The sequence below is a fragment of the Zingiber officinale genome, chromosome 8B, assembly GCF_018446385.1.
Source record: "Zingiber officinale cultivar Zhangliang chromosome 8B, Zo_v1.1, whole genome shotgun sequence".
Classification (NCBI taxonomy): domain Eukaryota; kingdom Viridiplantae; phylum Streptophyta; class Magnoliopsida; order Zingiberales; family Zingiberaceae; genus Zingiber; species Zingiber officinale.
Window position 1 is genome coordinate 8,881,453 of NC_056001.1, and position 71,486 is coordinate 8,952,938.

General features: G+C 40.7%; 3 protein-coding genes, 1 non-coding gene and 1 pseudogene across 5 annotated transcripts; 3 read left to right on the top strand and 2 right to left on the bottom strand.

Moving 5' to 3' along the window:
• Positions 1-288: 288 nt before the first annotated feature.
• LOC122013475 lies at positions 289-1,896 on the top strand (annotated as a pseudogene).
• A 2,476-nt stretch (positions 1,897-4,372) lies between these two features.
• LOC122014507 (ABC transporter B family member 19-like) lies at positions 4,373-15,061 on the top strand. Its single transcript, XM_042570741.1, has 10 exons — positions 4,373-4,795; positions 4,893-4,947; positions 5,107-5,282; positions 5,354-5,554; positions 7,548-7,807; positions 8,265-8,581; positions 8,677-8,900; positions 10,391-11,216; positions 11,295-11,536; positions 13,660-15,061. Exons 1-10 carry the CDS (start codon positions 4,535-4,537, stop codon positions 14,866-14,868), a joined length of 3,771 nt encoding a protein of 1,256 aa, XP_042426675.1. The 5' UTR covers positions 4,373-4,534; the 3' UTR covers positions 14,869-15,061.
• Positions 15,062-17,714: 2,653 nt separating this feature from the next.
• On the top strand, positions 17,715-25,634 carry LOC122014611 (protein TPR3-like). The gene is made up of 25 exons (XM_042570938.1): positions 17,715-17,828; positions 17,928-18,107; positions 18,180-18,293; positions 18,384-18,542; positions 19,393-19,570; positions 19,646-19,769; positions 19,847-19,962; positions 20,123-20,285; positions 20,396-20,505; positions 20,670-20,739; positions 20,811-20,884; positions 20,970-21,065; positions 21,142-21,237; positions 21,362-21,489; positions 21,590-21,824; positions 21,908-22,072; positions 22,153-22,242; positions 22,346-22,492; positions 23,347-23,457; positions 23,551-23,730; positions 23,804-23,932; positions 24,009-24,104; positions 24,257-24,445; positions 24,513-24,679; positions 24,974-25,634. The coding sequence occupies exons 1-25, from the start codon at positions 17,749-17,751 to the stop codon at positions 25,182-25,184; spliced, it is 3,408 nt and encodes a 1,135-aa protein (XP_042426872.1). The 5' UTR covers positions 17,715-17,748; the 3' UTR covers positions 25,185-25,634.
• A 354-nt stretch (positions 25,635-25,988) lies between these two features.
• On the bottom strand, positions 25,989-38,770 carry LOC122014921 (polyadenylate-binding protein 2-like). 2 transcript variants are annotated; one of them, XM_042571442.1, is made up of 9 exons: positions 38,178-38,770; positions 31,030-31,148; positions 30,282-30,938; positions 30,116-30,193; positions 29,923-30,012; positions 29,197-29,334; positions 27,252-27,431; positions 26,565-26,765; positions 25,989-26,426 (listed from the first exon to the last, which is right to left on the bottom strand). In XM_042571442.1, exons 1-9 carry the CDS (start codon positions 38,434-38,436, stop codon positions 26,184-26,186), a joined length of 1,965 nt encoding a protein of 654 aa, XP_042427376.1. In that variant the 5' UTR covers positions 38,437-38,770; the 3' UTR covers positions 25,989-26,183. The 2 variants fall into 2 exon arrangements, with proteins under 2 accessions (XP_042427376.1, XP_042427375.1); XM_042571441.1 differs by having other exon boundaries at positions 26,565-26,768.
• A 19,423-nt stretch (positions 38,771-58,193) lies between these two features.
• Positions 58,194-58,303, bottom strand: LOC122018230. Its single transcript, XR_006121659.1, has one exon. It is a non-coding gene; the product is annotated as a small nucleolar RNA R71 (small nucleolar RNA).
• Positions 58,304-71,486: the final 13,183 nt, after the last annotated feature.

The window sequence follows — 71,486 nt, forward strand, 5'->3', positions numbered from 1 at the left end:
TAATTTCTAACGTGTAAATTGAGGAGGTTAAGCTTGCTATTACGGATTTTAGAAAAAATTATTAAAAAAAATAAATATAAAAATAAAGATAAATAAATGGATATATAATTCAAGGATTAATATTAAAATAAATATGGACGTGAGATGTTAATATCTTGCTTTTTTTAAAGACATAATACCTTAATCCGAAATCCAAAATTTACGCGGCATCCAATCAAATCTGAACCGTCCAATGCTCTCATCTCATCTGACGGTCCATATTTATGAAATCCCGGGACGCTATCCACACTCCGTGCCCGTGAACCCAAAGTTCGGAAAGTCTCAGTCGGAAAGATCGATGGTGAACCAGTATGGCCCTCTCTCTCCACTACGGTCCGCTCCGCCGCCGGCAACTCCCTCCACCCCTTCTCCCACTTGCGTGGCCACACCCACCCCCTCGGCGCCTCTAGTGCGGTTTCGATCAAGTATGCATTGCCTGCCCGCCGGCATCTACTCGCCGTAGCGCGAGCCGGACGAGTGCCCACCTCAACGGGCAAAAGCTGCGTGTGGCGGTGGTGGGGGGAGGCCCTGTGGGAGGCGAAACGGCGGAGACGCTGGCGAAGGGAGGCGTGGAGACGATTCTGATCGAACGGAAACTGGACAACTGTAAACCCTGCGGCGGCGCGATCCCCCTTTGTATGGTGGAGGAGTTCGGCCTCCCCCTCGACCTTATCTACCGGCACGTTACCAAGATGAAGATGATCTCCCCCTCCAACGTCGCCCTCGGCCCGCACGTGTACATCGGGATGGTGCGCTGCGAGGTGCTGGACGCGTACCTCCGGGGGCGGGCGGCGGAGGCGGGGGCCTCGGTGATCAAAGGGCTGTTCCTGCGGCTGGATCTACCGAAGGTTCCCGGTGGCATCTATAGAATCACGTACAACGAATACTCGGGCGGGGGCGCAGGGGAGCGGCGAATGGCGGAGGTGGACGCGGTTATCGGAGCGGACGGGGCGAACTCGCGGGTCGCGAAATCGATTGAAGCAGGGGAGTACAAGTACGCAATCGCGTTCCAGGAGCGGGTGAAAATACCGGAGGCGATGATGGAGTACTACAAGGAGCCGGCGGAGATGTACATCGGCGACGACGTCTCGCCGAACTTCTACCGGTGGGTGTTCCCGAAGTGCGACCACGTGGCCGTCGGCACCGGAACCGTCACTCACAAGGCCAACATCAAGAAGTTCCAGGCGGCAAGGCGGCTGAGGGCGAAGGACAAGATCGAGGGCGGCACCATCATCCGCGTCGAGGCCCATCCCATTCCCGAGCACCCTCGTCCCCGACGCTACGTATGCTTCCTTTGGCCATCGATCGCTGACTTTGTTATCCTAACTCGATCTGAAGTGCCGACTCGTGAAACAGAGTACTCGGGAGAGTAGCGCTTGTCGGCGACGCGGCCGGCTACGTGACCAAGTGCTCGGGCATGGGGATCTACTTCGCGGCGAAGAGCGGGCGTACGTGCAGTGCGCGGAAGACATCGTGGAGGGGTTGGAGAACGGCAGCCGGATGATCGAGTAGAGCGACCTGAGGAAGTACCTGGCGAAGTTCGTTAAGATGTACTGGCCGACCTGCAAGGTGCTCGACGTATTGCAGAAGGTGTTCTACCGGTCGAACGCGGCGCGGGAGGCGTTCGTGCAGACATGCAAAAGATGACCTTTGACAGCTACTTGTACAAAAGGGTGGTGCCGGGGAACCCCCTCGACGACTTCAAACTTGCGGCCAACACCATCGGCCGCCTTGTCAGAGCAAATGCCTTGAGGAGGGAGGTGGACAAGATCAAATGCCTTATGAAGCTCGACGAAGAGATTTCCATTGTAGTTGCGACGATAAATAATTACTGGAGATGAGAAATTAAGCTCGTTACGTACCGAGTTCTTAAACTAATTACGCAATCAATGCTACATTTTCACGGTGTGACTAATTGAGCACGCTACGTCAGGAGATGAAGCAGGTGCAACATCCATTTGCAGCGTCTTCTTGCAGTACAAAATGGCTGCTTCCACCTTCTCATCGTGGTCCTGGCGCCCCATTTGGCCGTAGAACCACACACTTCTCCTCTGCGGCTGTTCCACGATTTTGCTCATGCTCTCCCTCACTCTGCACAACTTACATGCACTGATCCATGACCTGGTGGCCTCCCAAAACCTTGCCAACAGCGGCCTGGAGAAGCCCCAGGACGACGATGACTTATCATGACCACGCCTCCCCCTGGCGGTGAATTGGGTTGGGGCACTGCGAGAGAAGCCGAGGGGGAGCGTGGTGGAGCGGAGATCTATGACCCATGCGTCGTAAGAGAGGTTGTAAGCCAGTGACAAGTCATCTTCCATTGTGAAGGTTATCGAGGAATGCTGAGAAAAGTGCTGTTGGTGGTGACTTTTCTCGGGGGAATTTGAAGTTGAATGTTTCCGAAGGCACATACTTAATTTTGAAAGAAACAATTATTATTGAGTTAATGAGGCAATTATGGAGGAGTGAGAGTAAAGTTTTGGTGCTAATATTAAGGGCCTTCACCTGTTTCAGGGCACTAATTTTGCCCTCAGCAGTGATGAGTGAGCAGTTCGTATTACGTGATTGAACTTGCGAGTTTGAAGGAAAATAAAATGCATTCTTTCATTGACACACTGCGAAAGCAAAGAGTTCAAAAAGACCGAGATTGACAGGACCAATATCATTTTATATTTAATAATTTTCATTCATGAGGACAGTGTTTTTCAATCATTGCCACTACTGCACTACAAGTGTGAAGTGTGTGTTATACAATGATGCATTCCTCAACACTCGTTGAATTCAATGATTAACAAATTTCCTAGTCCATTCCAAATCCAATCATAGTTTGAAAAATATATCAAGCTATGTTAATCAATTGTTTGCTGGTCAAAAGGCTACCACATATCTATTTCGTGGGTCCCGTGTAAGTTGAAAGCAAGCATCGCCTTTAGATTTTAATTTCTCTGCAATTGAGTGTGCTTAAGAACATCTTTACAGAGCACAATTAATCAAAGAATTACTTAATTAATCTGATAAAAATAAATTTATCATAGGTGATTAAGTCCCTACCATGTGTAATGTGTGTATATCATCAGTTGATTTTTTTTTTGGATTAGTCATACTCTTCCCTTTTTTTTTTATTTTTTTATTTTAAAAATGTGAGTGAATGGATAATATCGTTCGGGTTGTACCTTCCAACTTAAACTTCAATTCAAATAAAAAAAATCATCCATTGTTTTTAATTTTTGGATGTTATGTTTGTTTACTTAGATATGAGTAAAGGCACTGTCATGATAATCTCCAATAATGATTATGTACTGAAAATAATGTTTTTTAAGAACAAAATATTAATGAATATGAGTGGTTGAAATCAAAAAATAATAGCTTGGAAAGGGCATTAAAAAGTCTCTAAAAATTAAAAAAGTTTGTGAACGAAGTGTCCTTTGGAGTTGGAAAGGATAGGATTATCATTGTGGAGAATAAAATTTTTTGATTACATGATAATCCGTAGTTAATGATGAACGTAACCGACAAATTAAAAATCCGTAGCTAATGTCTCGCGGTTATTTGATTGAACATGTTAATAAAAACGGCAAAAAGAAAAAGAAAAAGGTAATGATATTTAATTTATGTTATTATCTAAAACTATTTAAAAACAATAGCTTCAAATCAAAAACAATTAGGAATTTGTTAGTAACGTTATCACAATTAATCAAAATTCAAATATTGAAATATATTTTATTCCCAGTCCCACGTGATCTTTCCGGCGCTGATATTGACGTGGCTTCAATTCGCATGTCCACCCGTCCCTCGGCAAGTTTTCTACTACCTGCCCTGGGTCCCACGACTCCAGCTCATCTCTTCCGTCCGATGATATGATCCTTCGAGCATCAACGGATGTGATGAGGTGCGGGAGATGCGTCTCGAATCAGACCTTCAGCCCACCGGATTTTTCAAACTAATATCGACCGATTAGATTCATGCCCCAATTTCAACCTGTGACTATCATAATGCGGGACCCACGGATGCGGACACCTGGCGAAGTAAAATTTTTTGCCAGATTTGGGGATAAAAATGTAATTTCGCGTGCCCAATGTTGTAAATTTAACTTCCAATCCTTCGCCTGCGAGATTCCTACCTCGAAAAGCATCCTTGTGCCATTGTTGTGCTCCTGTCCGTTTACTAGCAACTCCAAATGGATGAACGGTGAGAAAAACGTCAATCATGAACGTAAGCGGCCGTGATTTTGACTGGTAATTTGCGTCCCTGGAGGTGACACTTATTCAACACACTCTCGTGCTCACCGCAGGTGACGAGATCTGTTTATCCGCTCACTATGTTCCATTGTCACTGTGGTCCAAAGCAAAGCAGAACCTGCAGAAGCAAAGCACACACCTCTTTCAAGCTTCAATGGCGGATATCACGTGCTCTGCAGCGTTGATCCGAGTGCTCTCCTTGTAGAGCAAATCCGGACGCCGATCTGAAAGCGAAGCAGCAGAGTGCGGGCACTACGATGGCGGACGCGACGGACGGGAAGGCGGCGGCGGCGGCGGAGGATGGGGGCGAGAAGAAGAGGCAGGAGCAGAGCGCAGCGTTCTACGAACTATTCTCTTTTTCCGATCGTTGGGACTACCTTCTGATGGCGGCAGGGAGCGTGGGGGCGGTCGTTCATGGCTCCGCCATGCCCGTCTTCTTCCTCCTCTTCGGAGACCTCGTCAATGGTTTTGGAAAGAACCAACATCACCTCTCCGTTATGACCCATGAGGTTTCCAAGGTCAGTTCATACTTCATAGCCTCATCTCCGTTCCCCATTTCAAAAGATCCACCTTCTTGTCTTCTGATCGTCTTCCCTTTCGTTCTGTCACACTCAGTTTGCCCTCTATTTCGTCTACCTTGGGCTGGTGGTTTGCTTGTCCTCTTATGCAGGTGAGTAGTTAAAAATGTTGTTTTCCTTCAACTGAGCATTTCCAGTGAGCTTACTCTCGTTTCGACGACCGTGCCGAGTTTGGGAGGAATGCCATCAACGGTGGTCTCCTTCATACCGGATCATGTTTGACTGTCTTACCTTCGATTATTTGCTCGCAGAAATTGCATGCTGGATGTACACTGGGGAGCGGCAGGCCAGCGCGCTCCGCCGTAAGTACCTGGAGGCGGTTCTCCGGCAGGACGTCGGATTCTTTGACACCGACGCGAGGACCGGTGACATAGTTTTTAGCGTCTCCACCGATACCCTTCTCGTCCAAGACGCCATCAGCGAGAAGGTAACCTTGTCGTAGCTCCTCCATCTCCTTCCTCCATGGCTACCTCATCATTTCTCCTTCACTGTATGCAGGTTGGAAACTTTATCCACTATCTTTCCACCTTCTTGGCTGGACTGGTGGTAGGTTTCGTATCGGCTTGGAGATTAGCCCTCCTCAGTGTCGCCGTCATCCCCGGGATCGCCTTTGCAGGAGGACTATACGCCTACACTCTCACTGGACTTACATCAAAAAGCCGTGAGTCGTATTCCAACGCTGGTGTTGTCGCCGAACAGGTGAAATTTTTTGAACGCCACCATGACTTTGATCCTCCTTTAGGCGTCTGCATGCGGTAATGTGAGGGTCCGTCACTGTTTTGAGAGGAATGGTCGAAGCCTAAGGTGGGGGGCAAAAGGGGTGGTGTTTAATTTGTTGGTGGAGTAGGGGAAGTCACTGGCTTTTGTGGCCCCTCTCTCGGTACGGCACTTTCTTGATGGCGTGTGCGATCGATAGAGACTCTACAATTTGCTCGTTTTTTCTCCCTCTGTTTATCGATAAGGGAATAACTGGAAATTATGACGCAGCTGGCTTATGTCGAACAGGGCTAACTTTTTGTTAACATTCTAATTTGTGAGGTTGTATTAATGCACAAAGATTTACCTAGATGTGACCACCTTCTTCTTATTCTTATTCCATTTGGTCTAAGTTGGTCCCCTTGGATTCCTCTCGATGTCTAAAATCCATGTGCTATCTTTTCCTAATTGAGCCTCCTTTGGATTTCACACAATTTTGGTGGGCCTTTCTTATGGGAGAAATGCTGTCTACGTCTTTCAAGTCTCAACTGAGTGGGTGCTGGCAGTTGTAAATGTTTGACTTTACAAGATTAATTACTCTGATTAGCTCTGTCTCAACATTAGTCATGTGTTCGTCGTAACTTCTTGTTCCAGTTCATGGGTTGGGAGTTTACTACGTCATATAAAAATCAAGAATGAAGCAGGAACGTAACGAGTGTGTTTTGGTTATGTGCAGTAATAACTATCTGTTCTAAAATGAAACTGTTTTACCTGGCTCTAAGTTTGTCACTAGGGTGCAAAAAGATCATCAATGGGAAACAAAACACTAATGTTCGTTAGAGGAGAGGGAAAATTATGGAAAAATCCCATCCTTCTTTTTTGTTTCAATCTACACTTGTCTATTTCCTCTCCCATGTTCTCTTCCCTTGTGTCGTCTTTGTCCCCTCACAAGCTCTCTACTTTCGTGGAGTCGTCATTGTTCTAAGTTCCCGAGGCATCATTGACATCATCCCATAGTGCTTGCCCTCGTTGGTGGTCCTGGTCTTGTAGTTTGTCCTGTCCGAAGCTGAAACACTCATTCATCATCATTGTCCTAAGCTCTAGACTTTAGAGGTATCATCTTTGTTGTTCCGCAGTCCTCACTCTCAACTGCACTCTTGCCTTGGCATTCATTAATTGATTGAGCCATCCTTGATGAACCCTAGACCTCCAATGCTTATGCTGTTTGATCTTCTTTGCTATCGCTCACCTTGTCTAATTTCTGCTTGCTTCTTGTGCCCCCTTATGTCTCCTCTGTTGCTTGCCGAAGCTTGTTCTCCAATCTCTTCTTTCACTCTCTCGAGCTTGGGTTCTACTAATCTTTTGTTGCTCATCCGATCTTGATGAAAGGGGAGCAATACATTTTCATCATGATCTGTGGAATTGGCTCATGTTCACCCAAAATTGGGTCTCTAAATCAATCCAGCTGGATCATAGATGGATACATTCCCTTTGAAATTTTGAGGAAGTAAATGAAGGATAGCACTTCGTAAACTTGTGCTTTCCTTTCTTCTCCCATCAAACCCTCAGTTACCCCTAGGGTAAATAGGGCCTAAGGATTTTTGGTTTTTCAAATTTATTGCTTTACTACCCACATGATTCTGTATGATGGATGTGACTAGTTACCAAAAGTAAATTGTATAAATCTGTATCAGAGTCCATGAAGTCCATTGATGTTTAAAATAGTAATATTAGTAAACCATGCATGTCTAAATCTAACATGCTTCAAGTTCTGTTGGATGAGCTTTGGTGTTTTGCTATATAATTAGGATGTTTGGTCTGCTCATTTTACAATAAAATATAGAACCATCTTCTCGACTCTCGTAAAGTCATGTTTATGAGCGCATGGGGTCTCGTCATTGCCTTATTTTTTGAGTTCAACGTTTTTCATGCAATAGCAATTCAAAATGTTATTGATTTGGTGCATATTCAATTGATCATGTTATTGATTTCATAGGCAATTGCACAAGTTCGAACCGTATACTCCTTTGTTGGGGAAAGCAAAGCACTAAACTCCTATTCTGAAGCAATTCAGAACACGTTGAAACTTGGGTACAAGGCAGGGATGGCAAAAGGTCTTGGCATTGGCTGCACATATGGAATTGCTTGCATGTCATGGGCTCTGGTATTTTGGTATGCTGGTGTTTTTATTAGGAATGGACAAACTGATGGTGGGAAGGCTTTCACAGCAATATTTTCTGCTATTGTCGGCGGCATGTGAGTTCCTAGATTATTCTTATTCTTACAATTTAAAATCTTGTGAACCATGGTATGGTTGGCACTAAAATAACACAACCATGGTATGGTTGGTACTAAAATAACACGCTCCAACAATGATGGAAATCTTTTAATCGTGTCTTGTGATAGATAGGCTGGCAGCAACTTTTGCAAGATTATTTAAATTTTTTTTTTATCTTAATGTACCAATTTAAAGTTGGTTTTTTTAATCTAATGTGCTATTTCATATATCTGTTGCTTGACACTGTACCACTAAAACTATACAATTGAACATCATGAGCTCTCTGTGTATTTTTATGCTATCTTGGTACTGCTTGATCCTCTGATTAGTGGATTTTTATGTTTTCTGGATGCATTATGATTTTAATTTTTGTAGAATTCTTTCTCTACTTGGGAGAAAAACCATTGGTAAATAATTCTGGTTCTGGGATTGCAGGAGCCTAGGTCAATCATTCTCAAACCTTGGGGCCTTTAGCAAAGGAATGACTGCTGGATACAAGTTATTGGAGATTATCCGACAAAAACCCTCTATAGTTCAAGACCATTCTGATGGGAAGTGTTTGGAAGAGGTCCATGGAAATATAGAATTCAAAGATGTGACCTTTAGCTATCCATCAAGGCCAGATGTCATTATATTTCGAGATTTCTCTCTTTTCTTTCCAGCAGGGAAGACAGTTGCAGTTGTGGGAGGAAGTGGATCAGGAAAGAGCACTGTTGTGGCTCTAATAGAAAGATTTTATGATCCTAACGAAGGTATCCTGTGGGGAATTGTCTTGAATGAATGCAGTATAGTAGTCACTTTTAAACTTCTTTGGTTTCTATATACGTTTCTTGCTATTCTTTTGTAGGGCTGGTGCTGCTTGATAATGTGGATTTAAAGACACTGCAGCTAAAATGGCTGAGAGGACAAATTGGTTTGGTTAATCAAGAACCTGCACTTTTTGCTACTACAATACTTGAGAACATACTGTATGGAAAACCTGATGCAACAATTGCTGAAGTAGAAGCTGCTGCCTCTGCGGCTAACGCTCATAGCTTCATATCTCAACTTCCAAATGCTTACAATACCCAGGTGAATTAAATTAGTCTAATAGTTGAAATTGGAACTTATGCCTTAATTTTGGTACTTGTGCCATTTGCTTTTGTTCATACTATTCTCAATATTGTAGGGGAACTGTTAATTTTTATTTGTTTTGACACCTTTTTTCAAGAGAAAAACATCCATTCTTAAATAGCTTCGCAAATTTAATAAATAATCAATTGGACACTCTAGTTGTTTGTTTATGTGCATGCATTTTTTCCTTCACTTAGGAATTATTCCAGTGTGTTGTGATAGAACTTTAACATTCTGAAAGTAATAGGTTAGTTCTTTTTCTTGTCATTTGGCTTAGAATGTAATTTTCTTTTGACATTGATCTTGCTCTTTAATTCTAAGTAACACGTCTTTGTAGCTATATTTTGTAGATTGGATAGGCTTCAGCCCAGCCAGTATGGGATTCTTCACTGATGATTGGTCTGTGACTTACCCCTTTGGATGCTACATTAAGGACTCTAAATGAATAAGATGCTCGTGAACAGGCTTGGTGCTCCGAGTAGCTAAGAGCTCATATGTGGTGTATTTATAGTAAAAATATATTAAACAAATTTGAAAATTAGTAAACTTGTTAATGTTCATGAGTAGAGCTCACGAACTGCATAACCATTTGGTGGTCGACTATAAGCTGACTTTGTGATTTATCTCCCTTCACATAACCTGGAGATGGGTTGTGAGGGGAGCCAAGGTAAGCGTAATTACCTTTTGCTACAATGAGTAGGGCTCACGAATAATTTGTGAACACTTAATTATTAAGCTTTTAAATTTCAGTTATAATTTCATTGCTTTATTTTTTTATTCTTAGACACAAAATATAGCAATCTATAATTTTTTTACAATTATAAATTGCCCATAAGATCTTAAAAATAAGAAAGTGTTGTAAATTTTATTTATTAGATCAACATTTTGATTGAATTATAAGGACAACAATGTTGCTATTTGAGCTTCATTAGATTTTTAATAGACAAGCTTAGCAATATATAAACCTAGTTAGTCTCATTGACTATCCTTGGGGTGACCGACCCGGTCCCATGGAATTTTTCCATCGGCCATCAGGGTCAATTGGTAAGCGCGCGCGGTGGGCAGTCCGAGAGCCTAGCATCCTTTGGTTGCGCGCCCCATTTGAAGGAAAAATTCTTGCAAATACGCCATAGCTGGGAATTGAACCACGGGTGCTTGGATGACAACCTCGATGTCCTTCCGCGGCACCATAGCCCCGGGGACAAGCTTAACAAGCTCGATAAGAAAATGAACAAATTTGAATACACATGCTTGGTTTAGATTGCCTTATTTACACTCTTGACTATAGTCCATGACGTCATAGTAACTGCATAGATAATTTGAAACTCATCTTTTATATATTGTTGGCTTGTTCCATCATTTACCAGCTAGTGTAATTTAGATATAGCTACAGGATGTTTTATTGCTATGAATATAGATTATCTACTGATCTCTGGCACTTATTCAAGGTAGGAGAACGGGGAGTCCAGTTGTCAGGTGGACAAAAACAACGTATTGCCATCGCCCGAGCTATGCTAAAGAATCCCAAAATCCTTCTCCTTGATGAAGCTACCAGTGCTCTAGATGCTGGCTCTGAGAGCATTGTTCAAGAAGCCCTAGATCGTATCATGGTCGGAAGGACCACTGTGATTGTTGCACACCGGTTGTCAACTATAAGAAATGTGGATATGATTGCTGTGATCCAGCAGGGTCAAGTTGTAGAAACTGGAAGCCATGAAGAACTACTGTCAAAAGGGACTTCTGGAGCTTATGCCTCTTTGATTCGGTTCCAGGAGATGGCAAGAAACAGAGATTTTGGCGGTCTGTCCACTCGAATGTCTCGATCTTCACGCTTGAGCCATTCACTTTCCACAAAATCATTAAGTTTACGATCTGGCAGCTTAAGAAACTTGAGCTACCAGTATAGCACTGGAGCAGATGGCCGCATTGAGATGGTGTCAAATGCTGATAATATTCGTAAATATCCTGCACCTAGAGGCTACTTCTTCAAGCTCTTGAAGCTAAATGCACCAGAATGGCCTTATACAATTATGGGTGCCATAGGATCAGTTTTATCTGGGTTCATAGGTCCAACATTTGCAATTGTTATGAGCAACATGATTGAAGTGTTCTACTACAGAGACCCCAATGCAATGGAGAGAAAGACCAGGGAATATGTCTTCATATACATTGGCACTGGGCTTTATGCAGTTGTTGCTTACTTGGTTCAACATTACTTCTTTAGCATTATGGGAGAAAATCTTACAACCAGGGTGAGGAGAATGATGCTTGCTGGTAAGTGAGATCTTCTGTCCTTGTCTTTCCTTCCAGTTGTTTATGTTTAAGATTCATACAAGTCCTATTAATATGCAGCTGTCTTGAGGAATGAAGTAGGCTGGTTCGATGAGGAAGAGAATAATTCAAGCCTAGTAGCTGCCCGTTTAGCCAATGATGCGGCTGATGTGAAGTCTGCAATAGCCGAGAGGATCTCTGTAATCCTGCAGAACACAACTTCACTTTTAACTTCATTTATAGTCGGCTTCATAGTTGAGTGGCGTGTTGCGCTGCTCATTCTTGCCACCTTCCCTCTTCTAGTCCTTGCCAACTTTGCTCAAGTAAGTTATTAACTTTTTAATGCTCTGATCTGCTTTTCTCAGAGTTTTGCTTCTTCTATTGATGATTGCGTGGGAAATACATGGTACTTAGTTACTTGCTGTTGCTATTTGGCTTTGCTCTTCCACCATACTTGATGAAATTACAGTTTTGCTCTTGAATTTTCTTACGGTTTAGATTTTGATAGTTTTGGCAATTTGGTGGGGTTTACATTTAATTGAAAAATAAGGCGGCCTAAATTAAGATGATTTATATATCAGTTAAACTGGTAAATTGATGAAGTTCAAAATCAAGGCTAAATTAAATAGGCCATTTTTTATGGGAAATAGAACCAGCGGACTTTTGACCAAAACAGAAACCACCATACGGTAGGCCCAAATCATGGTGTAGCTAATTTCTGCCAAGGATATTCTGTGAAAAAAGAAATGGGAATTATTGTAACCAAAAGATCCAAGATTGCCATAGGATACTGAATAGCGTAAAATGTGTTTTCCTCTGGCAGATACAGTGAGATCATCAGTTCTGGCAAAACTACTGTTGCCCTTGCCTCATGTTGGAATGGGCAAACCAATAATTAGGTCATTGGCAATGCACAGCATAGGAAGGCCCCCAGAATTCATCCAAGCTATTTTTTATTTGCAACACTTTCTCTCAAGGCTGTCAGACCACCCACTCTCTCTGCACCTCGTGTAGCTTTGCTGCCACAACTCTGCCATCTTTTAATAGTTTTGTCTGAACATGGTAGAAAAGTCGAAATTTTTTCAGGAAAAAGTAATGGAAGAAAATGAAGAATGTGGGTTGTGGCCAACCTGAGCCTACTCCCCTACTGCTGCTGCCATAAGAGTAGCTTGGACTTGAACGAGTGATTCCTTTGCTCGTGATGCCATTAATGCTATGTGCTGCCAAGTAATATCTTGCTAGGAAAATCTATATTTGTTTTCTCTACACAGACTATAGTTTGAATTTATTATGATTATCTTTATAAGTTTAACTAATAGGTTACATTTGGATAAATAAAGTATGACCAGTCAGTATACGGAATATGTTTCCATCACTTCTCCAAAGTTATTGGACATAAAATTGTGTGCTGAAACAAAACTATCTAGTCGATATTTTTATGTTTCAATCAAATGGACTAGCTGGTTCAATCAAGAATAAGACCAAGATCTGACAGTGAGGCCACAAGAAATGTGTTTTATCAGTGACCAATTTTTGGCAGTCTGTTTGTGATCAGTTTTACAGGTCTATGAGATATTCTGATACCCACTTCTTATCGTAATTGGATTCATGCTTCGGAATAGGAGTGGTAAATTACACGAAGCCAAGGAACTGTTTTTATTTTTTTGTTAAATAGAATAAAGATCTTGCCAAGAACGGGAAATACAGGATAAACTCCACCTCTTAATGTATCTCCAAAAGATTGTGATTTAAAATATAGTTGAGAGATTGTCAAATGAGTGCATTAGCATTTTTAGTTTGGATTAGGATCCGCCATCAGTATCAGTACCTCACTATTAAAATAGCTCGCACATTGCGTTGGATTGAGCTTCTGGCCTTCACGCATGCACAATTAGTTACCTATACATGAGCCTTGATAGTTGGCAACAATGTTTTTAATCCATTAGTTTGTTTAGCATTGCTATAGTATACACTAAACTGGCTGAAGAAACAAATGGTGCCTAAAAGGTTCATTAATAATGAGGGTTTAAAGCCATTACTTGAAGGTTATTGAAATGAAAAAGATGGTTCGCAGTGTAATTTGTCAGCTTTACATCCGTATATGTAACTTCAGAAGATTTGTCTTTAGTGTGCAGACCAACATCCTGGTTTCCCATAATTTCCAATTTTTTGTATTATATCTATAACTATCTATATATAAGCTGCTGAATAATGACTTGTTTACAACATTTGGAAGCTCAAATGGTCAGTTTGTCGCCTTGTATAAGTGAATTTGAAAAGGCAAGCCATTAATCATTTGTTAATGTGATGCATTAATATTTAAACCGGAAAATCTATTAACTATGTCGTGGAGTTTATTTCTGTATCTATGCTTAGATTTGTTCTCGGCACATATCTAAAATATATGCAATTTACATATTTGTTTTTTTATTGTAAATATTGTCAGCAACTCTCACTCAAGGGCTTCGCCGGAGACACTGCGAAGGCCCACGCAAAGACCAGCATGATTGCTGGAGAGGGCGTTAGCAACATCCGCACGGTGGCAGCATTCAACGCACAGGACAGGATACTATTCCTCTTCACCAGCGAACTCCGCGTTCCCCAGCGGCGCAGCTTCCGTCGGAGCCAGACCTCAGGCTTCCTCTACGGACTCTCCCAGCTCTGCCTTTACTCCTCTGAAGCCCTCATCCTCTGGTATGGCGTTCATCTTGTCCGTGACGGTGCTTCCACCTTCTCCAAAGTCATCAAAGTCTTCGTCGTCCTTGTCGTCACTGCCAACTCTGTTGCGGAGACTGTCAGCCTCGCCCCTGAGATCATCCGCGGCGGTGAATCCATCCGCTCAGTTTTTGCCATCCTCAACCGTGGCACTTGCATTGAGCCCGACGACCCTGACGCTGAGCCAGTGGACACCATCCGCGGCGAGATCGAGCTCAGCCACATCGACTTCGCATACCCCTCTCGACCAGATGTCGCCATCTTTAAAGACTTCAACTTGCGCATCCGTGCCGGCCAAAGCCAAGCTCTTGTCGGTGTGAGCGGTTGCGGCAAGAGCACGGTCATTGCATTGATCGAAAGATTCTATGATCCCACGGCAGGGAAGGTGCTGATCGACGGCAAGGACATCAAACGGCTCAACTTGAAGCAACTTCGGCTCAAGATCGGGTTGGTGCAACAGGAGCCAGTGCTCTTCGCTGCCAGCATAATGGAAAACATCGTCTATGGCAGGGATGGCGCCACGGAGGAGGAAGTAGTTGCGGCAGCTCGTGCTGCTAACGTGCATGGCTTTGTGAGTGCACTGCCAGAGGGGTACCGGACAGCCGTGGGAGAGCGGGGTGTGCAGCTTTCCGGCGGGCAGAAGCAGCGGATCGCCATTGCACGGGCAGTTCTCAAGGACCCTGCTGTGCTACTGCTAGATGAGGCGACCAGCGCACTGGACGCTGAGTCAGAGTGCGTGTTGCAGGAGGCACTGGAGCGGCTGATGAAGGGGCGCACCACGGTGCTGGTAGCGCACCGCCTCTCCACCATCCGTGGTGTGGATTCAATTGGGGTGGTGCAGGATGGTTGCATCGTGGAGCAGGGCGGCCATGCAGAGCTCCTTGGCCGGCCTGATGGAGCCTACTCGCGATTGCTGCAGTTGCAACATTATCACGTCTGAGGACACACCGGCGGCCACACCTGTGGTTCTGAATGGTGGTAACTGGAGGTTGCAATTGAATTGGGTAAATGCGGCGGTTACCATCTTTAATATATTCTGTTAGACTCGTACTTAATCGGTCTTTTCATGGTGAATTGCAGTGTAGATGTTTAAAGTGCAGTGAAATTCCTCTGCAAATCAAGAAATTTCTACACGCTTCTTGGATTTTCAAAGTTGCAAATTCGTTCCAATCGGTTTATATGAGAATAAGTTTAACTAAAAAAAGAAAGTACCTACAAAACACAATATAAACAACTAAAAACCTAATAACTACTGTCTGAAATTAAATTCTCCATCAATAAACATAACATCTAGTAGCTACACAAACATCACCTGAGTTAAGAACCTTCATCGTTGCTACTTAAATAAAGTTGAACTGAACTTGAAGCCATGACTATGAACGTTGGATGAACAATGCATCAAGACCATCTTACACATTGCACCTAGCCACAATTGTGGCATGTATGGAGGATAGGGAATCCAAATCTCTTGACCCTACCTTTACTCTATCGATGTCAAAATCACCCAAGTTTTCTGTGTTGGTCATCTTGTAGAGATGCAAATTCCCTGTCTAGCACATCATACAAAGCAAGTGGTACCTTCTCCTTTCATCCATGTTTTATCAAAGTTAGCTCATGTACTAAAGCTTGAATGGAGATAAGAATTCAGGCCCAAAGTCCAAAGTTAACCTTGTGTTTTTTTTTAACCATAATGAAGATTCCCACAAAGATCTAATTAAGGACTCCAAAGCGTCTAGTTTCAATGGATGTAGTTAAACATTTGCAAAAGAAACTTAAATTGTTCAAAAATACCTTAATTACAGATTTACAATTAAGGATCAGTGCTTCTTAGGATAACTGAATCATATGATAAAAGAAATGATCAGCTTGAGGCCAGCCTATAAATAGGTCTTAGGAGCTGAGCTGAAGAGAACAAGAAGAGTTGGATGTCCTCTGGATTCTCTCAAACACTTCAGTAGGACTTCTTGAGGCTATACAAAGGAAGTCCTCACTGAAGTGTTTGGGGGAACTCTGGGTGACACTCAATAATAAGCTACTTTGACTATAACTCCTCTTCTATCTGCAATAGAAAAATGGAAGAAGCTTCACTTCCAGTCATTTTGTTTAGTGGTTCTTCTTCATGGTATTTGTGCTTCTTTCTTCTCACAATGTGTATCGGAAGATTAGACTTTCAAATAATGGCAACAACCAGTGCACCTTGCATTTTTTACTTGTGTAAGTTCTTACTTCCTAGCACTATTTCCTTAGTGCTAACTTCATTGTTACTAGAGAAAGATAATAAAGAGTGTCCGAAAATGGCGATATTAATGAATATACTTAATAAACAAGGGGCTTGGGCTTCTCATATGATTCGATCACTTCTATGGCAAGGATGGGAAATGAACCCTCCAGTTAATATAATAAATTGATGACTAATTGTCGATCAATTTCTCAGGGGTTTTTCTAAACTTGTATTAAAGTTCATTTTGTACTTCATTTATTTTGTTATAGTTTTCATGAGATTTTTTTTAATGATTAATAAAAGGAAGTCTATTTTTATCATAATTTAACGAAAAATATTTTTTAATTATTCATTCTGAGAAGATAAAGGGCTTTTGATTTTATTTAAATGTTTAACTAATTTTTAGAGAGAACTAAAATCACAGCTTCATGCTGATGTGACTTTAGGTTTAATTACATAACATTTCTTTAAATAATAAATTACTACATACCAGTTATTTAATTAAGAATAACATTTTTTTGCTATAATTGTCAAATACAACATCGTACTGATATATTAGTTACATCATATTGTGTTATATAGATAATATACTAAATTTGTTATAAAATGAAAAAATATTAATATAAATTTATTGAGATTATCTAAATTTGCAAATATTTTAAAAAATATAATAACTAACCAAATAAAATTTCCCCTATTTTTTTTAACTTCTCTAGAAAAATTAAAACATTATTTATTTATTTTATGCTAGATAAAGGAAATCTGAATGATTCTGAAAATTATTTTAAAGGAAACTTCTTTAATAGAGTGAGAAATAGAGATGGAATAATTCAACAAATTATGTACATTCTTTAACAATTTTAATCATTTTTTTGTCGAACTCTTTTTAAAGTCAATAAAGGAAAAAATGATGAAATATGCAATCATTATACATATAAAAATTTAGATTAGAGCAAGAAAAAAAAGTTAGTTGAAGAAATTTGAAACTGGAAGATATAAATACCAAATAAATAATAGAAGAATAAGGAAAGAAATTAAACAACTCAACTCGTTGGTTATTTATTACTAGCAATTCGAAGATGAAGCCTCCTCGGCGGGTCCGTAAGGTGGACGAAGCCCACCAATCCGTCGGTGGATGAGCCCCTGAACCGGCCAATACAATATACTCCGTTAGAATCGTTGTGTAAAAGCCTTGGCTTTTTTTCCCTCCTCCGGACACATATCCCGCCTCCCTCTTCCTTCTTCTAATTCCTTTTCCTTATTCTTCATCCTCGATTCGAACATTTTCTTCGAGTGCTTCCGCGCTCTGCTGGAACCCTAGACGTCGGGTGCTTCTCTTTCTTGCCCGGCTTAGATCTTGTTTGCAGCTAATGAAGGGTTTTGGCGGTATATGTTGGTGCCTTGGTCATTCTCGCCTGTCGTTCCACTTTTGACCCGTCGAGATGCTCCACTCTGGCTGTCATCTTGAATTGGGTCGTCGGATTAAGTCCAAAGCTGGATCTTTTTTTTGTGTTTTATGGTTTTGTTAATTAGATCTGATTGTTTTGTTTGCTTTTTGTGGAATAATTAGGGTTTGGAGGAAGAGATTAGTGGAGCGCAATGTCATCACTAAGTAGAGAGCTGGTGTTTCTGATCCTGCAGTTCCTCGACGAGGAGAAGTTCAAGGAAACAGTTCACAAGTCGGTTTTGTCTTATAAAAATTCTTTTATTCGGTTGTTAAAGTAGTCTTTCTCTGTTGCTTGACTTTTTTTGCAATATTTGTTTGGTATTGGGTGCAGGCTTGAGCAGGAGTCTGGCTTCTATTTCAATATGAAATATTTTGAAGATGAGGTTCACAATGGGAATTGGGATAATGTAGAGAAATATCTCTCTGGATTTACTAAAGTTGATGACAATCGGTACTCCATGAAGATTTTTTTTGAAATACGGAAACAGAAGTATCTCGAAGCATTAGATAAGTACGCTCTGTTTTTTTTTGTAAAAAAATATTTTTGAGAAATTGATTTCAATCACTTATTTCTCCCTCCTAGACATGACCGATCAAAGGCAGTTGAAATCCTTGTGAAGGATTTGAAGGTCTTTGCCTTGTTTAATGAGGAGCTATTTAAGGAAATCACTCAGCTTCTAACTCTAGAAAATTTCAGGTATGAGGTTTTAGCCTTGTATATTCAATTAATGCAAACTTGTACTGAAGCTTTCTTGTTTCTCATATGCCAAAAAAACCTTATTTTAAGGGAAAATGAGCAACTTTCAAAGTATGGGGATACCAAATCAGCAAGGACAATAATGCTTGTTGAACTTAAGAAGCTAATTGAAGCAAATCCCCTATTCCGAGATAAACTGCAGTTCCCAAACCTAAAAAATTCTAGGTTGCGCACCTTAATTAACCAGAGGTATGAATCTTCAACATGGTCAATCTCAAAGTCATCTTCATAATTGAAGACCCAATTTGTTATATCTATTACTATTTAAAAAATACTATTACAATCAAGAAAGTACTCTGGTGGTCAAATCTCTGCTGGGTAATGTAATTTTAACCTGTTGGATTCCAAGTCTCTCCTAAAGTATGTAATTTTAGAATTTTGATTTGTTTCACTTGACACCTTCCTTTTTTCCACATATTTTGTGTCTGCACATAGTTTTTTCTCAGGACCTTTTTCTCTTTCCATTTCTCTATTCAACTGTTAAAAAAGGGTCTTCTTTGTGTTTCTTAATGGAGGATACTTGCCACATCAAAACCAGAAAAGTATGCATGTTATAGATACCTATTTGTAAATTGTTTTTTTGTTTCAGATTTTGGAATTGGAGAGGTCTTAAAAATCTAGTAGGGAATGTCTCAAGTGCCACTTAATTGTATGTTCCTGTCAATTTTGAGATAACTTGAATCTGCCAGAACAGCTGCCTGAGAATATTTGATGTATGTGCATTGTGTACTTGGCAATGAGCAAAAACTTTCAGTTTGATTTATTTTCAGATGCTTGTTTAAGAAATGTAAAATATGTTATGGAGTTCTATATTAACCAATGGCATGGTTAGGTACTTCATGAGACATCCATGTGTGGAGCACAATTGTTGGTCTAGATAGAATACACTAAGAAATCATGCACATGAGCTTGCCCTGGTGCATTTAGAAAATTGTTTTAGTTTCCAACCGCCTTCTGCTCTAATTTTTGCTTTCAACTTTTGGTGCATCTGGTATTTATTAGTGAATATTTGATCCACTAATAATTTTATAATTAGCAGTTTAAACTGGCAGCATCAACTGTGCAAAAACCCGAGGCCAAATCCAGACATAAAGACTCTTTTTGTTGATCATTCTTGTGGGCAACCAAATGGTGCTCTTGCTCCATCACCTGTAAACAATCAACTGCTTGGAGCAATGCCCAAAGCAGGAAGTTTTCCTCCATTGGGTGCTCATGGGGTAGTTTTTCTATGTTTATTCTATATCCTATTCTTTATGAGAGTTATGTTATATTATTGAAGTGTTTTGCTTCAGCCTTTTCAACCTGCCCCAACACCAGTTCCTACACCCCTTGCTGGTTGGATGTCCAATCCTTCAGCTGTAACCCATCCAGCTGTCTCTGGTGGACCGATTGGCCTCAATGCACCTACAAATCCTGGTAGCATGCTGCACTGTAATTGCTAGTGCCGAAAATTGTTGTTGATAATTTGAGTAATGTTTTGTTCTTGAATGTAGTTGCAATTTTAAAGCATCCAAGGACACCTCCAACAGCCAACCCTCCAATCGAATATGCATCTGCAGATTCTGACCATGTTTCGAAAAGAACAAGGCCCCTCGGGATGTCTGATGAGGTCTGCTCAATGTTTCTACCCTAAGTTTTTTTTTTTTTTTTGGTTCTGGACCTATTGTCGATTATGTTTGTTGTCTGGTGATCCTTTCTCAACAGATTCAATGGTTTATTTTGGTGGTTATTTGGTGATCCTTTCTCTAATTCTGAACTACATGATTCAGGTAAATCTGCCTGCCAATATACTGCCAGTTTCCTATCCTCAGAACCATAACCAGCCTACATTTTCCCTGGAGGACTTACCAAAAACAGTTATGCGAACGCTGAGCCAAGGATCAAACCCTATGAGCATGGATTTTCATCCAATCCAGCAAACTATTCTTCTTGGTACTCCTTTTCAATAACTAATTGTTCGCCATGCTTGTTTTTCTTTTGAAGTTTTAGCACTTCTTTTTCCTTGCTTTATTGATTTGGATTCTTTGGTTGACTTGTCATAGTTGGTACAAATGTGGGTGATATTGCATTATGGGATGTTGGCACTAGGGAGAGATTGATTCTTAAGAACTTCAAGGTGTGGGAGCTTGGAACTTGCTCCATGTCCCTGCAGGTCTGTTTTCACTTCGTTGATATTATGCATTGTTGTATGGTTCTGTCTCTTGTGCTTTTTTGTTTTTGTTTTGTTTTTCTCTTCATTGATATTATGCATTGCTGTATGGTTCTGTCTCTCGTGCAATTTTGTTTTTGTTTAACATTCCTCTCTATGCTTCCCAGGCTTCTTTGGTTAAGGATCCTGCTGTATCAGTTAATCGCATCACATGGAGTCCTGATGGAACCTTGTTGGGTAAGCTAGTTTTATACAGTAAAATAAATAATACTTGGTGATGTTTATAGTAATATCTTTAAGTTGTGTAGGTGTTGCTTACTCAAGGCACATCGTGCAAATATATTCTTATAATGGTGGTGATGATATCAGACAACACTTGGAGGTTTGAAAATCATTAGATTTTCATCTTTTAATTAATTACTTGCTCCATTTGACCTTATCTATGATTTCTGAAATCTAAATGACAGATTGATGCTCATGTTGGCGGCGTCAATGATATTGCATTTGCTCATCCCAATAAGCAGCTTTCTATAATCACCTGTGGAGATGATAAAACAATTAGGGTGGGTAGAACTCTGAATTTCTGTAGTATGTGCACTTTCTTTCTTGATGTTTTTCTCAAAGTTTATGGTACATTAGGTTTGGGATGCAACTAGTGGCACAAAACAGTTCACCTTTGAAGGACATGAGGCACCTGTTTACTCTGTTTGTCCACATCACAAAGAAAACATTCAGGTAGTTAAACAGTTTAGACTTTTGTTTCTCTCAAATTGATCTTAACTCTATATTGACATATTGTCTTAGCTTTTTCCTTATTGAATTCTTAAGACTAGTTAATATTTTGCCTGTTTTCTTGCAGTTTATCTTTTCAACGGCATTGGATGGAAAAATAAAGGCATGGTTATATGACAATTTGGGATCGAGGGTGGATTATGATGCTCCAGGGCACTGGTGCACGACAATGGCTTATAGTGCTGATGGTTCAAGGTATGTTTCCAGGTCTGTTGAGCCTTTTAGGACAAAGAAATAATAGTGGTTCTGTTCTGTTTTCCTCACCATTTTGATATTTCCTCTTTTTTTTTTGTAGGCTCTTTTCATGTGGAACAAGTAAAGAAGGGGAAACATTCATTGTGGAGTGGAATGAAAGTGAGGGAGCTGTGAAGAGGACATACCAAGGTTTCCGTAAACGTTCTTTGGGAGTTGTGCAATTTGATACCACTCGAAACCGGTTTTTGGCTGCTGGTGATGAATTTCTTATCAAATTCTGGGATATGGATAATATCAATTTACTAACAACTGTTGATGCTGATGGTGGCCTACCAGTAATCTCTCTTCTTTTTTCCCCCCTTTTTTTGGCTCTCATATGCTTCTAGAAAAAGTTTTATGTATCAATTTCCAACTTTAGGCAAGCCCAAGGATGAGATTCAACAAGGAAGGAACATTATTGGCCGTTTCTACTCATGATAATGGAATTAAAATTTTGGCAAACGGTGATGGAATTCGCCTATTGCGCACACTTGAAAATCGCTCCTTTGATACTTCTAGGGCTGTCTCAGAAAGTGCAACAAAGGTACCTCTATCTAATAGGATTAATTACTTTTTCCTGATAAAATGAGAAGAATTTGATGATATTAATGTTTCCTGATACAGCCTATAGTAAGCCCATTGTCTGCTGCTGCTGTTGCAACAACTTCTGCAATAACTGATAGAACTGCACCAGCTATGGCAATAGCTGGAATGGTCTCTGAATTTTGGTTTCATGAAATTGATTCTTCTAGTAGGCTATATTTTCTTCTTGTACAATTTGTAAATTTGTGTTTTAACATCATTTTGATATTAACAGAATGAAGATGGCAGAAACCTGGTTGATGTCAAACCTAGAATCACTGATGAATCAATGGAAAAATCAAAGATCTGGAAGCTTACTGAAGTCAATGAACCAGCTCAATGTCGATCTTTAAAACTCCCAGATAGTCTTAGAACAAGCAAGGTTTGATTTCTATAGTTTTGGATTTCATATGTGAAGCATCATGGTGATTGTTGTATATTGTATGTGTATTCTGGAAAATATATTATAAATAACAATAAAGTGTTATACATGAAGATATGCTGTCACTTAACAAATAGTTTGACATTTCTTGTAGTTATAATGTGTAGAGAATTGTGCTAATGCAATAAGATGCATATTAGATTGGTACCCGAACTTTGTTTAATTTTTGTCATTTGTTAAATATGCAGCTAGCCATAGGGTCAGCATCATGAATCTTTCCATGTGGTCAAATGAGCAAATTTTATGTTTAATAGCTCCCAGGGTTAATCTGCAGTTAAGTGTTCCATGTGTATTTGTGGACCTACTATAGAAACAGCAAACGTTGGCAAAATATATAATTTTTTTGGTCACGACAGCAACATATTCTTCAGAAATGGATTAAATACCAACTATTGAACCAGGAAACTATGTCCATAACTATCTGGTTCTGGTTGAAAAATTTGTCCAGAAGACAGCATGGACATTTTTGAACTATGTCACCATCAATTATATTATAAATTTGTTACTTTTTCGAATTTGAGGGAAAGGTGTTTCTGTATCTATGTGCACAACTTGTTTACAGTTCTCGTGCTCAGCGGAATCATTGCACAGTTGAAATTGTGTATTGAATGAGGTATAATCCGATAAATGAATGATTCTAATGTAGTTTCTATTTCGTCTATTCTTATTACTCAAATAAACCTGTTAGATAAATTCCAGATTTCCAGTCACCACTGCAATTCAAGTGAATTATCTTGCATATTAGGCAAGAAAGAACAATATTTGAAAGTCCTTACTCCAACTTTATATTGCAGATTTCTAGGCTAATTTACACCAATTCTGGGGTTGCCATTTTGGCTTTAGCTTCAAATGCAATTCATCTACTCTGGAAGTGGCCTCGTAATGAACGGCATTCAAGTGGAAAGGTGAAGATATGATCAATATTTCCAGAAAGTACCTTCTTTTCTATGACAATATGCAAAGTCATTCTCCACTTTGCTAATTATATGCTATTGTAGGCGACAACAGGTGTTGCTCCTCAGTTGTGGCAACCACCAAGTGGCATATTGATGACTAATGAGATAACTGACACAAATCCTGAAGAAGCAGTCCACTGTTTTGCACTTTCAAAGAATGATTCTTATGTTATGTCAGCATCAGGAGGGAAAATATCGCTATTCAACATGATGACATTTAAGGTTAGCCATAGATAATATAACAAAACACAGCTTGTTTTGCATTTGGGATTTGACATTTTGTTCTTCATGGCAGACTATGACAACGTTCATGGCACCTCCGCCAGCAGCTACTTTTCTTGCATTTCATCCACAAGATAATAATATAATTGCTATAGGAATGGAAGATTCCACTATTCAGATCTATAATGTTCGAGTTGATGAGGTACTTTTCTATGACAGTTGCATCTGATAGTCACGTAAAGAATTTTGTGACCAACGACAGACTTATTCTTCTGCAGGTCAAGAGCAAACTTAGGGGGCACTCTAAGAGAATTACCGGTCTTGCCTTTTCAAGTGTTCTGAATGTGTTGGTATCATCTGGAGCTGATGCTCAGGTTATTCACTGCTCTCTTACTATAAATAAATAACAGTGCATATAATTTGGCGATTGTGAACTGGTGTTTGATAGTGTTTTAGTACAGCATTAAGGAGTTGGTGTAACATAAGCTTTCCTCTTCAAATGTAAATGCCCCTTTTTCCCTTGCAGCTTTGTGTGTTTGGAACCGACGGATGGGAAAAGCAGAGAAGTAGATTTCTGCAAATACCTTCTGGGCGCACTCCAGCAGCGATCTCAGACACGCGTGTTCAGTTCCATCAAGACCAGATACACTTCCTAGCTGTGCATGAAACCCAGATTGCTTTATACGAAACAACTAGATTAGAAATTGTGAAGCAGGTATTTGCATTACATTGTGAATATTATCAGTCTTATAACTCAATAATAGTTTACCTTTCTCTTTCAGTGGTCTCCTCGTGAGGGTTCCACACCCATTTCACATGCAACATTCTCTTGCGACAGTCAGCTAATATATGCTAGCTTCTTAGATGCCACCGTATGTATATTTAATGCTACCAATCTCACTCTACGATGTCGTATTCTTCCAGCTGCTTATCTTACTGGCAATACCAGGTACACTAAAGAATCTGTGCATATTTTATACTTTCCCATCTCAGATCAGCAATTAGCATGATGGATATGAGGCTAAGCACAAACCTTTGTCATAACCATTGACAAGTAACTAGATGTTAACCTGCAGTTTTTGCTAGAGTTCTTCAGCACCATATAAATGTTTGCTAGTTATGTCAATAACTGCCTCATAGGAGATCAATACTTGCTTTCTCAATATCTTCAACTGTCACCTGCCCAGCGTGTATGTTAGTTGAGATTTACTATAGAGGATTGACATCTATTTCTTTTTTACAGCACTACCGTATATCCACTTGTGGTTGCTGCCCATCCATCAGAGCCAAATCAATTTGCCTTGGGCATGACAGATGGTGGAGTATATGTATTAGAGCCACTAGAATCAGAAGGTAAATGGGGTGTTAATCCACCTGCAGAGAATGGTTCAGCAAGTAGTATGTCCACCACACCACCTCCTGGAGCTTCTAATTCAGATCAACCACAGAGGTGACGGAAACAATCACAAGCACAAAATTTAACCCTTTTCCTCTAACTGAGGTATGCAGCAGCATTCAAGATGATCTACACTTTATAGGGTCTACCGTCCGATTACATCAGACTGATGTTTTATGTCTGCCTTCGTCTGCAGTGCTGTAATCCTAAAATGAGTCTTAGGGATATAGGTCCTACAAGCAGCCGAGAGATTTCTGCAGTACACTTCCCTTTGTATGTTGGGAAAGAAATATTCCATGGCAGAATTGATTATGTTGCTTATGTAACGTGAAGGTTGTCTTTGATATGGACCAAAACCCAGATATCTGATGTGTGCTTGAATTTAATTTCTCCTAGGTAGGTATTGACTGACGTGAAAATTGTGCTCCCTTCTTTTTGTTGCTCTTGTTTATTGTCTCGTATTCTAAAATTGTAGCAAGAAATGTAATATTTTTCTTTTTCTTTTTTATTTCTATTGTACCTTCATAATTTCTTGTATTTATGGAGTTTGCTACTTCAATCAAATCATAGAAAACATACAAACACAAGTTAATTTTTGATGCAATTTTCCCCTATCAGTTATTATGATACAATCCCTGTTTTTTTCCCCTTTATAATAACAAACTATGCGGCTCCTTGAGACGTTGAAAAACATTGTGGCAACATGTTCTTGTTTTTCGTGAGACTGTAGATATATGACGATAAGTCGTTTAGCAGTTCGTGTATCAAAATTTAGGAACAATTAAATATTTCAAAGCGGCTGATTCAAAACATTAAACCAAGTGTACGAACACGAGGAACAAGCAGTTGCAAGAGGCAGCAGTGGCAGAACACAAACTTAATATCAAAACCAGCCATCTGACATTAATTCTACCAACACAAACAAGAAGAAAAGCATACTTAATAACCTGAAAGCCAAAGTCGAATCCAGTTGTAAAGAGAAAGCCAACCGAACTCCACTACTACTATCTTGTCACAATCAAACAGCCTCCGGCTAAATCTCTCATGATTCATCAACTCATGAGACAATACTATCATTAAGCGATAATGCTGCCAGCTGATCGGCAGGCACATTGCCCTGCTGCTGTACGACGCTCCTCAGAACTTCCATTGCCTCTGCAACTTTTGCTCTCAGCGCATCCGGTGATTCCAGAAGGTGCAGAACCTCTGTTTGGTCCATCTCCAGTAGCATACCGGTAACTTTGGCTGCATGATCGCGTTCAATACTCTCCACAAGTGGATACAGATTCTCACCAAGCATCTATACATTAAGATGAGACCATAACTGAGTTTTGAATGTTCAACTGGGATCACAACAGTATACTTGACTATTAGCTAAAGGCCACGATGTAAGCCCAAGCATCCAGTGAGTCACATGCATGGAAAAAAAAATACTTACCATCCTTTGGTGCTCAGGAGGAGCATTTGCAAGGGCTGAAGCCAATGTTCCAATGGGACCAGGTTGTGACAAGCCAACATCTCGCATAGGCAAACCTCCAATGTCGTAAGGTGAAAGCATGCCACCAACAACACCAGGCATAGGAACATCAGACATGTTGCGACCTGGAGGATAGCGTTGAACACGCCCCCTTGGAAGCATCTGCTAGCTCAATATCAAATGTGAACAAATATCAGTCAAAAGCTAAAGAATTAAGATGTTAATGTAAAAGCATTAGACATGTCAGAGCAGACATAAAGATGAGAGCACCAGCTAGCTGTGTATCAAGTTTATTTTCATTGTGTGATCAGAGTATTGGGCCTCATCAGAAATAAAAAAGATGCAACCATGTGTATTCCTATTCCTCTAGTGGTTATTAGAGATTTCCATGGCATCGAGTAGATTATGAAATTAGCTTCACTACTTGTGTTAATTATTCCCACAACTATCTATGAATCCTATAATGAGTGACCAATTAGTGAGTCTATAACTGCTTAATTATATGACTTCCAGAGCAAATCATATTCCGTCACAGGCAGCACAGTACCAAAACTACTTTTCCATGAAATATTTCACTTTTATTGAAAAATTTCAAGTTGTTGCAACTCTTAGAATTTAAACTCAAATGCCTTTGGATTAACCACTGACCTGTTGCTGCATTAGAGGTATTGGTTGCTGGCTTTGTTGCACCGGTCCAGCTCCAGTACGTCTGCCACCTGGACGATGCATCTGCTGACCTTGTTGGACAAGGGGCACAAAGAAATTTGGCATATGTGCTCCTGCAGGACGCATTCCAGGTATAAGTTGTTGCTGGAAACCAAACCCTGGCTGCGAATGAAACCATCATATGTAAGCACTTACATTAATCAAATGCAAATGTCCTATACTGCAAGTTCGTATGGCAAAAATGGCATACGGAGGCAATAATATGATTTGGCCATTACAGTAATAATATAGTAGATATCTGCAACCAACATAAAGTTGAGTTTAAATATAACCAATAAGAAGTGTACATCTACAGCCCATTAAGGACTTATATCATCAAAATCATAAATATATTCATAGAAAAACATTATTAACTGTCAGCGCATGAAAATTAAAATGAAAAAAAAATGCAAATGAGAGACAACAGTATGATTAATTATTATCATAATACAGTGCATAACTACAAATAAGACAAAATTAAGTTTACATCAATGGTACATCTGCAGTCCTTTACCATCCTAGAACAAAAGACAAATTACTTGCCCATCAAGCGTACACCAAAAACATAGACAATTATGGAATTGTATTATGGTCCACCGAGCACGCATAAAATGATCAGACCAGAGTTTGAAACTTTGAATAAAGATAAATATAAATTAGGAGTGTCAAAAATAAACCCGACCCGACAATCCGAGTCGACCCGAAAAAAAATCAAATTTTCGGGTCGGAGGATTTTCAGATTGGAGATTTCGGGTCAAGTTCGGATGGACATGGATTTAGGTTTTATTGGATTTTTTAAGGTTAAATCAAATTTTATTTTGAAAATTAAGAAGGTTTTATGTATATCAATATCAATGTTAGTATGATAATGATAGAAAAAAAAAGTCATTTTTAATCAGGTTATTCGGGTCAGGTTCGGGTTGATCAAATTCGGGTTTAAGGGTTTTGGGTTGTATTTGGATTCAAGTTTGAGTTGGGAAATTTTATAAATTTTTTTTTAACCCAACCCACCTAAGTTGATACCCCTAATATAAATTGAGCATCCCCACATATAACATCATAATAGATAATGATGGTAGCCCCCACGAGCTGGTGCGGTTGATTCATGCAAAGGTGTTACTACCAATCGGTCTGGGGTTGATTCCCAGTGGTACGGAATGTCCTGCTAGTTACCTCAACTTCTTGCGTGTGTTACTGTTGTTGGATGAAGCCCCCTGTGATTTACCTTCCTTCCATCTTGACGGGGCTAACAAGGTAACAATTTTATCTTTTGCTGCTAATAATAGATAATGATTGTGCCCCCAGGTTGGCGCAGTTGGCACCTGCATGGGTGTTTACTCCAATAGATCTTGGAATAAATTCTTAGCGAGTCCAAAAATGCCTCGTTGAGTGTTTGACCTCCTCTATGTAAAGAGTCATTGCACAAGGATAAAATGTCCCCCATGATTTACCTGCTTGTATCTTGTCATAGGATCGATGATACTAGCTGTTTTGGGTGAGCGATACCACATTTTATTCCATTAATAGATAATGATGGTAGCCCCCATGGGTTGACACAGTTGGTATCTGCATGAATATTTACTCCAATAAGTCTTGAGGTTAATTTCTAGCGGATGCAAATGTCTTGTTGAATGTCTGACCTCCTCCATACAAAGAGTTGCTGTGCTAGGGTAAAATATCCTGTCATTTACCTACTTATATCTTGTCGTGGTGCCGAAGATACACGACGCTTGGGGTGAGAGATATCATATTTTTGCTTCAATAATAGATAATGATGGTATTTTTACCAATTACTCAAATGTGAAAAGAGATGCATCTAAATCTTGAATATAACTGATACGGAAGAATGAAAAGTCAAAAAAAAATTGAAATAGACAAAAGATATAACCTGAGGTGGCATAAGGGCAGGAGGTGCTTGACCATAAAATATTTGTTGCCCAAGACCAGGAGCACCAGGAGGGTACATGGGAACACGTGGGCCAACATTAGGAGTCATTGGTACAGGTCGTACTTGTGAAAACTGTGCCTGTAAATTAGACAATGTAAAGCATGCAAGTCCACTTCAAGACAAAAAAAAAGAAAGTGGGCAACCGCGAGCATGTTGCTCGAAGAGCATGGAATTTAGCAAAAATTGAAAAGGTTAGATAAATACATGGGAAAAAAATACATAAAAGTGTCAGGATGGATACCAACTCCAGGAAACATAATAAGCTTGAAAAATAAATGCAAGCAATCATTGTTTAATGCATATAACTAAAATTATAAAATATAGTTTTTTTCAACTAGTAATTTGCATCTAATAAGGATGATACAGAAATTCAAATAATTAATTCTAATAATTTTAGTTTCAATCTACATAAAGCCTAAAAACAACCAATGAGGCTATGGTGGTCATGGTAGATTTGAAGGTGTCAATATAAACACAATGATGACACTCGACCAAATTTTGTAGCCTTTTTTACATTCTCGGAAATTATCTTCTTTCATATGAAACAGTATACATGTCAATTCAAGTTGAGACATTTGTCAAAAACTGCAGCAACACGTGAACCATGTAGATGCCTTCATAAACTTGTTTATTAGCATTGACAATAGTTCATATGGTTCATAATACCTGCAACCTAGCTCTTCTGTCTTCTTTACGTTGTGCCAGTGCAACATACAGTGGCTTCCCACAGACCATCTTTCCATTCATATCTGCAAGCTGTATAAAAAACAAAGCAAGCAAATGTGATCACTTCACTGTCATTCATATTTGATAGACATTGAGATTGAGATAGAGAAAGAGAAAATCATCAAGATCTTACTGCTCGAGACGCTTCTTCTGGAGTTAAGAAAGCCACAAACCCAGAACCTTTACTTGCTCCATTTGGTTCCCGCATAACCTATAACTCAACGATATATCAAATATGTCAATGAGAAGGTTCTTACACCTTAATAGGCATAAATTTCTCATCAGACAACATGCAATACCTTGTAAGAAGTTATGGTACCAAAATCAGAAAATAAATCTCTCAGCTTGTCATCTCCAATGCTATCATCTAAGTTCTTTAGATATAAGTTAAGTCCTTGGTATTTGTCCACTGCATCTTTTGCACTCTGGTCAAACTTTTCCTTTAGTTCTAGTTCCCTTTCATATTTCTTCAGTGCCTTTCCAACATACCACTCTTTTTCATCAAATTTCTGCCCATTGAGTTTTTGAACTGCTTGAGCAGCAGCATCTGAATCCTCAAAATTAACAAAGCCAAAGCACTTTGATTTTCCATCCCCGTCTGTCATAACGACAGCGCTAGTAATTTTCCCATACTTTCTGAAGATTGTTTCAAGATCTTCCTTTGTAGTTGATTCAGAGAGGTTTTTGACATAAACATTAGAAAATTTTGCCTTGTCTGAAGAGTTCTCTCTTTCCTGCTTGCGAAGGAAGGGTCCAACAAAAACTGGTTTATCGTTCACAAGCATGCCATTTAACTTATTAATTGCTGCTTGTGCTGCGTCATCTTGTTCAAATTGTACGAAGCCATATCCTTTCGACTGACCAGATGCATCTATTGCAACCTTGCACGAAAGAATAGTACCGAACGTTGAAAAGATTTCATGTAGTGCTTTGTTGCCTATTGTTTTATCTAGATTCTGAAAAGTAAAAAAATAACACACTAAATGTAGAGCAAAATAAATGTATGGGAAAGTGCATAAAAATAAAATCGAAAAAAAGTCACATTACCTTTATAAATATATTTGCTGCCCCACTTCGGCGGATGCTAGGGTCACGATTAGAATACATAATGCGAATAGGCTTATTGTTAAGAAGGGTAAAGTTCAGCACTTCCAACGCTGATGCAGCTGCCAATCAAAATCAAGATAAGATCCAGATCAAAACAATTCATTTGTATTGAACTTTTATCTACACAATGATGCAACACTTACATTCTGTGAATGAAAAATTCAAATGTCAATCAAACCAAGATCAAAATATATGATTTTTTTTTAAAAAATAACCATACAAAGTGGTGGGAAAAAACAATGCAATGTTGGCTCCTAGAGGTTTCCATATACCAACATAAGATCATTGTAAAATTTGCAGTTGAGAATTCAAGCTATAGAAGCCGTCAACTAGAAAAAATATATGTTGATAACATTGAATATCAATATTAAAAGGGAATTGATGAAAAAAATTTAAATAAAAAAATCAGCACCAGAAAGTGTAAAATTATTATGAGTTATCGACATGTTTTTTGTGAATAAACCCACTACAAAGATACTCGTTGTGTTTTATTTAGATTTCTGCAAACCCAAAGTGATGATCAGATGGTTATTATTGTTGGGACTTTGACGTCTGCTAGAGAGGGGTGAATAGCGTCTCATCCAAAACGTCGTTTCCTACAATGGTTAATATGCAACGGAAATACAAACATATAAGTAGAAAGCTAATCTAAATACAAGACAAGAAATGCAAACCAAGCTACACGATCATTTAATGTGATTCGAAGATCAGGGCTCCTACTCTACGGTTGTCCGTAAGGTGGACGATCCCGATCCATCGGTGGATGACTCCCCAGCAAACTCCGGCTAGCTCACGTAGCTCCTTGTGGGTGGAGAAAACTCACCACAACTCTCACAAGAACACTTGAAACGCTAGGGCACAGGTAGACTACTAATAGGGGTTAACCATCTCTATTTCGTCAACCTCAACCAAGCTCCCAAGACTTGGTTATATAGGCCACGGGTTGAAAAATCTCGCCTACTAGTCGACTGTCAAAATCATCAGTCGACTGCCCTCTTGTGGAAATTCAACCGTTACATCCCAACGGCTCAATACCAGTCGATTGCTCCACACTGGCCGAGCGAACAGAAACACTATGTTTGCTCCAAGTCGACTGCCCAGTTGACTGATGAAACCACCAGTCGATTGCTACAGTGCTACAGTAAACTCCTAATTTTAGGATTTTACCCTCGAGTACATTCACTCAGCACTCGTCCTCGCCTGACCAACCTAGACCTAGTCTTCTAACCTCCTCCATCAGCCTTGCGTCCCTCAGATGCCTCCCCATCCTTTACGTCTTGCCTTCTGGAGCTTCCATCGGCCTTGTCATTGTTGTCGGGTCTTCCTTTGCCAAGAGGTCGCACCTTCGGGATTTCGTTCATTGCCAAGTCACACTTGGACTTACGTTGCCAACACTACATGCTTGGACTTACACCGCCAAGACTTATCCTTGGACTTTCCTCCTTTGCCAAAATTACACTTGGACTTTCCTTATTGTACTCGTATCCTGCATACTCACAATGCATATCAAATACAACAATAAACCTAACTTAAACCTTTGCCCAAACATCAAAACTTAGGGTACCCAGATTGCTCCAACAATCTCCCCCTTTTTTATCTTTGGCAACCCGTTTAAGTTAGGGAAACAATAATAATGTAAATAAATATGCAATCTACACATGCATAAATCATGGAACCTAATCCTAGGCACCCCCTTCACATAAGCTCCCCCACAAAAGGCAAACTTCTCCCCCTTTGCTAATTAATGAGCAATCGCTCCCCCTTCTTCTAAGCTCTCCCTTGAGTTAGAATTTCTTGCAAAGGTATGTAGGTTTCTCACTTGAACCTAAACTTCTCCCCCTTTGTCATATATCAAAAAGAGCTCCAACAATATCCCAATTATTGAACTCTTCGACCTCTAATGACCATAACCATCATGTATTAATCCCCATAAGATTACATACATGTTCCCCACTCTTTTGGTCATTTTCTAATGCTGGAAAACATTTTCAGACCGTATCAGTCGACTGCCATAAGTCCCAGTCAATTGTCATCGTCAAAATGAGCTTACAAAGACATTCTGTGCTCGTGAACAATATTACCAATCGACTGGTATACTATTTCAGCAAAAATCAATATTTTCTGACCAACTTCAGAAACACACCAGAAATTCTACAAACCTCCAAAAATTCTCAAATTTTGTGGAGAGATCTATTTTATCCATGTCTACTTGGAAAAAATATATATAAAAATATATTTATCACAGATCCCAAGATTGACACAAAATTCAAAACTAGCTAAATGATTCAATTGAACCTTGATCTAAAGTCCTAATTTTGACTTTCTCTTGATGTATCTACCCATACTAAACTATAATGCATCCCTAGCATTAGTTTATATGACATATATACATCCAAAACTAATTTTCATGCAATATGAAACATTTTTCATATTTTCATGCATGATACTCAACCCAATTGTGTCAATTTCTTAGATTTGAGACTCAAATCTGCCTCTAAACCACTTTGGCACATTTGATGACCCATTTTGAGTCCTAAGCATGATCCACTTGAGATTCATTTACCATATATCCCAAAGACTCTTTGAGCTCCCCCTAGAGCTCTTAGTCTTAGCCACCTCTCTAGGTGACTCATCCACTATGGCTAGGCCACTTCGATGCACCTCGGGTGACACTTGGCCTACAAAATTCACTTTCTTACCCTTGGACACCTTGTCATTGGTTAATTTCTTCTTGTCCTTGACCTTGGACACCTCATCCTTGCCATAATTATATGTCACCCTAGCATATTCCTTTTTATTGGCCTTGGATGACTTTCCCTTGTCCTTGGTCACTCCTCCCTTACCAATGCCATGTGTCACCTTAGCACTTGACCTCCTTTTGGTCTTGGAGGGACCCAATTTGACATTTTTGGATCTTTGACCACCCAAATACATGTCAAGTCCTTTAGGTTCAATAATGAACCTCTCTAGGACTTTCTCCATTTCCTCAAGCTTTGCCTTCAAGGCTTGATTTTCCAATTCTAGGGTTTTAACCCTAGAATCAACATGTCCATCATGGACATTCCTAGACCTACCCACCTTCCTAGGCATATGTCTCCCTTTCTTGGGATTAATGCTTAGGTTTTCACCCACTTTCCTTCCCTTAAGCAAAATGATTTTACTCTTATTAGGTCTACCCTTACTAGATTTAACATGAACAGATCTCCTAGGGTATCACCTACATTAACCCTATTCCTATCATTATATCTAAATCCATGATTATGCTTGGGTAAATAATGAAAATTATTTCTAGCATGCATGGAAGAATTTAAATTTGAACTTGAATTCAAATTAGGGTTTACCTCCCTTACCCTTGAAGCTCTCTTCTTCTCCCACTTCTTCAAGTGCGCCAATTTCTTGAGTTCTCCTCTCCTTGGGCACTTTGTGTGGTAGTGACCAAACTCACCACACTTGAAGCATCTAATATGCTTCTTCTCCTTCTTCCTACAACTCACATTAGTTTCTAAATTAACTTTAGTGAGTTTAGAGTTTACCTCCTTTACTTTCTTGAGCGAAGAACACCTACTCTTGTAGTGTCCCATCTTACCACACTCAAAGCATTTGATGTGGCTCTTCTCGCTCTTCTTGGTAGTTGAGGTGGAGGGTTGAGCTTCCAAGATCTCCTCTTCCTTGGATTTCTCTTCTTCCTCTTCACTTGAAGATGTGGATGATTCCACTTCTTCTTCCCTTGAAGATGTGGATGATACTTCCTCCTCTTCCTTCTCCTCGGATGTTGAACCCGTGTCAACATCTGATTGGTCCTTCTCCTCTTGGACCAATGAGCCCTTCTCCTTGGGCTCCTCCACTACTTAGAGTTTTGTAGGATCCTCATGAAATGCAATTACCTTTTTCCAAAGGTCGCTTGCGTTCTTGTATTTACCTACATTCAATACCAAATTAAGAGGTAATAAATTAATCAAAATTCTAGTTACCTCCTTGTCTGCCTCTAATGGCTCCTTTTGCTCCTCGGTCCAATACCGAGGCCAGAGGCACTTTCCCTTCTTGTCCGTTGGAGCTTCAAACGGTTCCTCCAACACAATCCATTTGGAACCAAGTCTCCAACCGCTTCCTCCAATACTCGAAATCATCTCGATCGTATGGAGGTGGGATTCGGATATCCCATCCTAGAAGTCCTTCGGACTCCATCTTTCTCTAACGTTTTGCTCCCTCGGCGATTAGTCCATAGAAGAGCGACCCACTCTAATACCAATTATAGGATCGAAAAAGAATTTTAGATATCTCCACAATGATATGATATTGTCCACTTTGGGCCTAAACCCTCATGGTTTTGCTCTTGGGTTCTACCCAAAAGACCTCGTGCCAATGGAGATATCTTTCTTTTATAAACTCATGATCTTTCCCATGTGTTTTCAGTGGGACTATGTTTGCAACCTTGCAACCCCAACAATCCCCCCACTCAAACAAAGGACCAAAGGTTTCCCATGTCCGATCCTCGACCCACCAAGTTTTCTTGCCCTCGGTCCACCCGACCTACTAGGACTTCTTTGTCTAGCCACATCTAGGACTTCCTGTCTGGTGTTTGATCCTCTTGATCCGAACATAGGAGCCCTCACTTTTTTTGTTCGAGGTCAATACTGTACCCACATGGCTCAATCAAACCATAGCTCTTGTGCACAGTCAGCGGTTAAACCTTCTGGTAGTCCAGGCTCTGATACCACTTGTTGCGACCTTGACATCCGCTAGAGGAGGGTGAATAGTGTCTCATCCAAAACGTCGCTTCCTACAATGATTAGTGTGCAGCGGAAATACAAACAAACAAGTAGAAAGTTAATCTAAATACAAGACAAGAAATGTAAATCAAGCTACACGATCATTTAACGTGGTTCGAAGATCAGGGCTCCTACTCCACGACTGTCCGTAAGGTGGACGATCCCGATCCGTCGGTGGATGACTTCCCGGCAAACTCGACTAGCTCACGTAGCTCTTTGTGGGTGGAGAAAACTCACCACAACTCTCACAAGAACACTTGAAACGCTAGGGCACAGATAGACTACTAATAGGGGTTAACCACCTCTATTTCGTCAACCTCAACCAAGCTTCCAAGGCTTATAGCCACGGGTTGGAAAATTCCGCCTACCAATCGACTATCAAAACCATCAGTCGACTACCCTCTTGTGGAAGTTCTACTGTTACATCCCAACGGCTCGATACTAGTCGACTGGTAAAAGTACCAGTCGACTGCTCCACACTGGCCGAGCGAACAGAAACATTCTGTTCGCTCCCAGTCGACTGCCCAGTCGACTACACCAGTCGACTGATGAAACCACCAGTCGACTACTACAGTACTACTACAGTAACGCTACAGTAAAACCCTAATTTTAGGCTTTTACCCTCGAATACATTCATTAAGCACTCGTCCTCGCCTGACCAACCTAGACCTAGCCTTCTAACCTCCTCCATCAGCCTTGCGTCCCTCGGATGCCTCCCCATCCTTCACATCTTACCTTTTGGAGCTTCCATCGGCCTTGTCATTGTTGTCGGGTCTTCCTTTGCCAAGAGGTCGCACCTCCGGGACTTCGTTCATTGCCAAGTCACACTTGGACTTGCATTGCCAAGACTACATGCTTGGACTTACACTGCCAAGACTCATCCTTGGACTTTCCTTCTTTGCCAAGATCACACTTAGACTTTCCTTGTTGTACTTGTATCCTGCACACTCACAATGCATATCAAATATAACAATAAACCTACCTTAAACCTTTGCCCAAACATCAAAACTTAAGGTACCCAGATTGCTCCAACAATTATTGACTTATTGTTCCTTATGCCACAGAAGCAAGGCACCACTTTTGATAAAAAAATAACAAGATAAAGACAATGAGATAATTAAAGTTGATACAGTTGGTAAGAACCCAATTGAGTATCATAACCCCATAATGCATCAAGAGATTCATATATAAACACGTTTCCATGATATTAGTAGCAACTGAATTATATTTAATCTATTCTGTTATACCAGAATAGATAATATTTTCCAATTTGTGAATATATTTTTTACTCAGAAGAAAGTGAAAAGAAAAAAATCTTAGTTATCGATATTGTGATATCTAAGGTGATCTGGTGAAAGAATTTGGTTTGTTGTCTATCATTGAAACAATTTTTGCCTCCCACTCATCATGCAAGTAGTAAACTAGTTACAAGGTACCGAAAAAATATCCAATTGCCATGTGTTCAATTGGTTTAAAATTCAACATTGGTTGATATGTTTACAATCAAGACTCTCCGTTTCAAGGCATTATTGTGCAATTATTTGGGTAATTGTTAACGGCATATAATGTCCTAGTGGAGGAAAGGCAATTTGGTGTCTATTAAGAATAAAGACACATGGAATTGTGTTCAAAATATAGAGGGATTAAAATGAATCATATAATGAAATGTTGGATACCATAACTGGCAAGTTTGGCTATTTAATCTAAGATTTCTTTATGTACCTCAAAACCTATTTACAGAATTCCAGCCAGTCAGAATAGTTATTAATCCAACAACATACAGGGCAGAGTAACAATAGGCAGCTAGTTTGTCAGGCAGAGCACCTGTCGCTAGGAAGTTTGTTTGGATACATGTTCATACCAGTACACATCATTGTTCACCAATTTGTAACCTGTTATTTTATTGGTTAGCTCCTTTACAGTCTCATAGGGAAGATAAGATTTGGCTACATTAATAATGTAACACATCTCCCATATAAAAACATGTTTTAAAGTTTTTTTTTTCTCCTAACACATTACTCTACCAAAACAATTTAGATTTCAGTAAATAGTTGCCATTCATATTCCCTTCTGTTCTCACTTCGTGTACAGTAAGAAGAGTCAAATATGATCACGGTACATGATCGACCTTCAATGAATTAAAGAATGATAACATTATCAGTAGAACTAAGAGGAATAGACATTAGCTTGAATGTAACATAAAAGCGCATCAAGTATTCCCTTAAAACAAATAATCTAGCAAAGACGTAAGTAAAGCCATGCAACAGAAGAATCGTGGTAAGTAATCCAAAGACCGAGAAAAAAGACGATTAGACTCACCATCAAGGGGGTTGCTGTAGTTGACATAACCATATCCAAGCGACCGGCGAGTATCAGCATCGCGGCACACCCGTACGGACACCACAGGACCAAGCTGGCTGAACAGATCGAACACCTGCGCGTCCGTCACGCTCGCCTGCAGGTCCCCCACGTATAGAGAAGTCGACGGGAACTGAGACCCCGCGCCGGCACCACCGGCATTGATAGCAGTCCCATTTGGCGGCGGCGGCGGCTGCTGCTGCATAGTAGCCTGCGCCATCTCTCACGCCAAGATGCGATCTTTTTCACCTTTTTTTTTTCTTCCCGAATCCGATAAAAACAGATAACACAATCAAACCTTCCTCTTTGATTTTTTTTTTTTTGTTAGGACTTTTTATGAATAGATAACGGAACAAAGATCGGATACCAAGAGAGAGGACTCTTCAAAAAAATTGGATTTTTTTTCAGATTTTTTTCCTTTTGTTTTAGAAACTTTGGGATAGAGATGGAAATCGAAGTGATCGAAATCGAAGCGGAGAAATAAAGAGAAAAAAAAGGAGGGTTTGGGAGGAGCAGTAACGCACTGCACCGCGTCGAGTCCTTGCCGCCCAGGCCGCGATTTTATCGCGGAGAATTTTAGGAAACCCTAGGCCAACCAGGCGTCCGTGAGGACTGTCCGTCTGATGGACTCAGAAAGTGAGATGTGGATCGTTGGATTCCCTAAGTGGATTCAAGTTTGAAACAATAAAAAAAAGTGAAGTTGTCAACAAAAGCGCGTTGATTTACACATCAGTTTGAAAACTCTTGGTTAAGAATTTTAAGTATTTATTAATAAGTTCAGAAATATCAAAAATATTAAGTAATAAATAAAGATTTACTATATTATTTTGAAGGAGTTATCAGTTATGGTTATAAATTAAAAAGTAATAAAGCAAAGATGACCACTTAATTTAGTGGCATATTGCAGAACAAAATTGAATATTATAGTAAACTCTATCAAATTTCATGAAATATTATCTAATAATCTGTCATTTTTAACATATAAATCCCTCACAAATATCATTTGGACTAATCTGTCATTTGTAACATGTAAATCCCTCATAAATATCATTTGGATTATAATTTATATATTTCATACTATGTCATTAGAAATATTAATTGAATATAATTTATTCTAAAAGTAATATCAAAAATATGATAAATTAATGCTCATGACTATAATGCAGCGGTAAAAATGTTTAGTTATATCTATAATTCAATTCCTAACTAAGATCTATTTATAGAGATTTTTTCTTTAAATGAGATAGAAAAAAAAGTAAATTAAGACCGAATATACGAAAGTTCTGGTATAATATAAATTTTAAATTATTTATAAATTCTAAATTATTAAATCATATAAATAAAATTTATTATAAACATAATTTATATATATATATAGATATATATTGAAAATAGTAAATTTTATATCTTTATCGAAAAATTTAGTTATAATACCGTATTAAAAATTTTAATATGAATTATATATATATATATATTTTATGGTATATACTGTATATCAAAAATTTTAATATTTTTTTAATCCGGACAAAGTTGATCGTGTTTTATAATTTTGTTTAAAAGACAAATCTCAATACTAAACAAAGTCATTCTATAAGCTCTTATATATAAAATTTAAAAATTCTAGCAAATAACGGTTAGAGTTGCAATCTATGATAAATGAATTAAAGAATGCATGTATTACAGAATTTAACTATTATTAATCTCTCAAGTATAATAAAAAACCAAAGTAATAGCTAGCAAAAGTTGACCTGAATCTATTATAAAGTTATCGCTTCTTATCACTAGAAATCATGCGAATGTAGTAGGTGTCTTTTAGAGGATTGAGCGAATGGAGTAGATGTCTTTTAGAGGATTGAGCCGACAAATTCCTTCTTAATAGAGATGATCTTGTCCGTGCGCTGAGTCAATGAAAGTTGGGGATGTGATGCTCCCTACTGTCTTCGGGTGATCTCTGCGATGATGTGGACCTCCGGTGAACCTGCAACAAAGTCGGGCCGGGAAGGGTTTCCCGGCGACGACCCTCCGACGCTCAAGTCAAACAACGGCGAGATGAAGCAGAGACAAAGTAACGACTGTGGCTACAGTAGATGGGAGAAAAAATCATACCTCCGTCGAAGTCCGGGGGTCTTTATATAGGACCCCGGAGAGGCGCCTGCACGCTTCCCGAGGCGTGCACGTTCCTCAAAGCATACCTCAGAATGGTTGTGTCAAAAAAGCATGTCTGACGTCATACCGTAATTGTCCGAGCATATCTCTGCCATGGCAACGGAAACTTCCTCCGTACGATCCTTGGTACGGCCCGGCCACTGACCATGCTGCTTGTCGGCTGCAGACGTCTCGAGAATGATATCACTAGATGCCCCTTTTGTCCTCTTCTAAACCCTTTGTCTTTAATTGGGTCGGGCGGGTTGATCGCTAGGCCTCTAGGGCGCCTGGGTATACACGCACCTTGGACCGGGCGAGACGGCCGCCCGACCACATACTTTGATGGGGCACCAACTAGTTGTTCTGCAGCTCGGCAGAGCAGCTTAGCTACTCGGCATAGTGGTTCCTCTATAAAGGAGCTTGTGAGCGTCGGAAGCTCAACCCGAGGTCGAGCTGTCTTCGTGCCGGCCTAGGGTCCACTCAGGTCGGTCGGCCAGGAGACTTCCTCCCTGCTCAGCCGGACCTTTGACTCTCCTGTGTCATTGCCCTCTTCCTCTGTGGGCCCCTGATCCTTACCACCGAATCACGTGCCTTCCCTTCAAGTATAGTCGAAGGAGACGGCAAGTCCGACTGACTGGACCGTTGGCTTGGTGGTGTGTCTGCCACTCGGCTACCGATGTTAATGTCTATCCGATCGGGGACTACGCAAACGGGTGATGCCGGTCGGCACGTCACCGGTGGGCAGTTGGCAAATTTTATTTGCTGGCGGTGGTCACGCCACTCCGGCAGCGGTCAATGCTGGTATCCCTAGAAACTCCTCAGGATTTGTGCAAATCAACGCCATTAAGGATGAGCACACAACCATGCCCGCATAATGGTGCTCATTAAATGCGACCCGTGAGCGGGCGTCACGTGGTCGGATGTGACCTTTGGCTTTTCGAATTCGACAGTTATATCCGCTCCTCAGATCTCGCGACCTGGATCAGACGGCTCCGGTCGATCGAGCCCAACGTTTATAAGGACATCTCTTCCCCAGCCGCTTCGCGTTATCGTGTGCGCATCCGAGGGCTTTCGGCTCAATCTCGTTCAGTGTTCCGGCGAATTCGTTTCTCTGCGCTCCGGTGACCCCTTGTCTCCTCCTTCGGTCATATCTTCTGTAAGGTTCCCTCTGTTAGGACCTTCGGATGCGGCTAGAAAGGGGGGGTGTGAATAGCCGACTTCAAATTTGCGTTTCTTTCTACAAATCAAGTTAGCGCAGCGGAAAAATAACAACAGAAACGTAAATGGAGAAATCAAACCTCAAGCACAACGATGTAACGAGGTTCGGAGATGATACTCCTACTCCTCGGCGTGTCCGTAAGGTGGACGAAGCCTATCAATCCGTCGGTGATGAGACCCCGGATAACCGGCTAATATGAACTCCTTCTGGGTGGAGAAACCTCGCCACAATCTCTTGCAACAGCAAGATAGGAGTACAAGAAAGAAAGCAAGAAACAAAAAGCAATACGAATGTAAAAACACTTTGCCTTCTCGTCGACGGGAGTCCGTTGATGAAGCAACAACTTCACGGATGCCCAACAGCAGCTGAACCAGCCGAAGGAAGCTCACTCGAAGCTTCAAGAAGTATGAGCTCAGCAAAGCTCAGTAAGAGCAGAAGGAACCAGGAAGAAGTGTGAGAAGCAACTCTTTACTGTAGAGGCACTCGACCCCTTTATATCCTGAACCTGCGAACCTGCGAAGAGGGCAGAAGACAGCAGAAATCTAGCCGTTGTGACTCAACAGCTAGAGCTGGACCGATCAGGCTCCACCCTGATCAGTCCAGACCTTCTCTGATCGGTCTTGGGACCAATCAGGACCTATGCTGATCGGTCCCCAGACCGATCAGCACACTTCACAGAGAGTTGCCGAACTCTCTGATCGGTCTGTGGACCGATCAGGACTCAGGTGGATCGATCCACAGACCGATCCCCCTCTTTCTTCTCCCGATCTTCTTCGCTTCTGTATGATTACTGATCGGTCACCAGACCGATCAGGTAATTCACAGAAACACACTGTTTTGTTACTGATCGGTCACCAGACCGATCAGTCAACCAGCGTATCGGATCGGTCACCAAACTGATCCAGGTTTAGAGCTCCCAGCCCTAAACCCTATCTGGTCCTGAGAACGAGCTACCGAGCCCTCTCTGACCTAGTCAAAGCTACCGAGCTACCGGGCTACCGAGTTACCGAGCTACCGAGCCCTCTCTGACTTCCCATGCCAAGCTTCCATACTTGGACTTCTCCCGTGCCAAGCTCCCTGCTTGGACTTCTCCGTGCCAAGTCTCCATACCTGGACTTTTCCCGTGCCAAGCTCCCTGCTTGGACTTTTCCGTGCCAAGCTCCCTGCTTGGACTTTTCCGTGCCAAGTCTCCATACTTGGACTTCCCAACACCAGATGTCCGATCATCCTTGATCCATCTGGATTTTTCCTTGCCCGGCTTCACTCACCAGGACTTTCACCTAGCTTCACTTACTAGGATTTTCACCTGGCTTCACTCACCAGGATTTTCCAACTGCCTGACTTCACTCACCAGGACTTTCCCTTGCCTGGCTTCACTCACCAGGACTTTCACCTGGCTTCACTCACCAGGATTTTCCAACTTCCTGGCTTCACTCACCAGGACTTTCCCTTGCCTGGCTTCACTCACCACGGGTCAACCAGGTCAACCTTGACCAAAGATTGCACCCACAATCTCCCAAGTTTGTATTCTGTCAAACATCAGAATACAACTTTTCTACTCTCGTCAAACATCAGAATAGAACTTTGTTATTCTCGTCAAACATCAGAATAGAACTTTTCTATTCTCGTTAAACGTCAAAATACAACTCGAGTCAGGTCAACTCGAGTCAGGTCAACCAGGTCAACCTTGACCTAAGGTTGCACCAACAATCTCCCCCTTTTTGATGTTTGACAAAAACCATAATCAAGTTAGGTTAACCCGATAACCTAACTTAGGTTTTCCAATGTTCTTCCTTGAACATTCTCCCCAAACTCTAATGTTCTTCCTTAAACATTCTTTGGAAATTCTCCCATTCTCCCCCTTTTTGACACACATCAAAAAGAGTGATTCAAGGCCAATAGTTTCTTCCTAATGAAAGTCCCATACCTTTCATTGAAACCCTTAATTTCCCCCTTGATACTAAAGTCAACAATCAACTTAGTGATAATCCCATATCACTCAAGTCTTTAGAGTAAAAACTCCCCCTTGACTAATAGGTAAAACTCCCCCTAAAAGTCAACTCCCCCTTGACCATTGCACCAACAATGTCTTGGAGAGTTTCAAACCTTTAGAAATCCAAAACACAAACTGTGTTTTAACTTTCAGCTGAAATTTCAGACAACACAGTCGAAAATCAGTATTTTGGCACGCTCTGATCGGTCACCAGACCGATCAGGAGATCCCTGGATTGGTCCAGTGACCGATCCAGCATCCCCTGGACCGATCAGGAAACCTCCTGATCGGTCACACATATGATTTCTGAATTTCTTCCTCCCAAAATTCAGAAACCCCTACAAAATTACAGAAAATTCTAAAAATTATAAAATTTTGAGGATACATTCCTCATAACATATACTATCATGGAAAAATAGTTTTCTATGAAAATAACTTCCATTTTCAAACCTTGATACAAAGTTTAAAAACTTTGAAATAGTTCAAGTTTACCTCAACTTTGTATCAACTTGCTCAATGATGAATGTTGTCACTAGAAAAGCTTCATCATGGTTTTTCAAATCAATTTTGAAATAATTTTAAACCATTCAATTTAGGACCACAATCTTAGGGCTAAGTGTACATGACTTGTACACAAGCTTTCCCTATGATCCTCCATTTTGAATTAGGCTCATCTAGGTACAAGAACTATGCACCTTGATCCTAACTCATGATCCTAATATCTCACACACATCTAAGATGTATCAAACACATCCAAGTCAATTTTGATGTGAGATATGAGTTTAGGTCATCTTAAGCTAAGTTCTCATGCATTTTCTAAATAACAATTTGATCTCCATATCAAATTATGTTTCTATCCTTAAATCAAATTAATTGATCATAAATGCAAGAGATGATGACATGACATAAAATAATACCATAAGTGGAAACATGTGCCAATGTCATGATGTCATGGCATAAAGTATGAAACTTAAATAAGGCATGACATATAACTAACCTAAGCATTATCATGACATTTCAAATGATAATTAAATAAATATGATGTCATGACATGGCATATGATAAACAATGTATGGAAAATAACATATAAAGGTATAGAAAATACCTAATTATAGCTTTAGTTGCCATTTTTGATAATTTTGATCATTTTGCCATAAATTCTATATTCCTAAGTGTAATAGACCTAAAATCATATACCAAAGATTTTTAGATCACTATGTGCCAATTAGATTGATCTTAGAAAACTCCTCAAGTGTGGTTGGCACATCCTAATCACCTTAGGAATGAGTAAAATTCTAAATTTCATTTTCAAGGCTTGATTACACCTTGAAACTTCCTAAAATGTCACCTTTTGCCATGAGTAGGTTAACTACCTATCCAATTAAGGTTGGCACACCCTAAACCATCTAGCATGATGGAATCACGCTCTTAGGAACTCAATACCTATTTGAGCTCATTAGGTTCACTAAATATTCACTAGGGATGACTTCCCTAGTAACCCTCCTAATGACCCTCTTAGGCTTTAAAGCCTTGGCCATTTGGGACTCATCAAGATCAACTCTAGGGGTGACTCCCCTTGTGACCTTGGTGATGGTCTTCCTAGCCCTAGGTCTTGTTCCATAATCGAATGGAACATTATGATAAGTGGGCTTGACCACTTGAGACTTAGGTTTGTGACTCAAACCTCTCATGTCCTTGGGCTTTTGCTTTTGACCCTTAGGCCCTAAAGATGATTTCTCCAAATTCTTAAGGGTCTTTTCTAAAGTGTCAAGTCTTGACCTCAAGACTTGATTTTCCTTTTCTAATACCTCAAGTTTTAATTTGTCATTTTTCTTTGAGGTATTCCTAGGCATATGTCTAGTTGTTTTGGGATTCCTACCTAGATTTTCCTTAACCTTAGATGAGTTAGTCCTAGGGTTGGCATTTCTAGTATTGTTCTTGTCTAGGCTAACATGTTTTGCACCTAAGCACATGTATCGGTTTCTAAGATTATCATGCTTATCATTATTGACAATTGCAATAAAATTACTAGCATGTGTCTTATAAGGATTGCAAGAATGTGCCTTAAAGGATACCTTAGGGTTTGCCTTAGCTCCCCCTATAGATGTGCTTGGTCTCTTGTCCTTGTGAGGTTGCCTCCCCCTCAAACATTGACTTCTATAATGTCCCCTTCGCTTGCATTGGAAGCACACCACGTGCTCCTTGCTCTTGCGTTTCGGGACTCCGGCTTCCTTGACCTTTGGTGCCGGTGGAGTCTTCCTAATCCTCTTTGGACATTTACTCTTGTAATGCCCATATTCCCTACACTCAAAGCACATTATATGTAATTTACTTGAAATTAAATCGCTTGAGTTACCTAGGGTTGAGGATGGTTGTAAGTTCTCTTCTTCATCCCTTCCGGAGGTAGAAGCTTCTTCTTGCACCAATCTTGAAGAAGAACTCTCCTCCTCTTCTTCCATAGATGTTGAGTAGCCCTCAACTTCTAATTCCTTACCTCTATGATGTGAGCTACTTGGCTCACTTGACTCCTCTTCATGACTTGAATTGGAGCTCTCCTCATGAAACTTAGCCAAGTTGTTCCACAACTCCTTGGCATTGTTGTATCCACCTATCTTACACAAGATATCACTAGGTAATGAAAATTCAAGGATTTTCGTTACCTCGTCGTTGATTGTGGATTGGTGGATTTGTTCTTTCGTCCACTTCTTTTTCTTGAGAAGTTCTCCCTTTCTATCCACCGGAGGAATAAAACCTACTTGTACACAATTCCAATTTCCTAGGTTAGTCATAAGAAAATACTTCATTCTTACCTTCCAATACGCGAAGTCGTAGCACTCGTAGAAGGGTGGAATCGTGATGTCTTCTCCGAGTCGATCCATTCTCTAGCTTGTGCTCCCCCGGGTGTTAATCCGACGAAGAGCAACCTTGCTCTGATACCACTTGTTAGGACCTTCGGATGCGGCTAGAGAGGGGGGGTGTGAATAGCTGACCTCAAATTTGTGTTTCTTTCTACAAATCAAGTTAGCGCAGCGGAAAAATAACAACAGAAACGTAAATGGAGAAATCAAACCTCAAGCACAGCAATGTAACGAGGTTCGGAGATGATACTCCTACTCCTCGGCGTGTCCGTAAGGTGGACGAAGCCTATCAATCCGTCGGTGGATGAGACCCCGGATAACCGGCTAATATGAACTCCTTCTGGGTGGAGAAACCTCGCCACAATCTCTTGCAACAGCAAGATAGGAGTACAAGAAAGAAAGCAAGAAACAAAAAGCAATACGAATGTAAAAACACTTTGCCTTCTCGTCGACGGGAGTCCGTTGATGAAGCAACAACTTCACGGATGTCCAACAGCAGCTGAACCAGCCGAAGGAAGCTCACTCGAAGCTTCAAGAAGTATGAGCTCAGCAAAGCTCAGTAAGAGCAGAAGGAACCAGGAAGAAGTGTGAGAAGCGACTCTTTACTGTAGAGGCACTCGACCCCTTTATATCCTGAACCTGCGAACCTGCGAAGAGGGCAGAAGACAGCAGAAATCTAGCCATTGTGACTCAACGGTTAGAGCTGGACCGATCAGGCTCCACCCTGATCGGTCCAGACCTTCTCTGATCGGTCTTGGGACCGATCAAGACCTATGCTGATCGGTCCCCAGACCGATCAGCACACTTCACAAAGAGTTGCCCAACTCTCTGATCGGTCTGTGGACCGATCAGGACTCAGGTGGATCGGTCCACAGATCGATCCCCCTCTTTCTTCTCCCGATCTTCTTCGCTTCTGTATGATTACTGATCGGTCACCAGACCGATCAGGTAATTCACAGAAACACACTGTTTTGTTACTGATCGGTCACCAGACCGATCAGTCAACCAGCGTATCACTGGATCGGTCACCAGACTGATCTAGGTTTAGAGCTCCCAGCCCTAAACCCTACCTGGTCCTGAGAACGAGCTACCGAGCCCTCTCTGACCTAGTCAAAGCTACCGAGCTACCGGGCTACCGAGCTACCGATCTACCGAGCTACCGAGCTACCGAGCTACCGAGCCCTCTCTGACTTCTCATGCCAAGCTTCCATACTTGGACTTCTCCCGTGCCAAGCTCCCTGCTTGGACTTCTCCGTGCCAAGTCTCCATACCTGGACTTTTCCCGTGCCAAGCTCCCTGCTTGGACTTTTCCGTGCCAAGTCTCCATACTTGGACTTCCCAACACCAGATGTCCGATCATCCTTGATCCATCTGGATTTTTCCTTGCCTGGCTTCACTCACCAGGACTTTCACCTAGCTTCACTTACTAGGATTTTCACCTGGCTTCACTCACCAGGATTTTCCAACTACCTGGCTTCACTCACTAGGACTTTCCCTTGCCTGGCTTCACTCACCAGGACTTTCACCTGGCTTCACTCACCAGGATTTTCCAACTGCCTGGCTTCACTCACCAGGACTTTCCCTTGCCTGGCTTCACTCACCATGGGTCAACCAGGTCAACCTTGACCAAAGATTGCACCCACAATCTCCCAAGTTTGTATTCTGTCAAACATCAGAATACAACTTTTCTACTTCCGTCAAACATCAGAATAGAGCTTTGCTATTCTCGTCAAACATCAGAATAGAACTTTTCTATTCTCGTCAAACATCAAAATACAACTCGAGTCAGGTCAACTCGAGTCAGGTCAACCAGGTCAACCTTGACCTAAGGTTGCACCAACACCCTCGTCCTTCTCCTTTCAGTTCTTTTGCGTGTTTCTTTGCATTCTCGCCGTATTCGTGCCCCCCTTAGACACTGTTCCGGTCATTCTTCTCCTTAACCTTTGTCATCTCTTGCTTTGGCCCTTATCACCAATGGCCAGTTCCTCTCGCTAGCCCGACCTCGCCCCCGGCCTCTGGTATACCACCACAGAGAGCCGGTTCGACGAGAGGGATGCGCTGAGCCTCACCCGAACCTTCAAACTTCCTTCATGACCATGAACTAATACTAGCCACCCGCTCCGATCGGCCACATGACCCCCCGATCGTCACTGTTTATTTTTTCCGATACCAGTTTGTGGCCGATCTACGCTTTCCTATTCATCCCTTCATCCTTGAGGTGTGCAACTACTTCCGCCTCCCGCTCGGCCAGCTCGTCCCTAACTCCTTTAGGTTGTTGTGCGGGGCAGTTGTCATCTTTAGGTTGCACGGCATCCCCTTAGTCTCCAAGACTTTCCACTATTTCTACTATCCCAAACAGTCCGAGTGGGGCACTTTCCTCTTCCAGTCGCGGATCGGTCTTGTTTTCTTCGACAAGATGCCGACCTCGAACGAACATTGAAAAGAGAACTACTTCTACCTTCGTTTTCCCAAGCGGCCATCTTTTCGTACTAAATGGCAAACCACTGTGTCGAGCCCGCTGGACCTTGGCAAATACAAGAGCCAGCCAGATTACCTCCACGCCGCTAATCTGTTGGTCGGGCAGAGATTCAACATCCACAAGCTGCTCTACAAGAGGGTGTTGTACATATTCGGATTGAGCCCGATCCGAACGAAGCTTCCGAGCAGCATGGGTAAGCGCTTTCCTCGTCCCCCTTCCTTTTGGTCTAATTGATTTATTCTTCTTTTATGCAGGCGAAATCATGTGGCGTGTCAAGGCTACTGATCGATAAATCAATATGCTCGATAAGTTGGGAAATGATATTACTTATAGTATGTGTTGTTGATTATAGAAGGAATCTGTGTCCTAGTTATCTAGGTTGAGAATGCCCCCTAGAGAAGCTCATAAGGATTGCTATGTTAAACTTTACAGGTGGACCTAGTCCGACATGACAATGAAGTTGAGTGGTACTACTCTTGAAGCTAGATATTAATTAAGTGAGTTGTCAGTAACTTACTTAATTATTGGACATTCGTAATCTTAAACACAGGGAGACTAACACACTCATGATAAGAAGGAGCCCATAATATAATTTGGAATTGGTGTGGTAGTGCGGTAATAACTCTCTAGTGGAATGAGTTATTATCGATGAACTTGAGTTGTGTGTTCGGGGCGAACACGAGATACTCAAGCTCATCGGAAGGCCAAAACCAATTTCTCCTCTAGGTCCATATCGTAGCCTCATTAAAGCCTCAAGTCCATCCAAAGAAAGGTCCGTCTTAGTGTCCAAGAAGGGGACCGGCCCATTGCTTGGTGACCAAGCAATGACCGACCACATCTCCTCTTAATAGGGCCGGCCCTATTGCTTGGTGACCAAGCATGTAGGGGCCGACCACAATTATTTCAAATAGGAGGGGTGTTTTAAATTTTTAAAATATTCTCTTTGTAGAAAACTAGAAGTTTTAAAAGAGAGATTTTAATTTTTAAAACTATCCTTATTTGAATTAGGCCACATGCTTTAATAAAGAGTTTTAAAAGTTTTAAAACTTTCATTTTTTAACCATCCTCATGGTTTAAGAAAAAAAAGGAAGATAAGTTTTAAAATTAAAATTTTCTATCATCATGTTAAAAAAAGAAATTTTGTTAGAGAAGTTTTAAATTTTAAAACATGATTTTAATTTTTAGAACTTTCCTTTTTTAACTCTAGGAAAGAGAGCATGTAAAATTTTATAAGAGTTTTTTCTTCTTGTAAAATTTTATAAAAAAAATATTTTTCTTTCCTAAATATGGTGGTCGGCCACCTTGCTTGGTGCCCAAGCAAGGGGCCGACCAAAACACAATCCTAAACATAATAGGATTGATCACAACCATTGATTGGTGATTGATTCAATCAAGAGGAAAGAAAAGGAAAAATAAAAAAGAAAAAGGAAAAACTCTTAGATGATTTTATTTTTTTGTAAAAGATTTTTCCTTATTTACCTTGGGCAAGTAATATAAAAGAAGGGGTGAGGGGGCTTCATGAGATACAACTCTTATTCTCTTGCTTGGAGATCTCTTGGTGACCGACCCTCTCCCTTCTCCCTTTCCGTTTGCTCTCTTCTCCTTGGTGATGGTGGTGGTCGGATTTTAGAAGAAGAGGAGGAGGCTTTTGGGTGGTGTTCATCTTGGAGGATCGTCGCCCACACGACGTCCAAGGCGAGGCGAGGAATACGGCAAAAGATCTCGAGATCATTAGCTTACAAAGAGAATGTATAACTAATAATTTTCTTCTACATCATACTAGTTATTTTCTTTGTAAGAATTCTAAATACAAGAGGCAATTAGATCTAGTTTTTCGAATTTATTTTTCGAGTTTGTGTTTTCTTCTTTTTCGAATTTGTGATTCGATTGTTCTTTTCGGTTAACCTAGAGTTATTTAAGGAAATAAATATTAACTTTCCTTAAAAGGCTTTGCCTAGGCGGTGGTGGTTGCTCCCATATCCGAGAAGGTCATGTGCTTCGCCATGCAGTCCTGGAAACCAATTTTGGAAATTAATATTTATGGAATTAATAACTTAGGTAGATTTGAATCAATAGTGTTAAGTTCCGCTTGCGATTCAAATCTAAACCATTAAGAACAGATAAGTTAAATTTGGAATCAATGATGTTAAGTTCCGTCTGCGATTCCTAATTTAACTTCTAAAAAACACAATAGGTTATTTAAGGAAAGGTTTAACACTTGTACAAAATTTTTGTACAGTGGAACCGGTACGCTTTCCTAGGACTAACCAACAAGGAGATGGCCGATCTGGGCATCGAACCAGTCGGGTCACACGAGGGTGAAAGCGAAGGAGCGCTCCACCCGCAGTTGGAGAGTTGGCCGTTCGGATCCCTATAACTGAAACGGTCGGTGATGCCATCTCGTCTGCCGGACATCCGGCGTCGGAAGACGCGGGGCCCTCGGCAGAGGACTCCCCACTGGTAAAATGCAAACGGCGCCGGATGGACCTCCATACCCACTCAGCTACATATGTGGAGCCGATGACAGAGCAGGTTGGCGCCCCCTCTGCAGCAATCAACCCGACCCCCACTTTAGTTGAGGCCATCTCATCGGACTGAATTCCATCCCAGCTTGATCTGCCTGTGGCTTCCCTTGGAGCGCAGCTTGTCAGTTCCCAGCCACGAGCCCATCTTCGGCTTAGGCGCTCTGGTATAATCTCTGCTCCGCTCGGCGAGTCGTCCGGCCGCTCAACCTCAGCTCAGTCGGATCCGAGTGGCCGTCGGGTGGTTAAGGCCATCCTCCATCTCCCTACAGAAGAATTTCTTCTGGCGGCTGATCGGCGAGTTGCCCCGGAGCATCAGATCACTATCCGTGGACCGCTCACCAAAATATGGGAGGACGCGAGGGCCTGAGTTGCATTGATGACTCCTGGTCAGCTCAGCGACAGCCACTTGCAGCAAGCTACCAGGGTACGCTCCTCAACTTACTACATGGCTATTTAAGTTGGTTCTTGATATTATTTCATTTGAGCGTAGAACTGGGTGGAGAACATCGCGGTCAGCAACCGCCTGGCTACGCTGGAGGAAGAGTTGAAGAAGCTTCAAATTTTCGGAGGTGCGCCAGCTCAGGGGCCCTCATACTCCACGCTTCGGTCCGAGCTGAACAAAACGGAGAAACTGCTAACGGCCGAGCGGCACAAGTCTTCTGGCCTGGAGACCAAGGTAGCTGGGCTTGAAGCCCAGGTTAAGTCTCACGACCAAGAGATGAAGCTGCGACCTACAAGAAAAATAGGGTCGTTACTGACTTAGAGGCGAAGATTGTGCAGGCCCGAGCGCTGGAACAACGCGTCCAAGAATTGGCTGGCCTGTTATCCACCGAGCGAGAGAGTCGATCGACTGTTGAAGCTAAACTTCAAGGAGATAAAAAGGATCTTCAAGATGCCCTTGAATCTGCCCGAGTTGCACTCAAAGAGTACCAAGACGGTGAATCAAGCCGCTTCGCTGTGATGAAACAGAACTATTTCCACTCAGACGAGTTTGGCGAGAAGTTTAGCAATCGGCTAGTCTTAGCCTTTAAGGAAGTTATCCGGGCTACAACTGTTTATTTGAAGGCTAAGGGTTAACTCCCGGACATGACATCCATCCCCCCAAAAGATATGGTCGGACTGTTGGAAACCATCCCCGAACCCATCTTTGATGTTCTGGAGTGAGGAGCGTCTTTAGCTTGTCTATCTTAATATTTTGAAGTTTCATCTGTATGATCGTCGTTCCGCGAGTTAATATTATCCACTTTTATCCCACTTGTCTGTGTTATTTTTATATGAGTTAATAAAAAATTCTGATTCTGCTAATATTACTTCTTCGCACGCATTCTGTGCGAGCGGCGTTCGGCAGTCTTCGGGCCGGGGGGTTTATAGTCGTCGGTACGACTCTGGGATTTAACGTCGCCGCTCGACGGTGTTCGAGCCGGGGGCTTTATAATCGCCGGTACGACTCTGGGATTTAACGTCGCTACTCGACGGTGTTTGAGCCGGGGGATTTATAGTCGCCGGTCAGACTCTAGGATTTAACGTCGCCGCTTGACGGTCTTCAAGCCGGGGTGTTTATAGTCGCCGGTCCGACTCTAGGATTTAACGTCGCCGCTCGACGGTCTTCGGGCCGGGGGGTTTATAGTTGCCGGTCCGACTCTGGGATTTATCGTCGTCGCTCGACGGTATTCGAGCCGGGAGGTTTATAATCGCCGGTCCGACTCTGGGATTTAACGTTGCCGCTCGACGGTCTTCGAGCCGGGGTGTTTATAGTTGCCGGTCCGACTCTGGGATTTAACGTCGCCGCTCGACGGTCTTCGGGCCGGTGGGTTTATAGTCGCCGGTCTGACTCTGAGATTTAACGTCGCCGCTCGACGGTCTTCAAGCTGGGGTGTTTATAGTCGCTGGTCCGACTTTAGGATTTAACGTTGCCACTCGACAGTCTTCGGGTCGGGGGGTTTATAGTCGCCGATCCGACTCTGGGATTTAGCGTCGTCGCTCGACGGTCTTCGGGTGGGGGGGGGTTTATAGTTGTCGGTCCGACTCTGGAATTTAACGTCGCCGCTCGACAGTTTTCGGGCCGGGGTGTTTATAGTCGCCGGTCCGACTCTGGAATTTAATGTCGCCGCTCGACGTGCTGATGATGAGCTCGCCTGTCCGGTGAAGGTGATCGGCGCCGATAGATCCTCGGCTCAGGTTGGCTGACCGGGGGGAGACTCCAGCAATCCCGAGTGTTATGGGTGGCTGATTGATGGATTTTGCAAAACATGAGCGTCCATACCTTGTCTTTTTGTCGAGGTCGCTCAGCCGCAATGTGCTGAACGGCGGGCGATCTGAAATCTTGAGGTGGCCTCATCCCCTCGGCACGTGGCCCTTTTGGCGATTGCTGGTTGATATGTGTTCTCCGTTCGATTTGGGATAGGTGTTCGCCCGGCGCTTCCTTCTTCCGGGCCGCTTGTGCTTCCTCCACGTTAATGTACTCACTCACTTTTTTCAGCATGTGGTCGTAGTTGCGGGGTGGCTTCCTGATGAGCGAGCGAAAGAAGTCCCCATCGACTAAGCCTTGTGTAAAAGCATGCATCATTGTCTCAGACGAGACCGTGGGGATGTCCATAGCTGCTTGGTTGAAGCGCTGGATGTAAGCTCGAAGAGTTTCTTTCGGGCCTTGCTTCATGGAAAAGAGGTTGACGCTAGTCTTTTGATAGCGTCGGCTGTTGGCAAAGTGATGGAGGAATGTCGTTCGAAAATCTCTGAAGCTCTTAATTGATCCGTCCGACAACTTCCGGAACCATCGTTGAGCCGAACCGGATAATGTAGTGAGGAAGACTCTACATTTGACTCCGTCGGTGTATTGGTGAAGAGTAGCAGCGTTTTCGAACTTACCGAGATGATCGTCCGGATCGGTTGTGCCATTATACTCCCCGATTGATATTGGAGCGTAATGCTTCGGGAGAGGGTCTTGTAAAATGGCCTTAGAGAACTAGCGATTGACCCGCTCGGGGGATGACTCTGTACGCGGTGCTTTCCCCTTTCTGGCGTGTCCCACACGGGCGCTTCATCGGACGATCCCTGGTTGGCTAGGGCCAGCTTCGACGGAGTCTGGAACAGTGCCCGACAAAATGGAATGGGGGCGGCCGGCGCATCTCCTGGTGTGCCGATCTGCCCTTTGTTCTGAGCCCACGTAGAATATTGTTCCGGTCAGTCCTCCATTACCGCTCGGCCTCCAGAAACCGAGGCGGCCTGTTGCGCTATCCTCTCTGCTTGGGCCTTCTGCTGTTGCTCGACCATTTTTGCGGCTCGCGCTTGGATGAGTGCTTCGAGCTCCTCGGGAGAGAGTGTTACCATGAGTTGGCGTCCAGCTTCTTCCATCTTCTCGGCTCGGATTCAGGTGTGTTCCCACAGACGCCGCCAATTTGATCCTGTTCGTGCGCTGAGTTGATGAAAGCTGGGGACGTGGCGCTCCCTACTGCCTTCGAGTGATCTCCGCGATGATGTGGACCTCCGGTGAACCTGCAACAAAGCCGGGCCGGGAAGGGGTTCCCGACGACGACCCTTCGATGCTCAAGTCAGGCAACGGTGAGATGAAGCAGAGACAAAGTAACGACTATGGCTACAATAGATGGGAGAAAAAACCATACCTCCATCGAAGTCCGGGGGTCTTTATATAGGATCCTGGAGAGGCGCGTGCACGCTTCCCAAGGCATGCACGTTCCTCAAAGCATACCTCAGAATGGTTGTGTCAGAAAAGCATGTCTAACGTCATAACGCAATTGTCCGAGCATATCTCTGCCATGGCAGCGGAAACTTCCTCCTACGATTCTTGGTACGGCTCGGTCGCCGACCATGCTGCTTGTCGGCTGCAGACGTCTCGAGAATGATATCACTAGCTGCTCCTTTTGTCCTCTTCTAAACCCTTTGTCTCTAATTGGATCAGACGGGCTGATCGCTAGGCCTCCAGGGCGCCTGGGTATACACACACCTCGGACCGGGCGAGACGGCCGCTCGGCCACATACTCGGATGGGGCACCAACTAGTTGTTCTGCAGCTCGGCAGAGCAGCTTAGCTACTCGGCATAGCGGTTCCTCTATAAAGGAGCTTGTGAGCGTCGGAAGCTCAACCCGAGGTCGAGCTGTCTTCGTGCCGGCCCGGGGTCCACTCAGGCCGTTCGGCCAGGAGACTTCCTCCCTGCTCAGCCGGACCTTTGACTCTCCCGTGTCATTGCCCTCTTCCTCTGTGGGCCCCTGATCCTTACCACCAGATCAGGGGAACAATAAGCAGGAGGAAGAGAGCTAGATTCAATATGCCTTAATTGAACCAATCTCTTCCTTTATATACCCGACCCAACCTATGGAGACTATCCACCATAAAGCTCATCCTTCATTAATAGCCCATCAATGTTAATGAATCAGGTAATTCATTAACAACCCATCAATATTAATGAATTGGATTATTGGATCTACATATTTAATCCACCTCTATTTAATCCAAACCCCCTTTACATGCAATTAAATATTAGATCACTTAATTGGGGTTTAATTTCCTTAATGATAATTAGTTGTGTGAGTGTGTTAATCAAATGTAAGCCTATTTTATGGAGATTAAGCCCGCCCATATATGCTTAATTAGATTTAGTCCACCCATGTAGACTTAATTTTACAATCTTCCACTTGAGCTATACTTGATTCCTTATACACCACACGACTCCTTAGTTGAGCTTAACATGTCAAACTTTATGGGTTAAATACCATTTTAGATAATCTCGTCCATTAAATCAATTGGTATAGGACTAAAAAAGTCATAGCTACTATAATTGTAACAAGACCCAACAGTAATCACAATACTAATATAATTAATGACATAAATTAAATGTGGATATGCAGTATAAGAATGACACAAAATGTGATCTATAAGTGCTCATTCTCAATAAGTCCTCTTTATGACCAAACTGAATCCAAATCATATTTACCAAAACCTTATGCTAAATTACAGTAGTAAATCATGATTTAACTTTATGACTCCAAATAGAGTCCACATCATATTTACAACAATCAAATGCAAAATCATAATAGTAAATATGATATCTATATGTCAAAGAAAGTTAAAATCATGCACACATATAGAAAAACTACAGTATATACAATGAGCCAAAAAAATATGTGTTCATGAATATAGAGCATCACACAAAATATAAATTTCTACATAATTGATATTTCATCAAAAGGAAGAACCTCCATATTTAGCACATATTGATGAAACACCTTGGGTGACAAACCCTTGGTGAATAGATCCGCTAACATGGAATCTGTTCTTATATGCTCTATCATTATTTGACAATTTTAAACTCTTTCTTTAACCGCCAAAAATTTTATGTCGATGTGTTTAGACTTTACGAACCGTAGTTGTTCTTGGAATATAATTCTACAATTTTATTATCATAGTTTATCCTCAATGTCTGATATGCATAGTTTGTATACACTTTTATCCTTATTTTAACGTATATCTACTTGCATTTCTTGATTATATTCTATGTTGTTGCACCCTATTTTATCGTTATTTCAACATTATTGCTCTTTTTGTCAAAGATCTGCTCTTTTATCATTTTTTGATTGATAGGTTGAGATTTGGAGAAGAAATGGAGACAAAACACATCTCGGAACTACACCAATAAGAAGTAGAGGCTAGCCATGCTTCTTGGCATGGTTGTGCCTCCCAGAGTCAAAAGCCAAGACATGGTCCTGCCCTTGGCATGCTCGTGTCCCTTATATCCGGAGTTGTTGCCGTCGAGAGCCCAAAAGGGAAGTGTTGGAATTTAGCTAAATTTTCTATATTGTATAGGGATAGAGGATAGGAGATGAGCAATCCATAACACATTGATCAATATTACAATGAAACTGAACCCCTAGAACACTCACCTTGACCTACTCTCCTCAAAACTCTCTTCCTCTCTCTCATTCTCTCAACCTTAGTTCACGAGACTTCAACCAATATTTCAATCATCTAGCTAGCTAGTCATGTGACCTGACTAGTGCTCATCAATCCCTGTGGGATCAATATTTTATTACTTGCGATAAAATTGTGCACTTGCGGTTACGTTAACAAGTTTTTTGTATCATTGTTAGAGATTATTTAACATTAGTGACGAACACTTAAGTTAGACTATACATTATAAATATTTGTACATAGTTTGTATTTTTATTTCTACACGTTTAATTCTCACAATTTTAATTTCTGCACTTATATTCTTTTATATTCAGAAAATACAAAAAACTATTCTTGAATTGTCTTGCTCTTGTATGCAAAGGTTTAATTCTACAAGAGAATTATTACCTATAGACCCAAAGATTGAAAGGGCCTTTAGAAGAAGGAAAATTCTGCAAAATTAACAAGCGTATCAAGCAAGATAAAACATGGCGAACAAACCTCTTAAAGATTACGCATCACCATATACTTGAGGTCACTAGTCTAGTATCATCAAGCCGACCATCGGAGCTAATAATTTTGAGATTAATCTTGTAGTAATTATAATGGTCCAAGAACATTAGTTTGGTGGAGGTGCACATGAGGACCTAAACAAACATTTAGAGGTTTTTAATGAAATTTGTGGAATAACAAGCATGAACGAAGTACTAGTTGATGTAGTAAAACTACTCCTATTTGTTTTTTCTTTGAGAGATAGAGCAAAACTCTGGCTCACATCTTTACCAGCAAACAATATTACATCTTGGGCATAGTGTGAGTAAGCATTTCGAGATAAATTCTATCCACCGAGCAAAACAAGACACATGATAAATCAAATTGCTAACTTCAAACATACTAATATAGAATCTCTTTATGAGGCGTGGGATAGATTCAAAAGTATGCTCAAATTGTGCCCATATCATGGATTGAAAAAATAGTTAGCGATTCACACTTTCTACAATGGAATCAATAACCACACTAAAGTATCTCTTGATTCCACATTTAGCAAAGTACTTATGAACAAAAGTCTAGATGAAGCCAAAGAGATAATAGAGTGGCGCTTAATCAACACCAGTGGACATCAAAAAGAAGTGGAACGATTTTTTCTAGAAATCTGATCAAAATGCCTAGAAAATATGACCTTAATACCTTGAGTTTGATATCTATAAAGGTTGACACTTTATCTAAGAAGTTTGAGTTAATGGAGTCCAACCCAGTGAACACAATTATGGGAGTTTGTGACTCCTGTGAAGGAACATAACATACTCAACAGGCTTGCCTACTTGGAGCTATTACTGCACAACTAGCTCAGATTGAACAATGCGACACAATTGGCAACTTCAATTCAAAACAAAATAATTCGTATTCCAACACTTACAGTCCCTGGGTGGAGAAATCATCCTAACTTCTCCTATAAGAATAATCAAGAGCAAAGCTATCAACCATGTCAACAAAAGAGCTATCAACCGAGGCAATAACCCTTATTGTCGTGTCGGACTAAGTCCACCTATAGGGTTTAACATGACAATCCTTATGAGTTCCTCTTGGGGACATTATCAACCTAGATTACTAGGACACAGTTTCCTTCTATAATCAACAACACACACTATAAGTAATATCATTTCCCAACTTATCGGGCCTTTTGATTTATCGAGCTAAATCTCACCCTTTAATAAGTCAAAGAAATAAATACTAAATATATGTGCTTGTTATTATATTAGGATTAAGAGCACACACTTCCATAATAACTAAGGTCTTGTTCTTTTATTAAGTCAGTATAAAAATAATTTACCTTAAATGGTTTTGCTCAATACATTCAGAGTGTACTAGTGTAATTTATTAGTCAAGATAAACTAATACCTAATTACACTACGACTATTCCAATGATTTGTTCCTTTCCATCTCAGTCGTGAGCTACTGTTTATAATTTATAAGGAATTGATAACATGATCTTCTGTGTGTGACACCACACACCATGTTATCTACAATATTAATTAATCAAACAACTATACTTAACTTATAAATGTATATATTTGACCAATATGATTTTTATTTCTAAGTAAATGTTTATACAAAAAGCTAGGCTTTTAGTATACATTCCAACATAGCAATTATGGATGAGTCACCTAGGGAGGTGGCTAAGGCTAAGATCTCTAGGGGGAGCTCAAAGAGTCAAATTGGGACCCATGACCAATGGATCTCAGGTGGGCACTACTTGGGAGTCTAGAGGAGCCATGGAGTGTGCCAAATAATTTGGAGATAGACTTGAGTCTCAAACCTAGGGATTTGGCACACATGGTTTATGTTTCATGCAAGAAATATGACATTTGGGGGTCATATAGAATGATAATTGGTTTTGGATGTATGGATGCCATATAAACCAATGCTAGGGATGCATTGTGGGTTGGTATGGGCAAATACATCAAGAGAAAGTCAAAACTAGGACTTTATGTCAAGGTTCAATTGAACCATTTAGCTAGTTTTGGATTTTGTATCAATCTTGGGATTGGTGATAGATACATTTTGCAATGTATTTTTTTCAAGTAGATATGGGTATAATAGACCTCTCCACAAAATTTAAGGATTTTTCGAGATCTATGGAATTTTCGGTGCATTTATGAAGTTGGCAATTGATACGGTGCATGATCGTGGGGTCAGTAAGATGATGTGGTTAGGAGTAAAGACCACAGGATGGTCAGGAGTCAAGCTTACGTGGAGGTCAAAAGTCCAACCCTCGTGGAGGTCAGAAGTCAAGCTTACGTGGAGGTCAGAAGTCTAGCCCCCATAGAAGTCAGAAGTCAAGCTTGCGTGGCCATGGTCAAAGTCTTAGCTGATAGGGCAGTCAAAGGAGAGGATTGCAAGTTGGACAAGATCCAGCCTCGATAGCAATCAAGAACTGGGCTCACAGGCCAGGTATAGCGGAGAATTGGGTGGGCTCACAGGCCAGGTACAGCTAAGGACTGAGCCCACAGGCCAGGTAAAGGCTAGGAAAGGAAGGTCTCTGGCGCAGAACAGACTTGGCGTGCAGGTCGAGACATACAAGTCATGGATAACAGTAGACAGAAGCAGGTCAGAATACAAGCCTGGCGTGCAGGTCGGAACGTACAAGTCATGGATAACAATAGACAGAAGCAGATCGGAATACAGACTTGGCGTACAGGTTGGGACATACGAACCAGGGATAACAGCAGACAAAAGCAGGTCGAAATACAGACCTGGCGTGCAAGTCGGGACATACAAGCCATGGATAACAGTAGATAGAAGCAGGTCAAAATATAGACCTGGCATGCAGGTTGGAACGTACAAGCCATGGATAATAGTAGACAGAAACAGGTCGGAATACAGATCTGGCGTACAGGTCGGGACATACGAACCAGGGATAATAGCAGATAGAAGCAGGTCGAAATACATACCTGGCGTGCAGGTCGGGACATACAAGTCATAGATAACAGTGGACAGAAGCAGGTCGGAATACAGATCTGACGTGCAGGTCGGAACGTACAAGCCATGGATAACAGCAGACAGATGCAGGTCGGAATACATACCTAGTGTACAGGTTGGAACGTACAAGCTATGGATAAAGGAGGACTAAAGCAGATCAGTATATAGACATGGCGTATGCTCACCAAGGATACAGGTAGAGACTTACATCCTCACGACAGGGGATAAAGGGATCAAAGAGTATAGGTCGGAACTCAGGATTAGTGGAAGTAGACCGATACACACAGGTCAGGATTTATAGCCTTATGGCTCAGGATACTTGGATTGATAAAATGTACAGGTCGGGATGTGTTAGCCAAGGATACAGGTCAGGATTTATATCCTCATGGTCCAAGATAAGCAAAGTTGGAGGCAGACATACAAGGCGGGTTAGATGAAGTCAGAGGTACAGCTTGGGAGTAGGGATAAACTGAACCGAGTTAAGGTATACAGGGCGCGACACGTAATGCTAATAAGAGGCAAGACCGATCGGAAGCTGCAATAGGAGATGCATAGGACAAGGTTAGAAGCATAGGTCTGGAGGTGATATCAGGTCAGGGTTAGCAAGATATCAGAACGGGATTAGCAAGTGTAAAGACCCAGTGTAGCAATCACGAGAGGAGGATGCCAGGCACTACAGGACAAGCAAGCAAAGGAATCGTAACTGTCTGCCAGAGAATAATCAGAGTGTCAGGGAATATGCTAACAGTTGGGGCTCATTATCCCTTTGGTTCTGCCGCCGGCCTATGAGAAGATGTCGCGTGTCATTCACCACCAGACAAACCCTGACAGCCGACATTCCCTTACACCCACCAGACCCCAGAAACATCCGTTGCAATATAAAAAGGGATTCTTTGTCCCTTACGCAGGTACGCTCACTCGTCATTTCTTACTCGTCTTTACTTTTCGTCCTTTCTCTGTGCTTCTGGGAAAAAAGTACCTGACTTGAGCGTCGGAGGGCCTGACCCGGGGAATTTTCCCCTGGTTTCTAGTCTCTAACGACTCGTGAGCTCGTCTGAGTGTGCGCAAAGCCCTAGTGTCATCATCTCGGTCATCACCCTTCGTCATCCGCTCGTGTGAACCCTTCCGGAGGGTGCCAGGTAGATCGGGCGCTCCAGCGACTTTCCGTCAACCTCCAGTACATCGAGGCCCGCCGTTATCAGACTCAGCTTCCGGACGGGATCAGCAATAAAAGGCTGATTTTTTTTCAAAAATAGGGTACCAGTCGACTGGTGCAGATACCAGTCAACTGGTAACAGAGTTTTTCGACCACGAAATGCTTTTGTAAGGTTGTGTCAAAGGGGGCAGTCGACTGTTACCAAAGGGCAGTCGACTGATACCAGCCTGAAAGTGTTTTTAGCACTGTTCTTGACCATGCTAACTCGTTTTGATGTATGAGATCCATGCGGGATAAATACATGAGTTTAGGATCAGTTTGGATGATAAGTTTTCAATAATTGGGATATTGTTGGAAAGCTTTTTGGATGTTAGGCAAAGGGGGAGAAGTAAGGTTTAGTTAGGAAAACCTTAGTGTCTTTGCGTAGGGGGAGCTTTGTAATAGGTTCTTAAATATCCCTATGGGAAAATCCTAGCTCATTAGGGAGCTTAGGTGAAGGGGGAGCCTTGTGATAGGTTCCAATGCATGTTTACATTTTGATTCGGCAGTGTAAGTCCAAGTGTGTAACCTTGGCAACGTAAGTCCATTCGGCAGTGTAAGTCCAAGTGTGTAGCCTTGGCAACGTAAGTCCATTCGGCAGTGTAAGTCCAAGTGTGTAGCCTTGGCAACGTAAGTCCATTCGGCAGAGTAAGTCCAAGTGTGTAGCCTTGGCATCGTAAGTCTATTGTTTTTAGCATATTGTTTTGCTATTATGTTTTCCCTAGCTTAAACATATTTATAAACATAAAAAATGGAGAGATTGTTGGAACAATCCCAATGGTCCATATGACCATGTGTTTTGGTGTTTGGGCGAAGGGTTTAAGTTAGGTTCACCCTTGTATTTGATATGTGTACTTGAGTTGTGCAGGACTGCAGGATACACATGTGACTCAGGTTGATGGCTTCGGGTCCGGTGAATGATGACATTGGGGACGAGCCATGAGCTTGTATGCATCTGAGGGACCGTGGACAAGGAAGCAAGGACAAGGGCCGAGGAAAGCGACTTCGAGGCATACGCGAAGGATGACATTGGGGATGAGCCACGGGCTTGGATGCATCCGAGGGACAAGAGCCAAAGGAAGTAGCCTTGAAGGCAAGAGGTCAAGGCTGCAAAGAAGAGTCAAGTAAGTCGTGAGGGTCCGAGTGCGACAGAAATGTACTCGGGATGGGAAACCCTAAGTTTAGGGTTGTACCAGTCGACTGGTACTGGGACAAGTCGACTTGTGGTGAGCACAGAGAGCTTCTGTACCCGAACGGCCAGGCACCAGTCGATTGGTGCAAGGACCAGTCGACTGATAAAGAGCCATTGGAGTGCTGTTGGGCTAGCACCAGTCGACTGATGCAAGGACCTGTCGACTGGTAACGAGCAAATCAGCTTGTTGATTTCTTCCAAGCTCTATAAGAAGGAGCTTGGGATGGCTGGCCAGGTGACGAAACTAGACTTGGTTAAAGCCTAATTAGTAGTCACCAAAGTGCTCAAGGTTCTCTTGTGTCCAAGTGTTCTTGGTTGGTATTGTGGTGAGGTTTCTCCACCCACAAGGAGTTGCTTGAGTAGCCGAAGTTTGTTGGGGGCTAATCCACCGAAGGATAGGGATCGTCCACCTTACGGACTGCCGTGGAGTAGGAGCAAGTTATCTCCGAACCACGTTACATTGACGTATATTGGTTTGCATTCTTTCTTTTAGTATCTAGCTTTCGTATTTGAGTTTGTATTATTGTATTTCCGCTTGCGCAACTAACAAATACGTAGGAAGCATTCGATTTGGAGGCGCCGTCTATCCAACCCCCCTTCTAGCCGGTCGTCCGATCCCCTACAGATCACACGCTCCTAAATAATTTCATATAATCATCCATAAAGGAAGTTTGATCTAGCGATCCACAAATAAACTCATCCGATGTAGAGGAAGACACTTAGAGCCAATGCACAAGTTTGTTTGCATCACTTACAAACCAATAATGGAGACCGTGGAATTTATTTACAAATCTCTCTCCCACTTAGTTATTTAATATGAGAATTTTAACATGCACACACACATCACAGCAAATAAAAGCAATAAATATGGAAAAATATTTTTTCAACTATTATGGCCTTTTCTATCACTGTCTTCCGTGTGCTGCCAATCCTAGCTGCTGCCATCTTTAGCCACCGCAATCGGGTCTAGTCGTCGCATCTATCTTGTTTCTTTTTCTGCTGTGCCTCTGGTCCTCAAATAGCACCATGCCTCGCAAGGATACGATCCGCGACAAAAATAAAATTTTACATATATCGATCCTATATTCCACAAAGGAATGTACATAAAGTCTAGATCGAACAAAATGTAAAATCCTAAAACTAATACATCTCCTGCTGTATTTAATACATACAATCATGCACACACATAAAATGCTCTCGACATGTTCGAGGGTCCAATCACACATAATCATAATAGGCCATAATAGTTGGAGTCAACAACCACAGAGTTAATCTATTTGCACATCCTACTATTATCCTGCCTAAAATATGTATGACATGTGCATAATTAAACTAAAAACCAAACACACAGAGGTATAACCTAGCTCTGATACCAATTGTTGGTTGCTACTCGGAATACCATCCTAGTTCCCCTGTACAAAAATTTGTACAAGCACAGAACTATCCTAGCTACCCATGTGCTCTACCGAAGTTAAATTTGGATTGCAAACGGTGCTTAACATTATTAATCTAAATTGTCCTTCAGAAGTTAAACTTGGATTGAAAATGATACTTAACATTTTTACTCCAAGTTTAACCGATGTGATCTTCATAAGTTAAACTATATTACAGAAGCCAATCAAATATTTATTTCAAAGATTGGCTTCCAGGTTAAACATGGCGAGACACTAGGCCTTCTTGGGTATGAGATCATCCACCACTTCCTAGACAAAGCCTTTCAAAGAAATCGGATATTTAACTTCTTACAGTAAACTAGGTTTAACTACAGAGACCTCAATAGAAACACATTATCGAAACATGAAATCGAAAAATAAAATCGATAACAAAAAATGATAACTTAAAATCGATAACCTCTTGTGTTTGGTTTTTCAAGATCTATACAAAAGATGAACTAGCTATGATGCGAAAACTAATAACTAGTTATACCTTTTGTAGCTTATAGACCTCTTGATCTTCTGTTGTATTCTTCTCCTTCTCTTGGACGTCGTATGGGTGACGATCTTCCAAGATGAAATCCACTCAAGCTTCTTCCAAGGCTTCCAAGATCCGGCCACCAACAAACCTCCAAGGGATGCTAGACAAGAGAGCTTCCTTCTCTTCTTCTTCTCCTTCAAGCAATCGGCCACCAAGAGATCACCAACTAGATGTCGCCGGCCACCAAGGAAGAAAACAAAAGGAGAAGAGAGAAGGACAAGGGCCGACCACCAAGGATTGGAAGAGAGGAATAGAAGATGTGTTATCTCATGAGGCACCCCTCCATTTTCTTTTATAATTCTTGGTCTTGGCAAAAAAGGAAAGTTTTAAACATAATTAAAACTTCCTTATATTCCTTGCCAATAACTAAAAAGGAAAGTTTTTAAAACAAAAAAGTAAGACTTCCTTTTATACTTGTCATGGTCGGCCACCTACTTGTGCTCCAAACAAGGAAAATTTTAAACATAAAATTAAAACTTCCTTATTTGTTTTTGGTAAGAAATTTTTAATAAAAAATTTCTCTTTTAAATCCCTTTTTGGTTATAAAAGAGAAATTTTATAAATTAAAATCTCCCTTTTAAAACATGTGGATGGTTACAAGAAAGAAAAGTTTTATCAAAAATTAAAATCTTCTTTTTAACTACAAATAAGGAAAGATATCTAACCTTTCTCTTAATCCATTGTAGAAAGCTATAAAAGGAAAGATTTTAAAATTTTAAAACTCTTTTTTAAAACTATGGCTTCTACAAAAGGAAAGATTTTAAAAATTAAAACATCCTTTTATTTTAATGTGGTCGGCCACCTTGCTTGGGCTCCAAGCTTGGCCGACCATAATACTTAGCTCCATCTTTTGGCTTGGCCGACCCTAGCTTGGGCTCTAAGCTTGGCTTGGCCGACCACAATGAGATGGGTAAGAAGCTTGGCTCTAAGTGGATATAAGGCTTTATAAATAAGAGGCTACAATAGGGACCGAGAGGAGGAATTGATTTTGGTCTCCCGATAAGCTTAAGCTTCCCGTGTTCGCCTCGAACATCCAACTCAAGTTCATCAATAATAACTCATACCACTAAAGAGTTATTATTGCACTACCACACCAATCCTATATTACAATATGAACTCCTTCTTATCATGAGTGTGTTAGTCTCCCTGTGTTTAAGATATCGAATGCCCACTAATCAAATGAGTTACTGACAACTCACTTAATTAATATCTAGCTCCAAGAGTAGTACCACTCAACCTTATTGTCATGTCGGACTAAGTCCACCTGCAGGGTTTACATGACAATCTTTATGAGCTCCTCAAGAGGGCATCATCAACCTAGATTACTAGGACATAGTTTCATTCTATAATCAACAACACACCATATAAATAATATCATTTCCCAACTTATCGGACCTATTTATTTAACGAACTAAATCACACCCTTTGATAAATTAAAGAAATAAATATTAAGTATACGTGCTTGTTATTATATCATGTTTAAGAGTACACACTTCCATAATAACAGAGGTTTTGTTCTTTTATATAGTCAGTATAAAAAGAAACTACCTCAAATGGTCCTGCTCAATATACTCATAGTGTACTAGTGTAATTTTATAGTCAAGATAAACTAATATCAAATTACACTACAACCACTCCAATGGTTTGTCCCATTCCATCTTGGTTGTGAGCTACTATTTATAATTTATAAGAAACTGATAACATGAACTTCTGTGTGTCTCCTCACACCATGTTATCTACAATATAAATTAAATGGACAACTACACTTAGCATAAATGTAGACATTTGACCAATGTGATTTTTTATTTCAAAATAACTGTTTATACAAAAAACTAGACTTTTAGTATATACTCTAATAGCGTTTGAATAAAGTTCCTGGTCCGGGCGCCCGGAAGGGTTCCGGGTGCCCGGACCGAGAAAGTCAACTTCCTGTCAACTTTTGGTCCTAGTCTTCTACTCTGGTTTTGCTCGCATTAGTTCCGGTCTTCCACTTCGGTTCCACTTGCTTGGGTAATTTCGGTCATCCGGAATAGGGCTCATCCAAACCCATTTTCCGACTTTCGAGCAGTCTTCCGCTCCGGCTTCTCATCCCACAAAAATATCGTGCACCTCCTTCTCATCCGCTAACGTATTCTTCCGCAGCACCTCGTCCCTCGGATGCACAAAGCCCTTCGGTTCTCTCCCGTGTCGTCCTTCTCGCTAGCTGCATCTTTTGCTCGACTTCCTGTTCTCTTAAATTCCTGCACACTTAGACACAGAGGTTAAATACCAACAGAACCTAACCGACTTGGTTGATCACATCAAAATTACCTTAGGGTACTAACACTTTGAACATTTCCGATGGATAATCCACTAAATTTGATTCTCTAATACAAAGTACGAGAAAAGTGTAACACCCTATACTTTCCTTTTGCAAGTATATTAAGTATACATAATAATAAATTTTTTACCAACACAAAGGTGTCGAAATGGATATGCTAGTGTGTTAGTGTCAATCTACCGATAGTAGTCGGACGTAGTCAAGTGGTAGTATGGTAACAACGTGAGAATGGAGCAGCCGGACAATCAAGAATAAGCGTAGAAAAGTGTTGTCAAATCTCCTGGCCAAACCCTCCTTTTAAACAATGTTGAGTTGCCTCCAACATCGCTTATCTGATTCGAAGACTTTGGTTTCTATCTGCATGAGATCGCCTCCATCAGTTCTGAGACGCCTCCAATGCGCTTCGAGAAGCCTCTAGTCCACTTCGAGGCATCTCCCAGCAGCAAAATTCTATCTTCAAATCTTATCTGCATGAGGGTGCCTCCTCCCTATCCAGGACGACTTCGTTCAGCTCCAAGGCACCTCCAGTCAACTCCAAGACACCTCAAGCATTATTCATCTAAGGCTAACTCTTTCACTTTATTATTGCTAGACACGTTAGTTCAAACAACAAAAGGTAACCGGTAAAACAGAGATAACATATTAAAAATAAGATATATGAATTAGATCTTGTCTTCTTAAGACCATGGTCTAGTCATGGTTTCAACTTAGACTTCCAAAATAAATCTAAATTGGATCAGTGCCTATAGCCTGATTGGGGCATGTCCTCACTGGATCACTATCCTCTAGTCTAGTGCTTACCTCACTTATCATTGCAGACTTACTCAATTCTTTGCTCACCAAGTTTTTCTACAAAATACCTCATCTATACTTCAGCCAGTTGTCCGGTCCTACAGACTCAATTGGACTTTTCGCCAAATATCAACCTATCTAGTCTTCTGTCAGTTTCCACCTGGACTTTATCCTAATGTCAGGCCCTATCAAGTCTTTCAATCCTATATACTTGGTATATAGGTTAAATCACAAGTCTAACTTTAACATTTATCGTACATCAAAATTTAAATTTGATTATTAGTATAAACTGAATCAAATATTTATAGTCGAGACTGCATAGAATCAAAGATGATCTAGATTCGAGATCGACGTGGAGCCGGGGTTATTTAGAGTTGGAGTTGCACGGAGCCAAGGATGACCCGGTTCAAGAGCGATGTAGAGTCTAGAGTATACAGAATTAGGAGCCACTCTCGATAGAATTATTGACTTTGTTAACCATGTGAACCATGTGATATCTTTTGATTATCTCCGGCATAACTTTCGTTATTTTTTACTATTAAATATATACGTATGATCTCTCTTAGGTCTTGAACGTTGAAAATTTTACAACATATTAAAGCATTTTTTAATTAAAATATAATTTGTTGACTCTTGGGACATGACCTAACTCTATTATAAGTTGTTGACTTGGTGTAGAAGGAAGAAAGTGATGAGAGAGATGGGTAAAATATCAATTATTTAGCCCTTTTCAGGCGCCCCATTTTTAGAATTGGGACGTCCGGATATATAAGAGTCATTTAAAACTATACATCGAATGGATGTGCAAATTAATAAAATTATTCTTAGATCTATTTTTCATTCGAAAAAAATCTCCTATAATACACTATAGTTAAAATTAGAACTTTAAATCCCTTAATTATATTATTTATTGACTAACCTAACTATTAAGTTACTAAGGCAATTAAATAAATCCCTTCAATAGGCATAATTATTTAATTGTCCTAGTAGTATAATAGTTAGGTCCTTCAATAAATAATTAAGGGATTTAAAGTTTGAATTTTAGTTATGGTGTATTATAAAAGATTTTTAAAATTAATCTTAAAATGTTGGTCATTTTGATCGTATAATCTCGAGAATCAACATAATTATAGTTAAATTCGTGACAATAGTAAGTAAAAGTTCACATTCTTTATCTTATGTTAAATAATGGCATGGAACTGGTCGTCCATATTTATCTTATGTTAAATACGATGTTTGAAACTTTGAATGCACAAGGAAATGAAATGGCATTGCATGCTCCGTGGGTTGACATTTTGCGCCTTCAAAAGTTTCAAATCAACCATTTTTTCCGGTTCAAATTTGTCATGTTCTAAGCATTAATTCTGATTTAGACTGATTTGATTTTATGTGGAAACATTCGCATTTGGCGTCTCCTCTTTCTACACCCTTTTCTACCTTTGCTTGTTCTTTCTAAATATTCTCCAAGTTTTATAACACTGCCAATGATACAGATTAAATATACTGATAAACATGACAATGGAATTTGATTTGCAATTATCCCTTTGTTGAGGCGATTTCTTTGAAAATAAATATTAATTCACATTGATTGTATTGCTCTATCTTACTTTGTCCCCAATTAATAAACGAGAAAAATCAAATATACATAAACTAAAGGACCAACATTTACTTTTAATTAATTCTTAGATTTCATTGCTACATCTATAAATCTTGGTTTAACCAATTAATTCACATGGAGTGTTTTTTTATTATTTTAAATTGCTATTTGATCTGCTTAATGCATGAAAGAAATAATTAGGAGCAAAGTTTATTTTACACTTTTAAAAATCATATTTTTTAGAGTAGGTGGGAAAATGGAAGAAACATAGAAGCAAGTCGAAATTGGAATGACAAACACGACATGAATATTCAATTAATTAATTTCCTCATTTCCACTCTAATTAGGAAAAATAAAATCACAAAAATATTATATAAAGATGTGTAAAGCAATAAATTAAGTTGCATGGGATGATAAGTTACATAAAAATTTTGGGATGAGCCTTAGACTTGTACGACTTAGAAGAGAAGTCTTAATCCACGAGTTGACTGTCATTATCATGGTGGAGAATTGTCAATCTTCTTGTGCATGCCAATGTAGAAAGAGAAGTCCTCGTTGACAGCTACATATGAAAGGAAGGAGGGGCAAGAAAAAAAAAAGCACATCAATGAGAATAAGGAAACTCAATGACAAATATGAATTTTGTCTGCACAGAACGAAATATACGTTGACACCAGTAAGAAAAAAGAAATTAATACACAACAGAAATAGTGGAAGTAAGAGGATCCATATTAATTGTTATACAAGAGTATTCATACTAATTTTTTTTTATCTAAAATATATAATTTAAAATAAAAATATATTTTATTAAATTTGATATCTACTTTTCACTACATCATATATTAATTTTTTCTATTTTTTTTTCTACCTCTATATTTAGGGAATAGAATACATTCCCTAAATTTAAAGAAGTACAATTTATAAATGTAAAATTTAAATAACGGATAGAATAGTTAATAGAAAGCTTTTTTAGCTATCCTATTCAAATTTTAGAGTAAAATATTTGGATATGGTAACTATGTGAATGCTCTAATATTTTCAAAATTTAATGTAAACTATCTATTTTATTAAATTCAGATAATCAATTTTAACTACACATTATATCAACTATCCTTAATTTTTTATTATCTTTATTTTTTATTATTTTCTTTTCTCTTTTCCATTTTTTTATTATTTTTTTCTCTCTATGCTTAATATTTACTTTTCATTGCCTAATTCATTCTTTTTATTTTTTTTTCCTATCTTCCAACTTAAATTATATTTTAATTTTTAGACAATGGATTTCATTTCCTAAATTTAAAGAAATATTATTTATTAAATTTAAATTTAAAGAATGGATATGATAGATTATGTAAAAATATTTTTATATAAAATATAAAATTTAAGATATATTCTATGCAAGTTGACGTGGATATTCAAGTCATTGATTCATAAGGTTGAAAGGTTGGTAACCGCGTATTGGATTGTGTCAATTAATTTTTCATATAATTTTAAGAAATAGAGAAAAAAATAAAACAAAATAAAAATGTAGGTATCTCGATACGGATAGTTTGATCTTAAGTAATAATTTCAGCCAATGGACTTTTTGTTAGATAAAACA

What these genes read in the sequence shown, in the direction of transcription:
- LOC122014507 (XM_042570741.1), top strand. Translation starts at nt 4,535, where the DNA reads ATGGCGGACGCGACGGACGGGAAGGCGGCGGCGGCGGCGGAGGATGGG. An exon ending in ATTTTATGATCCTAACGAAG is followed by an intron (nt 8,582 to 8,676) that starts GTATCCTGTGGG and finishes ATTCTTTTGTAG; the next exon opens with GGCTGGTGCTGCTTGATAAT. An exon ending in CAAATGCTTACAATACCCAG is followed by an intron (nt 8,901 to 10,390) that starts GTGAATTAAATT and finishes CACTTATTCAAG; the next exon opens with GTAGGAGAACGGGGAGTCCA.
- LOC122014611 (XM_042570938.1), top strand. Translation starts at nt 17,749, where the DNA reads ATGTCATCACTAAGTAGAGAGCTGGTGTTTCTGATCCTGCAGTTCCTC. An exon ending in TCCTGATGGAACCTTGTTGG is followed by an intron (nt 20,740 to 20,810) that starts GTAAGCTAGTTT and finishes TAAGTTGTGTAG; the next exon opens with GTGTTGCTTACTCAAGGCAC. An exon ending in AACGGCATTCAAGTGGAAAG is followed by an intron (nt 23,458 to 23,550) that starts GTGAAGATATGA and finishes ATGCTATTGTAG; the next exon opens with GCGACAACAGGTGTTGCTCC.
- LOC122014921 (XM_042571441.1), bottom strand. Translation starts at nt 38,436, where the DNA reads ATGGCGCAGGCTACTATGCAGCAGCAGCCGCCGCCGCCGCCAAATGGG. An exon ending in CAGCAAATATATTTATAAAG is followed by an intron (nt 30,939 to 31,029) that starts GTAATGTGACTT and finishes TTTACTTTTCAG; the next exon opens with AATCTAGATAAAACAATAGG. An exon ending in ACAGAAGAGCTAGGTTGCAG is followed by an intron (nt 29,335 to 29,922) that starts GTATTATGAACC and finishes TCTAATTTACAG; the next exon opens with GCACAGTTTTCACAAGTACG.